General features: G+C 41.4%; 4 protein-coding genes and 1 long non-coding RNA gene across 8 annotated transcripts; 2 read left to right on the forward strand and 3 right to left on the reverse strand.

Annotated features, from left to right (window-relative positions):
- Positions 1-6463: 6463 nt before the first annotated feature.
- On the forward strand, positions 6464-10044 carry LOC103706530 (triacylglycerol lipase 2-like). The gene is made up of 9 exons (XM_008790663.5): positions 6464-6864; positions 7137-7250; positions 7337-7477; positions 7583-7696; positions 7768-7911; positions 8006-8046; positions 8312-8391; positions 8487-8582; positions 9093-10044. The coding sequence occupies exons 1-9, from the start codon at positions 6658-6660 to the stop codon at positions 9410-9412; spliced, it is 1257 nt and encodes a 418-aa protein (XP_008788885.3). The 5' UTR covers positions 6464-6657; the 3' UTR covers positions 9413-10044.
- Positions 10045-10970: 926 nt separating this feature from the next.
- On the reverse strand, positions 10971-13847 carry LOC103706529 (uncharacterized). The gene is made up of 3 exons (XM_008790662.6): positions 12751-13847; positions 11427-11727; positions 10971-11275 (listed from the first exon to the last, which is right to left on the reverse strand). Exons 1-3 carry the CDS (start codon positions 13735-13737, stop codon positions 11139-11141), a joined length of 1425 nt encoding a protein of 474 aa, XP_008788884.3. The 5' UTR covers positions 13738-13847; the 3' UTR covers positions 10971-11138.
- Positions 13848-17937: 4090 nt separating this feature from the next.
- On the reverse strand, positions 17938-20548 carry LOC103706450 (glucan endo-1,3-beta-glucosidase 12-like). The gene is made up of 3 exons (XM_008790545.6): positions 20325-20548; positions 18846-20222; positions 17938-18293 (listed from the first exon to the last, which is right to left on the reverse strand). Exons 1-3 carry the CDS (start codon positions 20416-20418, stop codon positions 18259-18261), a joined length of 1506 nt encoding a protein of 501 aa, XP_008788767.1. The 5' UTR covers positions 20419-20548; the 3' UTR covers positions 17938-18258.
- A 5097-nt stretch (positions 20549-25645) lies between these two features.
- Positions 25646-30335, reverse strand: LOC103706449 (uncharacterized). Of its 3 annotated transcripts, XR_005512514.3 has the most exons (5): positions 29813-30315; positions 27571-27617; positions 27339-27427; positions 25879-26041; positions 25646-25734 (listed from the first exon to the last, which is right to left on the reverse strand). It is a non-coding gene; the product is annotated as an uncharacterized LOC103706449 (long non-coding RNA). The 3 variants fall into 3 exon arrangements; XR_005512515.3 differs by having other exon boundaries at positions 25646-26041; positions 27249-27427; positions 29813-30335; XR_603969.6 differs by having other exon boundaries at positions 25646-26041; positions 29813-30317.
- Positions 30336-37529: 7194 nt separating this feature from the next.
- On the forward strand, positions 37530-50883 carry LOC103718524 (putative transcription elongation factor SPT5 homolog 1). 2 transcript variants are annotated; one of them, XM_039128157.3, is made up of 22 exons: positions 37530-37863; positions 39786-40021; positions 40111-40254; positions 40336-40497; positions 40574-40657; positions 41133-41203; positions 41300-41657; positions 41761-41916; positions 42014-42111; positions 42198-42246; positions 42329-42481; positions 42596-42739; positions 42855-42954; positions 43075-43233; positions 43308-43356; positions 43439-43530; positions 44894-44957; positions 48880-48934; positions 49077-49185; positions 49271-49414; positions 49867-49964; positions 50098-50883. In XM_039128157.3, the coding sequence occupies exons 1-22, from the start codon at positions 37569-37571 to the stop codon at positions 50341-50343; spliced, it is 3066 nt and encodes a 1021-aa protein (XP_038984085.1). In that variant the 5' UTR covers positions 37530-37568; the 3' UTR covers positions 50344-50883. The 2 variants fall into 2 exon arrangements, with proteins under 2 accessions (XP_038984085.1, XP_038984086.1); XM_039128158.3 differs by having other exon boundaries at positions 49077-49179.
- Positions 50884-66578: the final 15695 nt, after the last annotated feature.

Genomic DNA, 66578 nt, shown 5'->3' on the forward strand with positions numbered 1-66578 from the left:
GGGGCCCAAGACGTGCCGCGCGATGGGAGCGGGGGCTGCGCCGTTGGCGCGCCGCGTGCTGTCGGCGCGCCGCGTGCCGTCTGCGAGCCGCGAGTTCTGCGTGCTCGAGGCGCGCGGGCAGGCCGGGCCTACCGGGGCGCGCGGAGTGCACGGGCCCATCCGGGTTCGTTCACCACGCGGGCCCAGCGTGGACCGCGGGGGGGGGGCTACTCATGGACAGCGGGCCCTGCTACAGGGACAGGGTCCGCGGGTCCAGCCTGGGGGGGCTACTCAAGCCCAGCTTGGGGGGGCCCACAAGCTCAGTTAGCTGCATGCATGGGCACCCAGGATGAGCGGGACCTGCAGTTCCAGGGAGATTCGACAGAGGACCCCGGGATGCTGGTAGGCCCGTTTCAGTATAGGTCCCCGGGTGGGGGATTGGCCTCAGTGCAGGGGACCCCTCTGACTGTTGGTCAGACCCCCCTCGTGCGGGCCCCCTGGGATACACTGGAGGGCCTTGGGAGAGGCCCAGATGGGGTCTATCGGTTTGGCTCTCCGACCCCAGCCTTGGGTGAGCGGCTGGAGGCTGCTCCTGAGGGATGCGAGTCCAGGGCTCATCTTGGACTGCATTTGGAGGAGAGTCCGACCGAGCCACTGACGCCACGAGAGGGTGTGGTTGGGGTGCCGCCCGGAGGGGCACCCTGTGAGGGGCCCTCTTACAGTGGTGACGGGGGCCATGGTTCCATGGGTATAGCTATGGCAGAGGGGGACCACCCAGCTGTCGTGCGACTCATTAGGGCGGCGGTCATGCGCGATGCATCTGGCGATGCATCTGGTGTGGTAGAGCAGCAGGGCGACCTAGGTCGCCAGCTTGACATAGCTCCCACGACCCAGGGGGAGGATGAGCCTGAGGTCGACCCTGCGGACTGTGATCCATGAAGGTTCTAGCCTGGAATTGTAGGGGGGCGGCCAAGCCGGCCTTCATGTCTTCCTTTAAGCGGCTAGTGCAGGTCCATTGTCCAGAGATCTGTTTTCTTTGCGAGACGCGATTATCGGGCGATGGACTGGTTCGACTGAGGCGGCGCCTGGGAAGGGACTGGGAGACCTATGCAGTTGAGTCCCAGGGGCTGTCTGGTGGCCTTTTGGTCCTGTGGAGGCGAGGGGTGGCGACGATTGATGTCTTCCACTACTGCCCTCAACAGGTAGTCATGGTTGTATCGGAACCTGATACTGACCCGTGGGTGTTGTGCGGTGTGTATGCGAGCACGGACTACAGGGTTAGGAGAGCTCTTTGGCAAGAGATCGCCAACCTGACTGCCCAGGGTATCCCGACGGTGTTAGTTGGTGACTTCAATTGTATCCAGAGTGCGGGTGATAAGAGGGGAGGTGCGGAGTTCACGGATAGAGTGGATAGGAGGGAGTTTCGCGACTTCGTAATGCGGAACGGTCTGGTGGACCTAGGTTTTTCGGGACCGCGGTTTACCTGGTGTAACAATCAATCCGGTAGTGCTAGGGTTTGGGAGCGATTAGATAGGGCCTTTGCGACCCCAGATTGGATCCTCCGGTTCCCTACCTGCTGTGTTAGTCACTTACCCCGGATTGCATCTGACCACTGCCCTCTGCTGATTTCCACTTCATCGGGACCTGGTCATCATAGTCCCTTCCGCTTCGAGAAGATTTGGCTATCGTACCCTCAGTCTTGGGACATCGTTCGCGATGCATGGCGTGTCCCGGTACGGGGAAATGCGATGCAACGGGTCTCCCGCAAACTTGAGATTACCAAACGGCGGCTTCGTCGTTGGAATCGCGAGGAAGTGGGCGATATCTTTCGGAGAGTGGAGGGGGTCGAGACTGCGATTGCTGATCTACAGAGGAGAGAGGATCTAGGAGGTGAACTTTCGGCGGAAGACATGACCGATCTCCGGGGACTTCTAGCGACCCACCATTCACTGCTACGGCAGCATGAGATTTTTTGGCGACAGAAATCTCGGGTCCAGTGGGTACGTGAGGGTGATCGCAACACTAGGTTCTTTCATCGGACGACGGTTATCCGGAGACAGCGGAGTATGATTCACTCATTGCGAGATGGGTCCGGTCAGCGTGTGGAGGGTGAGCCTGCCGTCAGACAGGCTTTACTTGATTTTTTCCGCACCAGATGGACGGAGGATGGAGGCCCTGATGTTGATGGCCTCCTTCCGAGGCCTGATGTGGGTATTGCTGATGATGAGAATATGACACTGGTTCGACCGGTGTCGGCGCGGGAGGTGGAGGAGGCAGTCTGGGCCCTGGCAGCGGATAAGGCTCCGGGACCCGATGGGTTCCCCCCTTTCTTTTTTCGAAAATATTGGGGTATCATTCGGGCTTCAGTGGTTGAGGCTGTGCAGTGCTTCTTCACTCAGGCAGCTATGCCTGAGGATTGGAAGGCCACCTTCATCACGCTCATTCCGAAGCGCCAGGAGGCGGTAGAGCCGGGACACTTTAGGCCCATCAGTTTGTGCACAACCTTGTATAAGGTTGTGGCGAGAATAATGGTGGGCAGGATCAAGCCTCTATTGCCGGGCATTATCAGCCAAGAGCAGGGGGCCTTTGTGGCGGGGAGAAACATTTCCCACAATGTTATGTTGGCTCAGGAGATGATGTGGGATCTTCAGCGTGCATCGAAGCGGCGCAGCTTGATGGTAGTCAAGCTAGATATGGAGAGGGCATATGATAGGATCAGGTGGAGCTTTCTGCGGAAGGCTTTAGAGACCTACGGTTTCCATAGGAGATGGATTGGTTGGGTCCTAGGGTGCGTCCAGAGGCCAAAATTCTCCATTTTGGTCAACGGCACACCGACGAGTTTTTTCGAGTCCACTATGGGACTGCGGCAAGGATGTCCCCTATCCCCTTACTTATTCATTATTTGTTCTGATATCTTGTCTCGTTCATTGCAGGGTGCGTGCACTAGTCGGGAGCTGGAGGCCTATGTCCCAGCACCGGGGGTGGGACCTATCTCTCATTTATTGTTTGCTGACGATTGTCTTCTTTTGACCAGGGCGCATGCTTCTGATGCACGGGTACTCGCTAGAGTGCTGGCAGGTTACTGCGCGGCGTCCGGACAGAGAGTTAACTTCATGAAGTCAGCCATTCGGTTCAGCCCTAGCACGGAGATTAGAGTCAGACTGGAGATCAGGAGGATTCTGCAGATACCAGAGCAGGAGGGGACATTGGTCTACCTGGGAGTCCCTATCACAGGCCGGAGACTGCGGGTGACAGAGTGCTCCGGGCTGGTACAGCGGGTCGAGGCCAGGCTGGAGGGATGGAGGGCATCATCTCTATCCATGATGGGGAGATTGACACTGGTCAGATCGGTGTTAGGATCTATGCCGGTATATCTCATGGCCAACACTGTGGTCCCAAAGACGACTCTGCTGAAGATTGAACGTCTTCTTCGGAGCTTCTTGTGGGGGTCTCATAGTGGGGGCCATGGGGTACATCTGGTGGCTTGGGAGCACGTCTGCCTCCCCATCAGTGAGGGTGGTCTGGGAGTGCATTCCCTCTTGGAGCGGCGTGAGGCCCTTGTTGCTCGACACGCAGCTCGCTTCTTGCTGGAGCCGCAGGGGCTTTGGAGCAGGGTGATGGCAGCCAGATTTGGCCGAGGGGGCTCTGAGGTGGCACGGAGTGGCCGCCGAACTTCCTTTATGTGGCGCGAGATTGCGAGGTATTTGCCGACTGTGTCGGCTAACACCAGGTGGCTGATAGGCGATGGGCGGAGCGTCGATGTGACCGATGATCCATGGGTGGACACTTTGCCTCTGAGATGTTGGCCGACGATGGTGGATACTGAGGCAGCAGAGGGGCTTCGGGTGTGTGACCTCCTAGCACCAGGGAGGACAGAGTGGGATGATACCAGACTACATCAGCTGTTTGGGACACATCTTGCTGCGAGGGTACGGTCCCTTCCAGTACCAGATTGCGAGGGGCCAGACGTTAGGGTCTGGGGCACCTCATGCAGGGCCAGTGTCAGGCTGGGTGATCTATCCCGGGTCATCCAGCAGGAGCATGAGCGAGGACCAGACTGCGCCTGGATTTGGAGGTCCGGCCTCCAGCCGAGGGCAGCACTCTTCTTATGGAAGGTGATGTGGGATCGCCTTCCGACGAGAGCAGTGTTGAGCCGGCGTGCTTTGGGGATCCCCGCGGAGTGCGGGGTTTGCAGTGTTGATGAGACTGTGGATCATGTTCTATTTCAGTGCACTTGGGCGAGATCGACATGGCTGTGGACAGGTATCCCGGAGGAGGTGTGGCAGGAGAGGAGCCTCTTCCTGCATTTGATACGACAGGGGTTGGCCAGTCCCGGGTCATGCCAGGAGGCCATCCGAGCGACTTGCACAGCCCATCAGATCTGGCTGGCAAGGAACGCTCGCATTTTCAGTGGGCGCAGGATGTCGCCGAGGTTTGTTGCGGAGTCTGCTCGAGCACTAGCGATGGAGTCCAGACTTCCTACCCCCTCAGACACACCCTTGACAGCTTGGGACACCTGGGGTTCCTCTACTGCTCAGGCAGCTCCTCGAACGGTGTTTTTCACCTGGGAGCCCCCACCCCCGAGCTTCCTCAAGGTAAACTTTGATGGGTCGGTGTTGGACAGAGGTACACGAGGCGGGGCAGGCTTCGTCATACGGGACCCTCACTCTAGGGTTGTGGCAGCAGGTGGCTGCCAGTTGTTCGTCACATCAGTTCCAGGGGCAGAGCTGCGAGCTGCCTGGGCAGGTCTTCGCCATGCTCGGCAGGTGCTGCAGGCCAGCTCGATCATCCTGGAGGGTGACTCGGCTACAGTTATTGGCTGGATCCGGCGGGGACTGAGTGGTGAGAGCATCGACCATTCTCTGATCCGGGACATTAGGATGATGGTGAGGGATGGCGTGGCCTTTGAGGCCAAGCATGTATTCAGGGAGGCCAACGGGGCGGCTGATTGGGTGGCTGCATTCGCGGCCCACCACTCTGGATACGCTCTGTGGGTGGGAGAGAGAGAGTTGCCATTGGCACTTCGTGAGATTGTGTATTTTGACTTTATTGGGTGTATTCAGACACGCGTTGTCTGAAAAACCCGGCTTTAGCAAAAAAAAAAAAAAAAAAAAAAGAGAAGTTATTAGTTGGACCAGTCTAACCACGAACCAGCCAACGCGCGTAGAAATAGATCAAAAAAAAAAAAAAAATAGAAGAGAAAAAGATGCAGTACAGATATGTTTGTTGTATATGTTGATTTATAGTTGGACCGATTCATCAGCTCAATGATGGACCTAGTCAAATTAAAAATTTTTCTCTATTGAGTCTCGAGTTCACTCAAAAAATTTAAAAGCAAAAATAAAAGGAAAAGGTTTCAGTCTTGATCAATGTTTGATTTGGAAATTGAATAAAGGATGAATAAAACATTAGAATCCAAATAGAACGTTAGTCGATCATTAACTTTAAATAGAATCCAAATGTTATATCAGAAATTTTTTTTGAAAAGAACTAAAATAACTTTAAGCGATATAACAACCACCTAAGGATAGAAGAAAAATATGTTATTATCCTTTCTACCTAAGGGCAATTTCGATTTTTTACATGAGGTAAACAGTTTCACTAGTGTTGTTAATTTAATGGGGTATAAATATAGGTTTTACAAATTATTCAGTGAAAGTGTAATACACTTAAACTTCAAGAGAGTTTTTGTAATTTACTCTTTAATCAGTAGCCTTAAAAAATTCTATACAATCATCAAGTTAGTAAACAACCCAAAAATATAACCAAAAATGACTCAGGTCTAAGGATCAGCAGGTTAACTATTTGAAGCTAAGATAGATGACCTACCAGCGGATTCAGGGTGGTAGCCATCCGGTCTGAGTTCTGTTCCAGCTCAAATGGAAGCAACTCGACCTATTGCCACTCCAACCTTTTTTTTTAAGGTAAAAAATGGATATACTAAACTAATCTAGTGAGCATCAGAAAATAAAATAAATAACAACTCAGAAGGGATCTACATGGATCCCTTGGTCGTATAGGGATTAATCTCCTAAGGCTGGCTTTCATCAAGAAATAAATTAAATTCGTGATCAAGATACATATATGATCCATAATGCTCCCTTTTTTTTTGTAGTCTTTCTGGGATCACCATCAGCCGACCCTTTAAAAATGAGGAAAATAGCCATGTGTGAAGGGTGGGGGGAAACCATGTTTGACCCATATGCTAATTGATAGGAACAAACTAATTCACCAAAGTGTGAACTCTATCACACCATGGTATAACGCCGTGGCTGATCAATCAATTTATGTCGTTCTGTATTTTATTTGTCTGTCACTAATTGTAGCCTCCCCTATCTTCTTGACGCCAAATAATCCTTAATTGTCGATGCATCTTCAAGGAAGTAGTTATTGTCCTCAACCAAGAGCCAACAAAATGCTGCCAATAGTTTGCAAATATTTGAGTGTTCTTACCTTGTTGGGGCTGCTCATTGGTCCACATACTATAGTTATTTTCACAAAATTGACATTTGCGATAAAAAATGCAAGGAGTGCCTTGGATGGGTTGATCTGAAAGAATTTTGCTCGGCTAATGCACGGCATCTACAAGACCAAAATGAAATTTCGTTCTATTATAAGAAGTGTAGGGTTGGAGAATGTTTGCCGAAAGCCAAGGAGAGGAATTCGACGAACTCGAACATGGCTAGCAATGAGTGCCTCAAGTTTGCTTGGCTTTTTTGTTTTGGATTAGCAATTGGTGGTGCTCTTGGGACAAGGAAGGAGCTCAAATTAGTCGATAACACAAGCAAAGTCGGCATGCAAGCACCGGCTCCAACACCATCCACTACAAATGGTACATGCAAGTCAAGGGTGGAGATTTATGGTTATGAATGCGAAGAGCACACCGTAATACTCTCGACCCATTTCTCTCCCATATCATAAATCATGTATCGTGGATTCCCAATTGAACTTAAATTTGCATGGCTAATTTGTCGATCCATGGCAACCAAAGTAGCACACCACCGCTCGATAGGTTTGATGCCTAGCCAGACTAATCGAACAATCGGAATCATCTGATTAGTTGGCTATTTCACCTAACAATTTTTCATGACATGCAGCCTAAATCCTTAACCAGTTCTAGTCCTCGAGCTTGCCTGAGATTTCCAAGCATTTTGCAGGTGACAACAGAAGATGGCTACATTCTAAGCATGCAGAGAATTCCAAATGGTCGTTCGGGTTCGCCGACCAGTGCAAGCAAGACACCAGTTCTTCTGCAACATGGGCTCTTGATGGTAAAAATGTTGCTGACATGGTGAATTTCGACCAACTTATCATGATAGCTAGAATTCCAATTCATGAAATTTTGGTGGTTTGGTAGGATGGGATTACATGGTTACTGAATTCGCCTGATGAATCACTGGGGTACATTCTAGCGGACAATGGGTATGATGTGTGGATAGCTAACACTCGTGGAACAATCTATAGCCTTGGCCACACATCGCTCTCGCCCGATGATTCGGTGCTCCTCTTCTGATGAACTAAACTCCATTTCAATATCATGATTCCTTCCCATGAAATGTTATCATCTTGCAACTTTTTTAATGAATCGAGGTCTTAATTTCAGGCATATTGGGATTGGTCATGGGATGAATTGGTTGCTTATGACCTTCCTGCCACTTTCAAGTATGTGTACAAACAAACAGGCCAGCAAAAGATCCACTACGTTGGGCACTCATTGGTGAGTTCTATTTTGGAGATTTAGAGGTCTTGATTTTGGTGAAAACTGAAGCTCGTGCTTCATATTGTCAGGGAACTTTGATTGCTCTTGCATCCTTCTGCGAACAAAATCTATTGAGCATGCTAAGGTCAGCAGCCTTGCTCAGTCCAATAGCTTACATGAATCAGCTGTCATCACCTATCGCACGGGGAGCAGCTAAATCTTTCGTTGCGGAAGTAAGCAAGCAATGGTCAACAGCATTTTTGTTGAATTATTTCTTTCAGCTAGCTTTACATCTGGATGAATGATTGCTTATGATTTCCTTGGCAGGCTTATTATTGGTTGGGACTTGATGAATTTGATCCAAATGGGTAATTGATCAACTCACCGGCACAACAAGTCAACCACCTCTCTCAACACAGCAATTTAATTAAACTTCTTGTCGAAGTAGGGATAAAATGATGGCTAGGAACTACTAAAGGATTCAATATACTAAATCTCCACAAACAAATGATAGGAAACACTACAGATCACATAGCTTAAGTTACAATTTAAAATTTAATCTAGTTAAGACTACTGTTTTGTGATCATACCGCAGAGTTACAGAATCATGCATCTCTCTCATTTTTATGACAGCGAAGCAGTTCATAAGTTCCTCACAACTCTTTGCAAGCAACCTGGTATCAATTGCTACGATCTTATGACAACCTTCACGGGTAGCTCTTGCTCAGCTTGCATATTGGTTTTAACTCTGAAAGGCATACTTCTGAATAATCTTGTAATTCTTTGTGTTCTGAAATCTCAACTTAAGGTAAGAACTGCTGCCTCAACTCTTCCTCTGTCGACGTTTTCTTGGACCATGAACCACAACCAACTGCAACGAAGAACATGGTTCACTTGGCTCAAAGTAAGTTGTCCCTTAAACTAGAATGATAGCTATGGGCAAAGTTTTTCGAGGTCTTGAGTGCTTCCCAAACTTAAACCTACCTCCTACCAACCCACCAATTATTATTATTATTATTATTATTTGCTAAATCGGATATATCATGCAATACGGGTACGAATACAGCCAAAAAAATTGAAAAACAATAGGTTCCGAAGTGCACCAGGCAACTCCCTCTTCCCAACTCAAAGAGTATTCCTAAAGTGGTTGGTCACATATGAGGTCACTCAATCCGCTGCTCCATTGGTTTATCGGTATACATGCTTCGCCTATAAGACCATTCCGTCACAGACCATAGCTTGAATATCTCTAAGTGATTAATTTGAAAAATCATCCATGACTACTATGAGATGATTCAGAAACAAATTCCCAACCGAAGAGTTTAAACCTAGCTCAAACTTCAAAATCCATGGCTACTCGGCATGCAATTCCATCTAAATATTTGTTGATTTTTAGTTTTCATTTGATCAACAGTGATCAGAAGGGGCACCATCACAAAGTATGATTACAACAATGATGATGAGAACATGAAACACTATGGGCAGACCACTCCACCAGCTTACAACATGTCCAGCATCCCCAACAACCTCCCTCTCTTTCTCAGTTATGGAGGTCAGGATGAGCTCTCAGATGTTGCAGATGTCAGGCACCTTCTGAATAGCCTCAAGTTCCATGATGGTAGTAAGTGGACGACTCAGTACGTGGAGAACTACGCACACGCAGACTTTGTCATGGCTGTTGATGCTAAACAAGTTGTCTACAACCCTCTCATGGCTTTCTTCAAGCTTCAATGAAATCGATACGCAGAAGAATCTAGTTTCTGAATGCACTAGAAGGCTAATTTCGTTAAGCTTAATATTGCCATTAGGACTACCTTTTTATGTATGCACGGTAAAATTTATGAAGGATAAAAAGGAACAAATTCGTGATTCTTCCAGAGGACTCCTCTTAAATATTGTCTAGTAAAAGAAGTGACCCAAGCAGCAGCCCTATAGCACAAGGAAATTAAGTGGCCTACCAAGATCACTCGCAACTTCGATGCACCAAAAAGAGGGGAAGATGCCAATTACTCCAATTTGACTAAAACTTGGAACTAATCTTATATGTTGACTCTAAATTGTTAAAGAAGACCTTCAAAGTTAAAATAGGAGACAATATATATATATATCAGAAGAGTTTATGAAAATGTTGAAAAACGAAACATACTCGAATGGGAGAAGTTTCTTTTGTTTCATCTTTTTTTCGAGATGATGTGAGCCGATATACTTGAAATGCATAACTCAGAGCTCCAAAAAATACGCATGCCAGAGGCAAACATGTCACCCAGAAAGGCCCATCCAACTACTAAAGAGTGCACCCTAAAAATTCCGAAAAAAATAAGCCAACAGAAGAAGTTCATCTTCATTTTCTATTAAGCTATCTACCCAACTCAATCAAATTATTAAGAATGCATGTAAATATGTAAATACTTGATAACCTGTAACTTAACAAGAAAAAAATGACAATTGCGAAAATATAATAATTCATTTTTAAACTGACAAAATTGCTTGCTCGGCTTTCGCTTACGTTAGTTCTTCCTAGGCTTACTGATAATTGGGGAAAAAAAACGCAAAATCATAGAGGTGTGACAAAATCTAATATACCTTATCCTATCAAATTTCTGAGATTATTATTTAGGTGGCACCATCATGATGCTATTCTTCTTGTGTTGAGATGCCACACGAGTATCCTCTTAAACGTTAATTCAACTTATTTAATAATAAATTCATTCCACAATCCAAAGTTAGGTCTGTTTTATTGTTGCGTGTATCTTTTATGACTATATATCAAGTCAACATCATTCAACCAACCTTTTTATCTTAATTTTGGCATTTTGAGGGAAAAAATCATCAAGTAAAACCAACATTACCATGCCCATATCTTACTCATATTAAATGCAAGGAAATCAAATTGTGCTTGGCACAAGATAATAGTGGTGCATTTGGCCATGTCCGCAAGACCACCTGTGGATGCATTGGAGGTGCCTCAACACAGATTCCACTAATCCAACCTCATAGGATTTGCAATTTATGATAGAAAGACTCAAAGCTGCTGGCTAGCTCATGGAACATGTGTTATGGAAGGATTGGTGTAATAACCCATACGAGCGTGTGTTTAGTATCACATCGGTTATTCGCCAAGAAGATCTTGAGTACTTATACAGGATCAAAGAACTCAAATAATACCTTATGATTAGCCATTTTGGGTGAGGTCCTGGATTGTTATAATTAAAGATATATTTTAGAAAGTTAATAAAAAAATATAAGATATTAGGAGCAAATGTTACTCCTTGGGAAATGGTCGAGCAAAAAGTACATGATACTTCATATTCTCACATAAACTCATTAATTGTACCTGAACACCTCCACCATTGCTTTCATATTCACACACGTCTCTACTCTTTCCTTTAGGCAATTAAGAAGGGTGAGAATCTGTATCTAAAAGAATAAATCAAAGGAGATATAGGAAAGCATCGTGGCCCTAAGAGATCCCAATTGTCTTGCCCAGCAGCCACAGAACAAGAGAAAATTCAATCATAAATAAGCCCTGCAGCGAAGATCTATCCACGACGAACCCGAACACGGTGATCCCTGCTCTGTTGTTCTCTAAATATGTCACTGATAAGAGGGGTCAAGAAAAAAAAAGATCAGAACAACTACAATGGATTGTCAATTTACCAAAGAAATCAGCCAGTACTCAAAGTATTGAAGACAACCAATATGCATGAGTAGCTAATTGAACTAGCAGAATACATGCATGAGTACTCACCTAGTGCTTGCCTCTTCTGAAAGGAAATGGTGTTGACATGAGATGGCATGAGCTTTGTGTCATCCAACTCAAGCTCATCCCTAGCCTCTTCATCATCGGAGTCACCCCCGGAATTGCTCGATGGGTGGACGGCTGCAGATGTGTGTGACAGGGGATCCTCAGTGTCTGCACTGGAGGATTCTATGGTAGCAAAAACGTGCCATGTTGCAGCGTGACTTGTAATTGCTTGGGCCTTATGAGTTATCTTCGCAGCACTTCGTAGGCAAATGAGCAGCCCAGTCATAAGCCCAACCGAGCAAAGCTGCCAAATTGCAAATTAATGAAAATTTGATTAGTTCAAAAGTTGAAGTATAAATTCACTGCAAGCATCAATAATGCGATTAGTCTTTAGAATTTAGTCGGTTTTGAATCTTAAGATCCGGAACATATAGATAGCAGACATATATTTAGCCTGCATTGAAGCCAAGAAAGTAACTTCTATATAGACCAAAGTTTCCTATTGTTGTTGGTATAATTAGATTCTCCTATTGGGGTGGCCTTTGAAGGAATAAAGGGAAACACTGAAAAGGAACACTCGCTGTTGTAAGTGGAATGCTGGATATGATGACTATATTTTTAGACAGCTCATGCGGAGAATCAAAGTCTCAGAGTCCAATAAATCAGCATGCGGAAAAAGGCAGAGTTAAGGAAGGGCATCATACCATAAGATTTGTATTCCATGTCGGAAAAGCCTTCAAATGCTATAGCATCAAAGTTTGTCAAAAGTCAGCGATGCAATTGAACTCGAAACCAATGTTACACTTTGGACTCATTTGGTTTGTGGGAGGAGGAAGAGGGAATAGCCAACTGGAGAAATACTTTTTATTTGGTTGGAGTTTTTAAAGGATAAAATAGAAAAGTAGTTCTCGCAATAAGATTTTATATGGAGGCGGAAAAATAAAAAAATATCATATATAAGATATGAGAAGGTGAAAGAAAAATTCATATGGAACTTTTTGTTTAAAAAATACTTTTAAATTTTTAGATATAATAAAATAAGATTTTTTAAATTAAGAGCAAAATAGATATTTTAAATATATATTTAAAAAAAAGCTGTTTAACTAAATATAAACTATTCTATAATATATTATTTTTTATAACCAACTAAATATAAAAAAATATTTTTTTAGATATCATATATTCATGTATTAAATTTTTTTAAGAAAATATTTTATTAAGGGGAAAAAAAATTTCCCGAACCAAACAAGCCCTGCCTATTGTTCAAGTGAAATTACGTTTTGTGGTGATGATGAGAGAGAGAGAGAGAGATTTATGAAGCACTTACGGCGAGCTCTCCGGCGTTGACGATGTTGACCTCGGCATGGTGGCGGCCGGTGGTGAGCAGCAGCGAGGCGAAATTGCTGGCCGTGACGAGAAGGAGGCACGACACAATGAAGGCCCGGTACCGGTGACTAATAATCCTGAGCTGCCTCCTTATCCTCAAATGCTCCCTCAACACCGTCGCGACGTCCGACTCCTCTCGGAAAACCGCCGCGAAGTCCTGCAGCCGCAGTATTTGCAGATAACAAATCAGGCGGAACAGCACGCACACCAAGAAGAATATCGCCATCCGGTACATCCACGACGCCAGTTCCAGCCCGCAGGCCGCCGCGTCGCTCGCCCACGAGATCCCCCGCCCGCCGAAGAGGATCAGATAGTCCGGGACTCTGCCGGCGCCGGTCGCGTACCACCAGATCTTGTAGGCCGCGTCGCCGCCGAAGCAGGGCATGACGAAGAAGGCTAGGAGGCGGAAGGATCGGCTGAGCTGGATGGTGTAGCCGAGGCGGACGCGCTCGCTCTCGCCGACCAGCTTGTCGAGGAAAAGGAAGCGGCGGAGGCCGTAGCGGCGGTGGAAGGCCGAGAGGCAGAGGTAGGAGAGGGAGGAGACCGCCGTCAGCGAGAGCTGCACGGCGAGATTGTAGGGGCGGCGGGCGGGGGAGTAGATCAAGAGCAAGTGGGAAGCGGCGGGGACGAAGAGGCCAAGGAAGAGGAAGAGGAACCAGGAGACCACGGCGCGGGGAGTGTCGGACTGGTCGACGCAGAGCCAGCGGAGGCAGGAGCGGAAGCTCTTGAGCTCGTCGCCGGCGTGCGAGAGGCACCGCGTGTACGACGCCCGAAGCAGGGGCTGTCTCGCAGAATTAAACACTTCTCCTCCTCCTGATTTCGGCATCGATATCGATACTCTCTTTCTCTCCGTTCTATCTAACTTCTCCTCCTCGGCTCCTTCGTTCGAGAACAGGAGATGGATGCTTCTTTCTTTCTCTCTCTCCATTTCTTCTCCGTCCGTCCGTCGTGTCCTCCCTTTGTTTTCTTCGTTCTCTTTTTTTTTTCTTTTCCTCTCTCTGCAATCGCGTCTACGGTTGCGGCGATGAAGGAGGAGTTGACGAGAAGGGAGGCGGACGAGACGGGGTTATTTATAGGCGGAGATGCCCCTAAATGGGCTTTGATTCGAGGGAATGGTCCGAATGGATTGGTGGGCTTTGGAGCCACGTTACTCTGGGGCCAGTGCTAACCATGGTTAACCACGTCTCCCTCATGATGCCATCTCACCACCCACGCTACTCTTCTCTCGTCCACAAGGCTCATAAATATTCTTTTCTAGTAATGCCTTCGGATGCTCAAAACGACATCACAGTATCCATCTTTAAAAAAAAAAAAAAAAATTAAAGTTAAAAGTTTCTTATGTTGATGGAATCGTTTGCTCTGCAATAAAAAAAAATACAACATTTTTTTCTTCATTATTTTTAAATACATTTTTTACTAATATATATTATATTATTAGATGATACATACCGAACAAATTAATCTAATAAGTCAATATACATTTTTAGGTGAATTGATATATAGTTTTCAAAATATGATACTCATCAGTATATAATACACGACTAGATGATACATACTTAGCAAATTAGACCAAACTAGAAAATTGTATAATGCGTACTGGTATTGATGAACATCATGTTCTGAAAAGTGTGTATCGATTTATTTAGAAATGAGTATTGGCTTGCTAGATGACTAATTTACTTAATTTGTATCATCTATTTATGTAGTGTGTACTGATAAAAAACATATTCTAAAAATTGTATATCGATTTACCTAAAGATGTGCATTGGATTACTACTAAGTGTGTATCAAAGAAGTTTACCGTATATATCAAATAGTCAAATGAATATGTATGATCCGGCCATATGATATGTATTGATGAATATGATATTCTAGAAACTATGTGTTAATTTATTTATAGATGTGTATTGATTACTAGATGACTAATTTGCTAAGTGTGTATCATCTTACTGTGTACTGTGTACTGGTGAATACCATATTCTGAAAGCTATATATCAATTTATCTAGAGATGTGTATTAATTTGCTAGATGATGAATTTATTTGATGTGTATTATCTGGCCACATAGTATGTACCATTAACAAATATATTTTAAAAATAAAGAAGAAAATGGATGCCCTTTTTTTATAATCATGACGACCCAGCCAATAAAAAAAGTTTTTAACATTTAGATTTTTTAAAAAAAATAGATACTAATAAAAATACGATAGAATAAAAGGCTTGTCCTGTATTTATGCCCGCCCCACATGATTTTTTTCTCTTTCAAGCCCACGAGAGAGGTTAAATGGGATGTTTTTATTCAGAAAAGTTGGGGGAATTTATAGATGGGAGAAGACCCATGAATAGCTTTAGTGGGGATTGATTCGAGGAAATGAATTGGTGAGCTTTCGAGCCACGTTATGCCATTGCCGGTCTCTGCCATGATGCCATCTCGGCATCCACACTATTCCTTCCCCCTTCTCTCCTCCAAAGGGACATAAATTCTTTTCTCCGCTAGCCCCGGATAATTGCAAAGGTTCCGAGAGGCTTTGGCGGATTCTACGGTACAAATAGCACTAGATCTTCAATTATTTGCTCAATCTTAAAAAATGGGACGCGTGGAGGGAGTAAGTTGGGTTGCTACCTACTCCCAAGAACCTGCCTCAGTTTTCCTTCCTCTGGGGAAAAAAAAAATGAAAGAGGAGATGCTGCTCTGCCTCGTGTCTTAGGACAAGTGTTATCAATAGGGTTTGTATATGCCCAAAGATAGGTTGGCTATCACATACAAGCCGTAAAATTTGGTGATAGCACATGATTGCAGATGGATATAGATGGAATCAAAGAGGAGGTATTTGGACTATCTGGTTGTCTACTAGATCACATGAAGAAAATAATTGATAATCTGTTCGATCGGATATGGAAATTCTGAGGCAATGGATCTAAAAATAATTTGATCGGCCATCCCGACGACCTAGCATGAATTTTCTGGGTAATTTAGTAGAACGTGATGCCTTGATTGTATATGTTTGAATAACATGTTCAATCTTCATTTGAAAATTTGAATAACATGGATCGTCCTAATAAGCACAATGAAGAAGAAGCCAGAGTTAGCTTAGTGTGATAAAGATATCTCTGTTAAACATGCGACTTGAATAAACTTTTAGACCCCAAGAAATAGGTTATAATTGTGGGGTTTTAACATAAAGACTGAGCTCATTAGATAGTAATTCAGTGTTTGCATTATGATTATTTTTACAAGATATATGTTACTAGACATAGCTTAGAAGAATCACGCTGTATAATAATTTATTTTCATTACAGTGACATCCTTGTGGTCACATTTTTTAATTAACAATCCTCATAGTCCATATGGTTCATCTAGCATCCATTATAACAGTTTAAAGATGAATAATTTTATTATCATTGAATCGGGCATATCCTATGAAAGAACTACTCAAGACAATCCATGTTTAGGATGCAAGACCATGAGCTTGCGTGCAAGCTCTCCTCTGTATTTAGTAATTGTTTATTTGTGTAATCTGTTTGTGATTCTAAATGAAATTTTAGTTCATGAAGTATAAATCCAGCGTGCAAGTCATCACATCTTGATTAATCATAGAATGACATACACAAGTTACCAAATAATGATATCAATTCTATAAAAAATAGAAAGTTATTTTTTATTTTCAATATTGTGCAATATCTTTTATTGTTATTTTGCCATACCAAAAGTATTTTTTTGATTATTAAAATTTTACAGCATTTTATAAATATAGTTACCAAACAAGAAGTAGTTTTTTGTAAAAAAAATTTACTTTCAAAAGTTCTATTATCAATAGCAATCACAATCAGAGCCTAGGAGAGCTTTTACAACAAGAAGTCATGTAGAATACAATTTAAAACAAAAAAAAATCTGATTGAAATATATTTATCTTTTATCATTGCAGCATAGAAGAAGGAAACAAAATATGGGAAACAATATAATCATGCTATAAAATCGACCTTGTTGGGTAAGAATTTCTCGACATGATTAGGTGCACAATTTTTTCCTCATTTTTCTCGACATGATGGAGCTTCCTCTTTTTTTTTACCCTTTTTTTTCTGTTTTTCTAAGAACTGGTAGTGTTAAATAACGGCCATGTTATGGTCACTTAAGAGGAGTCAATGGGCTGCATCATGCCAAGGCCCGAAGTCTGCATCCAACCTTTAGGGTGAAGTCGGATCTGAAGCTAGTCAATAAAACGGGTACCTGAGTCTCTTGGGCTGGGCCAGGTTGGACTCAAATCCGGGCCGACATTTTCACCATCTGCCTGCTTGCCCAGGATTCCACATTGTATAGCCTCATTTGGGCTTCAGGTCCTAAAAAACCTACACTAGAATCACTGCATCCAACCTTTAGGGTGAAGTCGGATCAGAAGCTAGTCAATAAAACGGGTACCAGAGTCTCTTGGGCTGGGCCAGGTTGGACTCAAATCCGGGCCGACATTTTCACCATCTGCCTGCTTGCCCAGGATTCCACATTTTATAGCCTCATTTGGGCTTCAGGTCCTAAGAAACCTACACTAGAATCACTAGGTCACCCTCTTATCGGGGAGAGAAAAAAAACCCACAAAGTTTCTGAATAAATTTAAAATAAAAAATAAAAAAATAAGAAACAAAACTGAGTTACCACAAAACATCATCATTAGCTCGATTTTTGTATTTTTGAGAAATACTGAAAACTAGTAACCACAACAATATCAAAAGATGCTTTTCCTACCATCATTTTAGATATTTAAAAATTAAAAGAAGAAGAAGAAAAAAAAAACGAGCTTCAGTCACCAGTTACTAATTGGCCAAAATCTGGGAAAATCAACATGAAACCCCAACAAAAAAAAAATTCCTCCAGGTAGCTGGATGCACCTAGTAAACCTTTAGCATAAGCTCAACTAATCCCGTTCTCATACGAGTCGCAAATCACCCAGAAACTTGTACGCGTGCCCAATGCTGAGAACACCTAAAACAATTTATATCGAGGGGTCGGAGTCCAAAAAACTTGCAAGAGACATTCAGATCCACGGTGCTTGAATACAATATAAAATGCGGTGCACCATTGAGAAGACATCACCCTGAAGACATTATAACCAGATCCTACCATAAAATAACACCAGTAACAAGAACTAAGACGGGCAAGTAGTATTAATAAAACTTATACACTGAAACCCTAAACAAAGAAGAATAAAAGGGTCAAACTGCTACACTGGCTCACATGCTATCTACCATAAAATAATATAGTTACATTACCCCCCCCCCCCCCCCCCCCCCCACAAAAAAAAAACACAAATATATTCAGAATCCAAGCTGCTCCTGCTGACCTCCCATCCGCCACCCAGCAGCAGTCAACAGCTGCAGCAAAGATTCTTGTCATCATTGCTTCACTATATCTCTCTTCTGTTGTGATCTCCACCCAATCCTCCGGCCTCCTCCACCGTTCAAGGTCCAGCGGGGAGCGTACACTTCCCAACATCTACAAAAAAAATTGCATCATTTGAGAGCCAGTAATAAGAGCAGACAACAACAAATGGGAACAACCGGATCCAAGCCAAATCTATGGTGCATCGCACGTGCCAAGTTCTTGCACTAGTCCTCCCCTAACCCAGTAACCACCACGAAAAGGTAACATAGCTAAAAATTTATTATCCTAAGTTAAAAGAAAAGCTATGGATGGGGCGACGCCTGGTTTCCAGACCAAGGTTAAAAATAAAAAAAAAAAAAAAAAGCAAAGCACACCGCGCCCTTTCCTCCCCCCAACGTACTGCACAAAGCGACACACGGTCACGTTGCATCGTGCCTTGGGCCAACACTGTCTCGTGACTACAGTCCTATGGACTGGAGGTAGAGTGAAAGTAACTGGGGAATATTGTAGGAAAAAAAATGACGGAAAAAATCTATGTTCACCCAACGTTCCTAACTCTACATTAATCTCCCTTCATTGATCATTGATCTGGGAGATATGATCCCAATGATCCAACGGTTCAGCACCATCAATCTGATCCAAAGAGAGGGTTAAGGGACTCACTAGGGGGCTGGGAGACGACGTAAGCGGCGCCCTCGAAGTCGCAGGTGCCGACCCCGCGGCCTTTCTTCTGGAAGTAGGAGTTGAAGGCGTAGGAGGCGTGGGCCTCCAAGGTGTTGGGCTCGTAGCAGCCAGCGCCGGGCTGGATCGACCGGCAGTCCGCCCCTCCCTCCCCGCACGCGTAGTCCAGCGCCGCCTGCAGCCTCTCCCTCGCCACCATCGCGTTCGCCACGCACCACTTCTCCCCTGTTGAGCTCGCCGACACTCTCCCACTCCCCGTCGAAGAAGACGACGAGGAGGAAGACGAAGGGGACGGGGAGCTATCCCCTCCGCTCGCTCTCCCCCTGTACTCCCGCCACCTTAAGCCCGCTCCACCGTTGCTACTGCCGCCGCCACCGCTTAAAGTGAACTCGATGTCGTATACTTTCCCCTCGTCCGGGTAGAAGAGGCCGTAGTTCCTCTCCGACGTGGGTCCGGGCTTCTGGTTCTCGTTGAAGAGGGCGAAGAGGTAGACGACGAGGTCCGCCTGCGGCCGACGCGGCGTCCCGGCGTTGCCGGAGAGCACCCGCCGCACCAGATTGCCATTGTACGCCGCCGCGTTCGCGGCCCCCGCCCCCGTCTCTTTCGTGTCCCCCTTGGACGGCCACCCCGTCTCGGAGATGACGACTTTAACGTCGTCATACTTGAGGGCCGACATGGCCGCGAAAACGGCGTCTATCTGGGCGTCGAGCAGGCTGTAGTATTTGAGCCCGCTCCCGCTGTCGAGCACGCCCGGGTTGGGGCGGAAGAGGGCGTAGTCGAGGGAGATGACGTCGGTGTTGGCCTCGTAGGCGAAGAACGGATAGGCGTTGACCATGAGGTAGGAGCCGGTCTGGCGGAGGAGCTCCAGCATGGGCTTCATCACCGGCTCCGCCAGGTTGGATCGGAACGAGCCGGCGGAGGAGGGATACGAGTTCTGGAGAGCAGTGAGGGCAATGGGAGACGAGACTTTAACGTCGGCGTCGAGGCGGAGACGGGCGAGGGCGGTGTGGACGTTCTGCATGGCCGGGACCAGGGAGGCAGTCAGGTTGCGTGGGTCGACAAAAACCTCATTCCCCACGGCAATGGCCTGGATCTGGGTGGCCGGGTGGTAGGCGGCCACGTTGCGCTGGACCCAGGCGAGGGCGAATCCCTGGCGCGTGGCGGCGGCGGCGAGCTGCTCGTTGGGAAGGGCAACAACGACGCGGATGCCGGTGCCGGCGAGGGCGCGGAGGACGGTGGGGTCGGCGTCATAGAGCTTGACCTGGTCGATGCCCTGGGACTTGAGGAGCTGCACCACGTTCGCCGGCGGCGGGAGGTTGTTCGCTACCCGCCCATAGTTCACTCCTATGGAGCCCGCCTCTGCGCTCCCCAGAGGGGAATTAAAACAAACTAGCACGTTAGAACAAGTTCAGAGCACAATGCGCGTAAAAAGGAGAGACACAGATGGGTCTTTATACTCACCGGAAGAGGGGAAGAAGGGGGTGCTCGACGAGAAGAGGAGGAGGAGGAGGGAACAGGCGGTAAGAGGCCACATGCTCTGCGACAAAGGGAACATGCGGAAGGAGAAGGGGGAGGGGAGTATTAGAAAAAAGGGCCTCCTTTTCTAAGGAGGGGGAAGCGGAGAGTGGGGGGTTTCTTTTTCCGAGAAGGCAGGGTTTAGTGGTTGGTCACCGGAGCAGCACGGGAGGGCATGAGGTTTTAAAGCTGGTCTCAGAGAGATGGAGAGAGTAGTGGGGCCCGCCCACGTACGGGGTGGAGCTGGGTACGTGGGGCCGACATGGGAACGGTCTCGATCGGCTGGTCGATCCGACGGATAAGTGCGTGGGTGGTGCTGATAACCGAGGATGATAAGTGGGCCAAAAAAGATGTAAGCGAGACTTCTGTGTACGTGTCAAAAAATGGATGGGAAGTAAGTATTTGATGAGCGCAGGGTCTGGCATCTGATCAACGTCACGGCCTGACACGCTGCGCGCCGAGCGAGGGCGGGACCCACCCACGAAATCGACCGTTTTTTGAGAGGGGTTCCGGAGCTGGCTGGTACGAGAGAACGGTCGACAGATATAATTAAACAAAGCAGCGGAGCAAGTGGGGAGCGTGGGAACTGGGAATTGGGAGCCAGAGAGTGGGTAGGGAAAAAGTCGAGAAACAAAACAAACGGCTAATTGATGTAGGTAAATTAAGCACCAGTTAATTAAGATGGTTAAATAAAGTAAGGGGGGCAAGGACAGCTGTTCCTGTTGCATGGGGATGCGGGAAATATGGGAAGGATGCCTCGTTGTCGTTGGTAAATGGTAATAGATCATGTGTGTGATCGTAATACTGTGCAACGCGGGGTAACTTAACTTTGGGACCGGGTTTTGTCGACCCCCACGCCTCCGTCATTACCGGCGACGAGCTTTAGCATCGTTTCGTGGTCGCGATGGAGGGCTCAACGTCAAGGTTGGCCGTCATACGAAGCCTTTTTTTTTTTCTCTTATTTCTTTTCTTTCCCTTTTTTTTTTTTTTTTCTCTAATCATTTCTTTTAACGCGCCTAATTGAAGCTTAGAAAACGCCAAGTGGACCTATCATATCAGCTTCGCTCCATCTCGACTCTTTTATAGCCGAATTTCTGAAAACAAATACTACTTGATGTCTATTCTTTTGCAGCTAGAATTACCAAAATTAAAAAACCAAATAATTTAAATAGTGTTAAAATATTTATTAAAAAAATAAAAAAATATTTTTTATTTTTTTATTTTTATTGTATTCAGTATATCTTATAAATTATATGTACTTATATACGGACTCTATAAAAAAGATAATATAGATTCGATATAGAATCATATTAACAATGAAAAAAATAATATTGATTGATGCTAATATGGGCTGATATAAATTGTTATATAATTTTTAAAATTATGCTAATAGATAGGAACATAATTTCTACTATTTTTCATGTAGATACTCAATGCTAGTTAAATATACTGGAAATTGGCTATCATGTGCTCTCAAACCCAGCGACAATGTTGACATAGTATAAGTACTGAATTGGTGCATCCAGGATGATGTCCGACAGAGACAGTACCATCCAGCAAAAGCGAGGACGCACTATTCACCCTGGAGGTGGGTGAGCAAAAGCAAGGACTCGCACAGTTCTACCGTGAGCAGTGTGGGGACGCACAGATCATCATTTACTTTAAAGATGTTTGGAAGCTCACCCAGAAAATTCGCAAGGAGATTGGAAACCGACATGGCGGGCTTTTGCCACTAGTTCTCTACTCGAAGTTCCCCTGAGTTCCGGTACTTGGAGCTGCAGGCGGGGCTCGAGCACAGAATATAGCTAGTCGCGGAGATTTTTTTTTTTTTTTACAACGGCAGCTAACACACTATGAAAATAAATACGGCTAACAAAATTAAAAAATAAAAAATTATGTAAAGATTCTGACATAGATCTACTGTCTATCCAAAGAAAACCATCGAAATAGTGGGCCACATGAAAAGCCACCCAGTCGACAGTCTCATTTGCCTCCTTACATACGTGTGAGGTCCGGTGAAAGTAGCACTCTTCCATCAATCTGTGAATCTTATGGATCAACGGTCGATTCTTAGTTGTGCGTCTCCGTCCTCGGATCCACTCAATGATCATGGTTGAATCGTCTTCAAGAATAATACGATATGCACCTAGTGTCCACCTCGCATAGTAAATACCCTTATATGCTACTCTAAGCTCGGCACACACTACTGACGAATCAAAAATTCACCGACCCCCACCGCAACTAATTTGGCGTCGTAGTCTCGGATGGCGAACCTCACATTGCATCTCCCCTCATCAATTATGTTGCCGTCGAAGCTAGTCTTGAGAAAGCTAGAGGTGGGCGCATCCAGAAGACGAGTATTGTCCTAAATGCTATATGAACATAATGGAGGCCCCAGAATCTCGTGGCGGAGTTCGCCGCAAGTTATAAGCTCGTTAGTTGCAGCCCCACATTATTATCCCAATTTAATCACTTCCTGGGTCGAAGAAGCTCCAATATTTTCAAGTTGCTCATTGCAACATGAAATGTCGTATTTTGAACTGCATTACAATATTAATTGCAAGGAATTAATTAGACGACATTGATCGGAGGAGGCCCCACTATGACATCCATTTATGCCATTACAACAATGACGTGAGAGTTGATCTACTTTCTAGATGATATGCTGGTGTTTCCCACTTATCATCTACTTTTACGCTTGACAATTATTGTTGTTCGTTTCATCTCCACATCGAACAAGAAAATATTCTTCTGGACTTGAGCAACTCTTTCAGTGAGTTTTCGATTTGTAAGGGGTGCTCCCTAACAAGTGAAAAAATGGATTTTCTTGTTGCCTATCATTCAAATCATTCCGAAATTTTTAATATTATCTATTATTCATGATGACTTATTTGGATGTGAAGTGCTGATTTGGCGTTCCCGTTAAGTCTTACAAAATTTGTAGATTCATTTTCTTAGAAACGTTCGTACATTTATATCCATGTAAACCTTGAGTAATTAATCTTATGAAGAAAACAGCAACAACAGCAAGCTTATAAAAAATAAAAAAATGGAAAATAAATAGATTTCTAAAATAATTGGTCTTATTTAAGAATTCTATGCAAGATAAATAAATCACAATTTAATTTATATTTTGGCCAATTCCATGCATAACCTGCACAAATATACCTGACAAATATTACGGATAAGGATCTTATGATCTTATAATCATATTAATCTCATGATTCACACTAAGTTTTCCCCTGGATAAAAAAGTCCCGTCTAATTTTGAAAACTTGATGATTTTTTTGATTGAAATAAAAACTCGATGATTGGAGACGTATGATAAATCATACCAAACTCCACTCACACTCGTACAAAGATAGTAAATGAGTCCACAAACTCTATAAAAAACGATAAAACATGTGAGGCCATGCATGTGTGCATCACTCTTTAACATGTGACTCATGCATGTGGGTGTCAGACTAACAGTATGTGGTTGGTCGGCACCAATAAGATGGTGTTCTTTTTCCCGTTTATTCTTAAAATTTTTATATACATACTTTCCGTCCGTTTGCTTGGCTTCCACCGGGCCTGTCGAAGTGGATCGCATGTGATTTGTTACCACCAACTCGGCTTGTTTCCAGTGGGAATGAACCGAGCAAAAGCAGATACAAAAATGATGGGCAGCCTCTTCTTGCGAGTGATGTAGCTGGCTATACTCATACCAGAGCTGTGTGAGTAGCTCATTTATCAAAAAAAAAAACCTATCAGCTACCGTAATTGCCAACATCAACATTCAAAGTGCTGCGAGACACGCAAACAAAAATTGCAAAAGCCAAATGTATTTCATATTTTTTTTAAAAAAAATAGAAATAAAAAATTATCCCTGCCTAATTTTATAGTAAAGTTTTTTTTTCAGGAATATTTTTCTAAATATCTAATTTTGCATGAATATCCTTTTAAAATTTATATTTGCATGTATACCTTCATAAAATATTTGATTTACTATTTTATTCCCTTTTTTTTATCCTTGTTTTTGCATGTGCCCGCACAATCTAATGTCATTAAAAAATTAACAGTTTCAAATTAAAATGACTAAAATATCTTTAATGAATAAATATGCAAAAAGAATAAAAAAATGATTTTAAAAATTTATTTTATTTTTAATTAAATAAATATTATTTTTATTAATGGTGTTAAAAGAACAGTTATATTAGGAGCATTTGTGCAAAAATAGTATATTATGAGGGTACAGAAATAAATATAAATTTTACGAAGGTATTCACACAAAAGTATTCACGCAAAAAAACCTTTTATAATATATATCCACAATATACTTAAGAAAGAGGGAACTCGTGCAAGATATTATAGTTGTGGATAACTCTGATTTAAAACAAGGGGTAATGGGAAATACACGTTATTACGCAGAAGCGATTCCCGTTCACAGAAAAAAAAAATGTCAGATTATCTGAAAATCGAGTTAAGTGGTTCTACCTTAGTTGATTAGCGGGACAAAATTAGTTTATCTGCTCTGAAAGGAAATTGGAAGATCTGACATGCATATAAACACCCATGATGCATTCAGATCTATCAATTTTCTACTCAATTAATAAAAGACTTTCTACCAAACGGATTTAGGGGCGCCAATTATTAATTTCCAACTCTGATTTCAAACATGATTGCAAATACAAAGATGCACCTTATGACTGTAATTAAAGTGGAATAAAAGGAAGTAAAAGTTATTTAACCCAGTTATTCCATCATTTTTTTGGGCCAAGCACTCATTGAAGTACTTGAAATAAATGGCTTTTTAAGAAGGGTAAAATGGATTTTCAGAAAAAATTATAACACAACTTTTCGCATCCTGGAATAAACTACTACGCCATACAAAGAGGAGTAATTTATTCAAGAATAAATAGTAGTAAAAATAAACCGACCCATTCAACCAATCATGTCTAAATTTGTAGCACTCCTATAAGTATAACCTACCTTATGGTAGATAGCAAAAATACACACTAGAAAGATTGTTCCTATCGAGGAATATGATCAAATAAAATGCAAATCTTGATCATACATCCCTTCATCCTATTTAGCCCCTTGAGAACTTGTTTACGATAAACTAAGACCTCGTGGGTTAAGGCAGCTAATCAGAGATTAATGCCAGAGTGGTAAATGATACTGGCCTCTGGGAGGAGAGAACTCTTACCTTAACCTAAACTAAGATTTCTTTTCAGATCTCTGCATGTTACCTCCTCCATTTGAACTGCCTCAGTATTCAGTACAAAGATCACAAGCTGCAGTTCTTGCAGCATAACTGGAGTAAACGATATGCAAAGTTTCTCAGTTGCTCTGTCGCACATCTCTGAATTGAGAACTGCAGAATTATATATTATAACAAGACAATATTCAACTCGTGATGGGCAATGCATACCCACTTAAACATACGAACAGAAGGATGCCTGTAAGTTTCCTACAAGGAAAGAATAAAGAATGTGGTGTTGCTGTTATCTAAACATACCAACTCCGTACTTCTGCTTCGCCACCTCAGGAGTTTTTCTTGGGAATTCAAGGTAAGTAAATTTTCAGTGATGACCGTGCTATAATGCCCAGTTGCCTCTGGTTTAAGTCGATGAAACCAGATAATCAGGAACCTTAGGTGTGGACCTTTTGCATTCTTCCAGCTGCACCAAAGAGAATAAAAAAATGGTGCAAAATGAGGAATGAAGCACTAAAAATTATAAGCAAAGCACACAATCTTCCATATGCCCAACTCATGAATGAGAATAAAGGAACCAAAATAAATATGATCTCTACAGTAGCTATTGAAGACATCACAATCTGACGGCAATCACAGACTGGGTTCAATTTAAGTCACCTAGCTTTTCTTATTTTTACAACCCAGGCATATTACCGCAAAAGGGTATTAGAGCTTTGAAGATATGTGCCTAGGCATATGCTACTTGTCACCCACTGTTAAAGCATGAAAGACATGGAAACTAGGCATGGGTGACAGAGAAACATTCTCATCTGCCTGATTATCAAATTAGTTGGAGCATGCACCGATAATTGTAAGAAATGCTCAAAGAGACTTTGGTCATGGATCAGTAACTATATCTATGGACTATATTATAAAATTAATGATAGTTGAAATTACCAACCAGAACACAAAACGCAGGCCATGAAGGGTAATGATCTACACCAATCAACTGTTAGTAGGATCCCTTGAGGATTCTAGAGGTTGCATTACCAAGAAGGGGAAAAAAGGATAGTTTGGACAGTTGTTCATAAACCTCAAGTAGAAAAAAAGATCTCTACTTTTCATGCCTCCATTGGATTTTTGAAATCAAAAGTTCTGGACATCAAATGAAGACAAAACCATGGGAAGCCAAAAGAGTGATTACTCCAGGCATTCTTGAAATGGTGAAGGTAGACAGTATCCATCAATGAAGCAGTGGCTTGACCTAATAGCAACTCTCCATGGTTACCTAGACTTTAAAAGAGTCCAGACTAAGAGGTTGAGGAAGGCACGATATAGCAAATTGCTTTCATACATAAGGCACATACGATAAGCCAACTATCTGAATTGAAACCTGATTCCTAATTATCTAAATAGGTCACTTATAGGGTTCTCCATTTTTAAGCATCAATTAGCCATTCTTTTGTGGAAGGAATCACTAACATTATCAGCCACTGCTTTGAGAAAGCTGACTAGTTGCTTTCAAATGATGGATAGTTTAAACTGATATTGAAATCAATAGTTACATGATTAAGCACATAAGTAAATCTGAAGGAAATTGATTGAAAAACAGTCCTCTGAACATTGGTATTAAGGTTGAGAAAATTAACCTAAATGTTAACAACAAAATCAGATAAGGCCTTGGTTCTCACATTCGAGATAAGTCCCTCTTCTGTAATAACAATGCTCAAATTCAATAGGTTTCCTGGGTAGCATCCTCGACATTTGCTTAATTCACCTACCTCAGGGAAGCACCTTTGTAGCTTTTGCAATTCACGTCCATCTTTTCGGAGCAGCAAAAACTGATTCATAGAAGAAAACCACTGTCTTTCTGAAATGTTTAAAATAAATCATCATTTCATATAAGACTGAAATGGAAATACTCATTGTGAACAGATAAAGGTAAAAAAGAAAAGTTTTAGTCATTCTTACAGAAATTCAAACCTACTAACTAAGATATCTGAAGGAACTTACAGGAGTCTGTTTTAGGTTTCAGCCTGCCTTGACCAGAGCCCGAATGTCTTGAACAACGAATAGCATGAGATAAGCGTATTAGGAACTCCTTTATATAATTGTAAATGCCGCAGCACCAAAAGGCCAAGTATAAAGAACAGTCATGCATGTTATATTACAATCAAATATGAATTACATTAGAAAATAAACTAAACATTGCAATCCTTAAAACTTACAGTAAGTAATGCCAAAATGCTTATAAAAAAAGGAAATTACCCAAAATAAATCGAAACAATGTTTATTAATTGGGAAAGAATTAGAACTTTCAAGTAGTTCTCACTCCAACCATCCTGAAGAGGAGAGGAATACAACATATAGGTTGCTTCTTTGTTCTTTGGTCTGTGGTGGTATCCAGGAATTTTTCCAAAGAAATGGAGGTGGTGAATGGGATTATCATGGACGGATGTACCTAATGGTGCTCTGAATTAACTCTTGGTTGTGTTTGTTAAGTTTTTGTATTTGATTATAGTTTGCAGGTTTCAATTGGATGGTATCTTCCAAATCTTTCCCCAGTACATGCATATGCTCATAACCACACATATGCAGGAATGCACACACATAAAGTTATCTTTTCACTGAAGTATCAAACAAAAAATACTCTTTGAAACAGGTAAGGATAAAATTAACACATATAAAAACATAGAGTGGACTAATCTCATTTTATAAGCAACTCATCTTAATTTTTATTTCTTGCACTTAAGATAAGTTGGTATATGAAAGGCACGCTATAATAGCATGGGATTATGCTGTCAAATGCAGATGTTCAGAATGTGACCCTTAGGCTTAGGCACCGGCCGCAATCAGGGGTCCTAGGCAAAATGACAGCCAGGCACCAATGTCAGCACCTAGGCAAGGAGGGCCCTTAGTGCTGATTGGTGCTTATGTTGAGAATATGAACCACTACAATGCAACTTGGTCGTACACAAAATAAAAATGTATATGATCTAAAATATCTGTAAACAAAACATCATGTTCATGCATCAAGTCATCCCAAATTGATGGCATGCCTTTCAGTTATGGGATGACTTGATGCATAAGCAACAGGTCTTAAAAATATCTTTTTTTTTCCTTTTTAGTGTATAAGCAGTTTTAACCATGTAGATCATATCCAATTGTTTGGATTTTCATTTTGCAACGCTTGTATATGAACTTCGCAGTATATGAACTCCACTTTCCCCTTTGTATATAGCTCTATTCATTTCTCTGTAGTGCGTGCTTGTTGTGTGTTTGCTTTGGTAGTTGTGGTGCTGTTGGCAGCAGTGGCAGATGGTACTTGTAGTGGGTGCTGATGGTGGCAGAGTCACAGGAGCGGCCCAATGTATTGGGGGGCCTAAGGCCGATTTATCTTTGAGGCCTTTCCTACAGTGGGCTGGCCTAAGGTGACAGAAGGCCTTTTTTTTTTTTTTCTATTTTGTCTTTGAAGCCTTTCCTGTGGTGGGCCTTCTTCAGGCCGGAGCCTTAGGCGACCGCCTCAGTCGGCTAAGGATTGGGCCGGCCCTGCCGCAGAGATGGAGAGGCAATGGCCTGATGTTTTGTTTTTTTGTTTTCAAAACTTCAGAAAAATATTGCTTGCAACTTTTTTAAAGAAAACAGAAATTTTTTTTTTGAAGAACTAGCCTACCAAGCATGGTTTTCTCTCTTTTTTTTTTGCTTGGGTTCTTTTTCTCTAAGAAACAACATAAAATGAAATCAACGCTAGAGAAGGCCTAAAGTATTAATCAATTTATTTAATAACCAACCAGTTTATGAGATCACAACAGTCACAAGATACATTTTTCCTTCTTAAATCTATTACATGTACCTACCATCCATCAAATACCCTTTTCCTCTTTGAATGTTAGAATGACAGGAAGTCATTGACAACTAATCATGAGAATATTTTAGATTTTTTCGACATGTGTTTTCTTGTTCCCACAAATATTAATCGTAGAAGTTTCATAGCATGCTGTCCACAAAAGAATCTACATATAAAACTATACATTATTTATTTACAATAATTAATTATTAGATAAGTATAAGTTTAGGTGCCTGCCAAGACACTTGGCATTCCATTCAGGTCAGTAAAGGGGTCGCTACTCTGAACTGCCTAGGATATGTGATAGCCATAAGATAGGGTGTCTCTTAGAAGCTGTTTAGAAGAATACCTTTCTACCAATCCAAATCTAAGGTGCTTTGAAAATGCATATGAAATATGAGAAATTACCGTTTTGATTTAGTTTCTGAGTTGCCTCTTTGACAATGTCTTGCGCTTGTCGTTCCAAGTTCTTCCCCTTTTCTCCTTCATTTTGCGCTGATGCCTCTCGTCCTCGACACGTCCCTAGTCGACGACGCCACGCTTCCGATCCGCTAGATTACGCGCAGCTCCACCTCACATCCCTCCTCCGCCCCCTTTCCTCCTCCTCGGAGGACCCCTCGGATCCGCTGCTCCGCCGCCGCCGCCGTCCGAGATGCGCGGAAACAAATGCGGCGTGGGAGGCAAGCAGACACGCCGGATTCGCCGAATATCGAAGATCATTCGAGCGACGACGAAACAAACGCTGGTGGACTAAAATTGAAAAGAAAGGGAAGGAAAGAAATAAAAGGACGCCAATCGGAGGGAGAGGAAATTAGAGGGTTTCGGGGGAGGCGGAGTCATCTGCCAAACACGCAACATGACGCCAAATTGTTCTTCTATTTAAAATACCAAAAAGCTTTTTCCCTCACCACGTGCAGGATTTGGTAGGCGGAAATGGCTGTTTGGTGCTGTGAGAATTGTAGGGAGGGGTCGCTGTTTTTTTCTCTCTTGTTTCCTCCCGAGAACTAGAAAATAAGATATCCTAAAAACTATTGATACACCAGGCTCAAATAATCAGAAATGTCCGTCCAAATACAAGATCATTCAATTTGCAATGTTGTTTACCTTCCGGTAAACATGTATCGCCTCAAAAAAAACGTACACCTGCTAACTAAGTGCCATATATTCTGGATCATGGGCAAGACCCTAGTCTGATTCTGAATCCAGCTAATCATCATCGCAGACTCGCCCTCCAACAAAATAGTATCAACCCTCAAGGTGCTTCGCGTATGACTGAGGCCAGCTCAAGCATTTATCAACTCTATCCTAAAAACTAAATAGATGAATATCTAGCACTTGCTTATAGCGACCTATCTGAAATTAGGATCTCTGATGATGAAGCCAGTGCCACCTCTTCTAACCCACATTCGTCGAAATTCACCTCAAAGGAAGCTCATGAGGAGTAGCTCCCAGGTGATAAACATCATACGAGATACTACAAAAACATATGTAGAGTCTTAGGTGCCCTAAATAATCAAAAGAACTCCTACATAGCCAAGGTGGGAGATCTTCGTAGGTTGTGCCCGAGCCCTCTCCAGAACTAACCTAGATGCTTGGCTGCTCTTTTCAAATATGCAAGTGTTCCTAGCTAGCCAGATGTGGTACACAATATAAGCCGTCAAAACAACACCCGGTTTGAGCTGAGAGGTCGCTTTTATGAAATGGCAGAACTGCGTGGGGGGCTCAGGGCATCGTTGACATTTGGGTGGCTTGTTATGCATGGTCTCTATCGAGATATTATTGTTGGACCAAGTCCACTAGCTCAGCAGTGGACCAGTTCAACAACAAACGAACAACTATATTCACAAAAAAAGAGAAAGGAACGAAACAATACCGGTTTTCATTTCTGGTTAGATGGTCCACGGTTGAGCTGGTGGACTTGATCTAATCAATAATTTTTCTTCTCTATCTGCTTAGAATGTTTAGATGTATGTGCGGTTCATGGGCATGCAAAAATATATCCTAAGATTCTAAGATCAAAGCCATTAAAGGGCCCACACCTGTCATATGCGCTGCCGCCTTAGAAAAATGTGCTCAAAAGCACTCAAAACAAAAAAAAGAAAAAGAAAAAGAAATTAACTTGGAATGCGCGGAGCCCAATCAGAGGGGATCCTCCGTTACACTATTAACAGAGATTTTCTTCTTTTGGTTAAGCTTATTAACCGAACTCCAAAAGCATTGACTGCCATCATCGGTTCTTACTTTTTTTTTTAACTCAAGTTTGACCATTTTGCAGCGTGATCTCCTCCTATCCACCTTCGTTAAATGGGCTTTAGTAAAAGGCTCACGGGACCGACCATCATGTTTAGAGATTTCAAAAATTCTCAATGTACTATTGTCTAAGTCTAAACGAAGAGAAAAAAAGAAAAAGCTCCAAATCCCCTCCATGTTTGGCTCTCTCACCCTCTTGAGCCCTTTCTAGTGCAAGTCCAATCTCTTCTTAAATCTCCCACGTTGGTGACCTCAATCCCTCTTCATTTTTCAATGATTTTGATCCCTCAACCTCCCTCTCTGACAAGCGACATGCTGTCGTTACCATAACTATCACCACCACCATCACCACTACCATTAATACCATCACCACCATTACCACGTTCATCATCGTGCCCTCTTTCCCCCTCTAATGACCCATAAGCCCAACATCACTATTACTTATTACCACTTGCACTTTCATCACCACCCCATCGCCTTCGCCATTAACACCATCACCATGGCTATCATCATTGCCCCCTTTCTCCCTTCGGCAACTCACACACCCACTATCACCATGTATTGTTACCATCAACACCCTCACGATTTTCATCGGCACAACATGACCACCAAGCCCATCACCTCCACTATCAATGCCATCACCAAAACCATCACAATCGCCCCTTCTTCCCTTTCCAAAAAAACTTGCACGCCCACCATCACCATCAGTATCACCACGAGCCCCTTCACCATTACATCCATCACACCATCATTTCCACCATCAACATATCATATTACCCCTTTCCCCCCCTATTGCTTTCATCCTAAGGGACCCTTATCCTACCTTTGCCCCTAGGATCGCTTCCAATCATTGGCACCTCCAATCATTCCCAACATTGGTGGCAGCCTCAACATTGACTAAGTAATCCTTTCGTAGGACTAGGTTTCAAACACCTTCTTGATATCCACCTTCTACTACTTGGTGAGCTTCTTGGTACGAAGCATTGTTAATGCTTCTTTGGGTCTTCCACTATCAATGATGCTGCTATGATTAAGCTAGAGGAGCAAATTAGCATAATTTTAGGGATCATATAATAACCTGCATCACTCATAATATATTTTTTTTATTAGCATGATTCTGTATCAACATATATATATATATATATATATATATATATATATATATATATATATATATATATATATATATATATATATATATATATATATATATATTTGCTAGAATGATCTTGTTAGAATGATTTTAAGAATCACATAATAGCTTGTATCAATTAGTAATATTTTTCATTGTTAGTATGATCTTATATCAGCCTATATTATTTTTCTTGTATGGGGTCTGTACACGAGTATATATAACCCTTAAGATGTACTGAATATGACAAAAAAAAAATCACTTTTCTCTCTTTCTTTTTCTCTTGTTTTTGTCTTTTTCTGCTAATATTTTAACATGGTATTAGAGCTATCAATCATGTAACCTGCTTCCATCATCTCTTCCATCTTTGTTGTGCCCATTGTTACCATCTCTAGAAGCTTTGAAGACCCACATTATCGATTTATTGATCTCTATTCTTAAGTAAATCAACTTTAGAAAATTCTCTATTTGTCGGTGGATCCGCAGATCCCTATTTCTCAGCAGATCTTCTATTTTCTAATGAATCAATATTAATCTCTTTAGTAGTTCTGCGCATCTTCTATTATGATAGATTAATATCCGAAGATCCTTTATTTTCTATAGATTCGCAACTCCTCACTCCACTTCAGATCTTCGATCATCTTTTTTCACCATCGCTCGACCCAATTCTCTCCATCTCTGGTTTTATTTGTTGTCTTCGGCTCCTTTGCCATACGATTTAAATTTGATTGCTCATCTTCCATGGTGTCTCCGTCTACAAGGATTGTCGATCTTCGGTTGCCTTCTCTCTAAGCTCTGTCCTTACTACAACTATTGTTTTTTATATATATCTTCTCGTTGCCACATCATCAGATCAGTCAATCAGCCAATTACTCCTCTTCTATGCTGCCTCCATCTACGAGGATCGTCGATATTTGGTTGCTTTCTCTCTGAGCCATGTTTTCGCTACAACTGTCATCTTCAATGTGTTTTTTCGCTGCTACATTATCAGACAAATCGACAGATATGTCAGTCTGTCATGTCAGTCAAATACATCAGCCTGCCATATCGGCTTCTGAGTTGTTATGTCAACTTTTAATCTGCTACATCAGCTTCGAGCTGCCATAATAGCTAGTGTTCTACCATATCAGTTTTTGATCTATCACCATGTCAGTCTCTGAGTTGTTATATCAGCTCTTAGTCTATCACGTTAGCTTCTAAGCTGCCACTCCAGCTCTTTATTTAGTACGTCGATTTTCGGTACATTCGTGATCCAGTTTTCAAACTCAAGTTGACACCTATATACTATCTTGAGTTTGAGGAAGGGATGCTAACATATTTTGACTTTTTGAGGGATCACGTAACAGCTTGCATCACTCGTAATATTTTTCTTTATTAGCGTGATTCTGTATCAACATATATTATTTTTTTTTGTTAGCATGATCTTGTTAGAGTGATTTTAGAGATCACATAACAGCTTGTATCAGTTAGCAATATTTTTCATTATTAGTGTAATTCTATATCAGACTATACTATTTTTCTTATATGAAGTCTGTACACGAGTATATATAACTCTTAAGATATACCGAATATGATAGAAAAGAGAAATAAACCTTCATGAATGATGGTGGTAGCGAGGATATTATCATAGATATGCTCGACCTTTATTCAGCCTTATTAGACTCAATGATGACGATGCTCTCATCCTTGGAGAGGCGATTGCCCCCAACCTTAGCATAGTACACAATCTTATACTTCGTTATGGCCAACATGAAGATCTTTCAAATCTTATCCATGATAATCGGAATTGAGCAACGGATCATGATGAATGGGGAGGGGGGAAGGTGATAGCCAAAGGACAGGGAGAGAGGGTGAGGAAGGGGCAGCATAGGATCATCGGAGATGGTGGTGGTGGCTGCCACGGCTGCTAGCTTTGGTTTCAAAAGTGTGGAAATGCAATAGGTAAAGTTGGAAGTAGACTGCTTTGAAGTTTGGCGTTGGCTTTGGATGCAATGGATCGTGATGGAGAGGAGGGAAGGGGTTGGATCTTCTTGAAATGGAGGCTTGCCAATGGCAAAACGATAGGCGATGATGAGGGTGGTCATTTGGGATAAGGAAGAGAAAAAGATGGCAGTGATGGTGATATTTTGGCTACTTATGGATGACAGTCAATCAAGTCAACATAGAAATAAGAGAGATATCTTTGCCACAAAATTTAAGTTGGAGGACTACTTTGAGAGAAATGAGAGGGTCATGATCAGGGGCGCCTCGATACATTCTGGGGCCTAAGGCGAATCCAATGAACGGAGCCTCTTTTTTTTAATAATAATTTTTTTAATAAATATAAAATACTTAAAAAAATATATAAAAATAGACAGCTATCAAGTACATTATTTCAACAAAGATACATGAATCTAACAAAGATAGACAAGAAGCTTTTTCAATTTAATATAATTCTTGAATGGAAGCACATAAAAGTAATTACTCTAAATGAAGGACCATGAAACTGATTAAATAACTAAGATAATGATTGGCAATACTGTTTACCATGAAAAGGTCATTCTATGGCACTTCATCGTCAAGATAAAGAAAAGAATTTGTCCATAAAGAAACCTCTCTATAAGAGAAAGTAGGGTTATTATGGGAAATTCACCCCATCCCACCATCTCCCCTTTAAGTGAGTACCCAAGCGGCAACTGTAACATCACAGCACAACAGCCATTCAACCCCCTCCTCCTTTTCTCTCTCTACCACCCAAGAGGGGAGAAGAAACCGAGAGGAGAAAACTAAAAGAATCTCCACCCTCCAAGAAGTCCATCTCCAATCCCCCTATCTTTCTTCCGGATGGCCCAGCTGGATCAGGAGTAATGTGAGGGAAAGAAAACCAAGACCAAAACCAAAAAAGAGAAGGGATGAAAGATACGAGTGGCTTCAGGCGTCTATCAAGCCAACCAAATCCCTCCTCTCTCTCTCTCTCTCCCCAACCAAAACAAAACTACTGTCCCCAACTTCCCAAATTGCCCCTCTGCAGGCCAGGAAACTCTCCACCTCCCTTCCATCAAGGGGGAAGACTCGTAGCCAGCTCCAGATCCCGTTTTATATGGGGCCTTTGCTTTCTTTTGGTCAGCCTCCCGGGGGCCTTCCATTGGCCCGGGGCCTTAGGCGACCGCCTCGGTCGCCTAGGGCTCGGGCCGGCCCTGGTCATGATGCAAAATGGGCAAACTTAAAAGGGTATAAATTTATATTTTCCCCTTGTGTTAGTGCAGAACAAGACAAGAAGATACCACTTGCATCCCTGTGAAGTAGAAACCATTCCTCTCGAAGCCCAACGAATGTCACATAAGAAATTTTCATATTCATGAGCAATAATATATATTAAAGCATGCTCTAAAAATCTGTCAAGAGCCGTTTTTGAATTGTGAACCCAAGTTTTTATTTTGCAGTAGAGCATACTTAAACAATAACTTCGATCCTATCTACTTGCAGGTTTCTACAACACACCCATCAATCAATAGTCTGACTAGCTCTTCTTGGAACTTCACTAGGAGACCCAACAATACCTGGGGGTGCTAAAAGACCCAATAAAGTTAATAAAACTCTTAATTTTGCAAATGATTCCATTTTATCAGTTTGCCATCCCATGGTAAAAAATTAGGTTTTCATTTCCTGATCAACTCGTCTAAATATGTTTAAGATAAATTAGTTTGGTGAAATTTTATCATAATTGAGCCTGATCTAAGTTAGGTAAGACATCATTCCAGTTAAAAATAAGTTGGGTTTGAGCTTGGCCCTCCAATTGATGGATGGATGGATCATCAGTGATCAGACAAACCTTTAAAATCTAATATTATATTCATACAAATATTAAATTTTTGCACTAAACAGTAATTTAGTTAAAGCTTGATTTTAAGTGATTAGGAAAGTTTATACAATTAACAAATAGGAGAAAAAAATTAAGAAAATTGCAGATGCTTCACTCTTAGATGAGTTAGTTGTTTGAAAAAAGAAAAAACTCTTATCCTAGTCCCAATCTTAGAGTTATCATGGAATAATGTAGTAGAAGTAAAAATAGATAGGATGTGATGGCAATAGTCTAGGACAATCATATGAATGAGCTATTTGTAACCTAGCCCGTGTTTAATTCGAAATTTAGCTCGAAATCAACTCGCTAATTCAGGAACAAGTTGAGCTCAAGCCTAAATTTAAGCTCGAAAATTTAGTGAACCGAGCTCGAATCAGTTGGAGGTTGAGTTAACTCATGTTTTTATCAAATATTATATATATAAATTGTTATTATAAATTTACTTTTTATAATCAATATTAGAGAAATGTAGGATTTGTTGATTTGATACTTAACGTTATTATGGTTTGACAACTCGAGCGTTAGATTAAAATTCAATGATTATATTTATAAATTTATCGAGTAGGAGCCATACTCCTCTCATCATTCCACCGCCTCAGTCTCTTTTTTCCCTTTCTCCCACCTCTTCTCGGTCCGTCTCCAGTCCGAGGCTCTTCCGAGTTCGGGTTGCATCTTTCGGGCGAAAGAACGATCGACCGTTGGATCGCGCCCCGCACAGTCTCGAAGCACTCCAACGCCCTCATTCATCAAGCTGCACGGATCTTGAAGCGATGATTGCGCAATCCACAGGGTTGTAAAAACGGGTTCGGATCTTGCGACGGGTTTTGGATGCAGTTATAAGGGACCCGACCCAAACCCTACCCGTTGCCGCTTTGACTTATTAGCAGCGCCTCCGATCGAAATCGGTCGACCCGAACCTAATCGGTCCCGGAGAAGCAGCGATGGGGCGCGGCGACGAAGAGGAGGAGTACGACGAGGAGGAGGACGAGGAGGAAGAGCTGGAGGACGAGGAGGAAGAGGATGAAGGGAAGGTGGGCAGGAAGCGAGGCAGATCCCAGTTCATCGACGACGCCGCGGTGGAGGATGAGGAGGAGGAGGAAGACGAGGAGGAGGAGGAGTTCGGCGGTGATGACCGCCGGGGCCGGAGGCAGAGGAGGCGAACCGGTGCGGAGTTCTTCGACCTAGAAGCGGCTGTCGACAGTGGCGACGAGGAGGAGGAAGAGGAAGGAGAAGACGGTAACCCTAGTTCTTCTTTCTTCTTGCGGTCCTCTGGGAAAAAGAATCGATATTTTATGTTTCTTTATAAATTTCTTCGTTTTCCAATGTGTTTTGGAGGAAATAAGAGTTAGGGATTCTATTTGGTTTAGGAAGTTGAACTTTTCGAAGTATGCTTCGAAACATGATGCAAGAATTCTTGTCATTGGAGGTATGATTGAATCTGATATTGAGTAGATGCAGCAAACAATTAAAAGGAACGGTAAAGATTTCACAAGTACCAAGTTTTATATGAATGATATCCACCAAGCTCATCGACCTAATCCAACCTAATGCAACCTTCCTGTGACCAAATTAACTTGAATAGTTGACATATCATATTATAATTTTCTCACAAACTTTTTTGGGGTAAGGAAAGAAACTTGTGTATGGTTTCATGTAGAATTAGCGGCAACACTATGATATCTAAAATAAATATTGTCAAACACATTATCTTTTGCTGTCACCAAATTCTTTTATAACCTTGTCAGCTCGAACTAAGGTTTTTGTTTGGACTTTGGAGCGTCATTCTCATAAACTATTTTCCAATTATTAGTGGCTGTTGAAGAGAGTTTATTGAATCTTAATCACAAATATAAGTCATAGGGTTTCGTGGTACTGGCCTTATATTCAGAGATTGAAGCAGAATTTTTTTTTTTGTTTTTTGAATTGACTTGTACCTGATTTTCTAAATGTCTGCGAAAATAGAATAACTTTTAAGTATGAGATAGGTTTTTTATTGTCTGGTTGCTGACAAGTAATGGCAGCCTATTGGATGCTTTAGGATCTAAATGAATCTCAAATGAAACAAAAAGATATTAGAAACAAAATATCATCAGAGAAAACAATAACAATGGCCAGCTTTTTCTATATTAGAGGTATTTCAGCATTAATGTTGTTGAATGTGTTATCTATCCTTGCTACTTCAGTAATAATTAAGAGAAGCAACAGGAGATCTCTTTAACATTCAATCAATGTCATCAACATCAATAACCGTGGCACCTTGCAAATTGGCTCCTTCGGCAGCCTAACCATATAAAGATAACTATTCATGAAATTCAATGAGTATACTGATAGATCACTCATGGTTTGACATACTGGTCAGTATCGATGCGTACTGACCTTACCGTCATACTGGTATTGAAGCGATACGCAATATAGAGGGGCATAACCAATGTCGGTACGCCAAACCAACCTCCGTATCGGGTGCATCGATATGGTAACAGGATGGTGCCGTATGAGATCCGGTATCGAGATTGCGAACCTTGAGATCACCTATATAAAAAAGATTATTGAGAATAATTATATCAGGTTCTGTAAGCCTGACCTGGACATAATGAGTCATCCTTGTGGAACAGCAAGATCTTAAGAGCAACATGGGATTGGAAAACAGAACAGGTGGTATGGGATAAGTTAGCTAATGAGATACTAGATATGGAGTAAGAGATTATGGCTTATTTTTGTGCAATTGAGAATTGGGAGAAGCCAGAATGGGCCTGGTGGAGTGGGGCTTGGGAACAGTCATACGCAAGAAAGTGGAAGGCAATGCATGAGGAGCGGGCCCATGGGGGAGTGAAAGGGGATGGGGACCTGCAGAGCTATTTATGTGATGCTGGAATGGAGGCGTAAACGACTCTATTGGGTCAGGGGACATGTGCCCTTCTGGCACCTTTTGATCCACAATTGCACATACTCCTGTACATACGTGTGCACACGTGTGCATGTACATTGAATGACTTTTACTCGATACCTTCTATGCATGGACATTTTTTTTTTTTTTTGTGTAAAAAAAAATAAATTCAGCCTTTGACTGGATTTTATCCCTTTGTTCAATTAGTATTGTTCCTGTCTCCACTTCACTTTGCTCATCGATTAACAAATATCTAATGGTGCGAAAAATGCAGATTTTATAAATGATGCTGGAGCTGACGTACCTGATGAGGATGAGGGAAGAAGGGTACATCGTCCATCAATTATGATGCAGGAGGATCAAGAAGATGTTGAAGAGATGGAGAGACAAGTATATGAAAGATATGCAAAGTCAAGTCATGTAGAATATGGTGAGGATGCCACTGATGTCGAACAGCAAGCTCTATTGCCATCAGTCAAGGACCCAAAACTGTGGATGGTGAAATGTGCGGTATGATTGTTTCTTGATCTTGCTTAGTAGTCATAGTCTTCCTAATTTTTTTGCTTTCATTAGTTAACATCTTTCAAAATGTCTTTCAGATTGGTCATGAGCGTGAGACAGCTATATGCCTCATGCAAAAATCTATAGATAGGTCAGATCTCCAGATCAGGTCAGCTATTGCACTGGACCATCTTAAAAACTATATATATGTTGAAGCAGAGAAAGAAGCTCATGTTAAAGAGGTCTGAACTGATCTTGTTATTATATCCTTTTGGTACCTCTTCCTGAAAATTTTAGATTGCTGCTGACCTCTATGTATTCAGGCTTGCAAAGGTTTGCGGAATATATACTCTTCAGCGAAGGTGATGCTTGTACCAATAAAAGAAATGACTGATGTTCTATCAGTTGAAAGCAAAACTGTTGATCTCTCCAGGGATACATGGGTTCGGATGAAGATTGGAATCTATAAAGGAGATCTTGCTAAGGTATGGTTGTCTTTACTGCTAGCTTATGTCTTATGTTCTATGTCCGTCTTTTTCTAAGCAAGCTTTCCTTCTGCAGGTTGTTGATGTTGATAATGTACGCCAGAAAGTGATAGTCAAACTAATCCCAAGAATTGATTTACAAGCCCTTGCTAATAAACTGGTATGAATCTCTTTTAAATAAACTTAAATAGAAAAGAAAATCAGCCTTTTCCTCATTATGTGTGTGCTATTTTCTTTACAAGCTCTTGATAATAAATTGGTATGAATCTGTTTTTAATACACTTGAATAGGAAAGAAATCATCTCGTTTCATCTTTATATCTGTGTGCATTAAACTTGTGTTTTGGCTGAACAAGGAAAATTTCTGAACTGGTTTATTTATTTCTTAGTGTAATCCATTCTTTTTCATTTCAAATGCATTATACTTATTCCTATTCAAAATTAGTAATTAAGTTAGTCATTATTTTGAATGCTGAACTGGTCTTCTTGGAGCTTTATTGAATTCATTTCTGTCAATTTGCTCAGTCAGTTTCTCTATATTTCTCTCTTCCCCCCCTTCTCTATCTCATGTTTATTGCAATCATTGTTGTTTCTTTTCTGTTTTCAAGCATATTTATGTAAATTATACATTTTCAGGAAGGTAGGGAGGTTCCAAAGAAAAAGACATTTGTTCCTCCACCACGCTTTTTTAACATTGATGAAGCAAGGTAATTTTGTTTCTTATTCTTCATTTTGTTTATAAGATGAATTTTATATACCAGAAAATATTGTGCTCATTTTTTTTTCTGGTTAATTGTGGTTAGGGAGATGCATATCCGGGTTGAGCGCAGGAGGGACAAAGATACTGGTGAATATTTCGAGATGGTTGATGGATTGATGTTCAAAGATGGATTTCTGTACAAAACAATGTCCATAAAATCAATTAGTTCCCAAAACATACAGCCAACTTTTGATGAACTTGAAAAATTTCGGAAGCCTGGAGATGATGCTGATGGGGATCTGGCTAGTTTATCTACTTTATTTGCAAACAGGAAGAAGGGCCATTTCATGAAAGGTGATGCTGTTATAGTTGTTCGTGGAGATCTCAAAAATCTGATGGGATGGGTTGAGAAAGTTGAGGATGATACTGTTCATGTCAGACCAAAGATGTCAGGGTTGCCTGTAATCACTTCTTCACTATGTGTTCTTGCTACTTTCCGTGTCTAGTTTTAGCATATAACTTCAAGAAAAAAAAAGTAAAGTAATTTGCATTGTTTTTTTGCAGAAAACATTGGCTTTTAATGAAAAGGAATTATGCAAGTATTTTAAACCAGGAGACCATGTAAAAGTGGTCTCTGGTGTTCAAGAAGGTGCCACTGGTATGGTGGTAAAAGTCGAGGGCCATGTTTTGATCATCTTATCAGACACTACAAAGGAAGATGTAAGCTGTTCTCTTACAATATAACCTTGGAAAAGCATTTCATATAGGATATTATTTTTACTTTGTTGCTGATGATGTTTTTTTAAATGTCACTCAGATCCGGGTTTTTGCGGACCATGTTGTGGAGAGTTCTGAAATAACTACAGGGCTTACAAGAATTGGGGATTATGAGTTACATGATCTTGTGCTTCTAGAGTAAGTTTTCTATTTTATTGTTGGCTTGTTATGTGAAGCGGCAAACCTTTTTCCGTGGTCTTATTCACTAGTTGAATGTTGTGCAGCAATATGTCCTTTGGTGTAATTATACGTGTGGAAAGTGAAGCATTTCAGGCAAGAAAGAAGATTCCATATGGTAGTAATGGCCCTTTTATTGCTTATTATATTCCTAAACTGATTTCTTGCATGTGTTTAGGTTCTCAAAGGAGTACCAGATAGACCTGAGGTTGTGCTTGTTAAATTGAGAGAAATAAAAAGTAAGATTGAACGACGAACTAGCGCCAAGGATCGGTCAAACAATCTAGTGTCAGTCAAGGATGTTGTGCGGGTTATCGAGGGACCTTGCAAGGTTAGATTGAGTTCCTTGTTCTATTACCTAATAAAAAAAAGATCTTGATGCTTTCATTTCAGTATTTGGTCTATGGTGTTTTCTTTTTGACATAGGTTTATTATTCTCAACCAGGGGAAGCAAGGTCCTGTTGAACACATACATAAAGGGATCTTGTTCATCTATGATCGCCATCATCTTGAGCATGCTGGTTTTATCTGCATAAAAGCTCAGTCTTGTGTAATCGTAGGTGGATCACATGGGAATAATGACAGAAATGTATGTTTTAAGTGCTTTTGGTTGTTACAGGATTATTGAAATCTGATGTGCTGGTCTTGGTTGGTACATGTTACTGGTTGATATCATGTCTAATGCATAGATGATTATGCTGTAGGGTCTAGATCATTTTGACTCGAGATTTGGTGGTTTGAGATCTTCATCCCAGTTTCTTCAATCCCCAAGAAGATTGCCTCCTAGAGGACCTCCTATAGATTGTATGGCTGGGTCTTGCTGCTATGTTACATGATTTTTTTTTTTCATGCCTCTTTGTGTAAATAATATCTTCTGTTATGGATTGGAGTTCTATAATAAACCTCATGTGAAATCTGATGCAGTTGGTGGACGACACAGAGGTGGCAGAGGTCATGATTCTTTAGTGAATAAATGTATTAAAATTAAATCTGGCCCCTTGAAGGGATATCGTGGCCGTGTTAAAGAGGTTACAGGTTCATTGGTGCGGGTGGAGCTGGATTCGCAAATGAAAATTGTTACAGGTAAGAGCCAGTTTGCTTCTTAATTTTCTTCATTGTTTTTTTTAATAGCAGAATGACAATTTATAAATTTGCAGTTAAGAGAGAGGATATTGCTGATACAGCTAGTATAGCAACCCCATTCCGGTAATACTGCATGAGAATGTCTGTTTTGTTGTAGCTAGATGCATTATTATGTTTTTCCTGATTTGACATTTATTTTCACCAGTGAATCGCGATATGGTATGGGTAGTGAAACACCCATGCATCCATCACGGACACCGCTGCATCCAATGCAGACTCCAATGAGAGATCCTGGAGGTAAGTTTGCTTCAATATCTACTAGTGAATTTTGGTCATTGTATAGTTTTCTGATTTTCAAATTTCCATAAGATGATTGGAAAAATCTATTTTTACTTCATTTGTACATAACCGATTGGTTTCTTGCATTATGATATTCAGGGGCGGCCCAATACATCTGGGGGCCCAAGGCGAATTCAGTAAATGGGGCCTCTTTTTTTAAATAATAATTTTTTTAATAAATATAAAATACTTAAAAAAATGTTATGGAAATAGATTGCTGTCAAGTACACTATTTCAACAAAGATGCATTAATCTAATAAAGGTCGACAAAAAGCCTCTTCAGTTTAATATAATTCTTGAATGAAAATATTAAAAAAATACTTAAAAAAAAAGGGCCATGGAACTGTTCTTGGCAATACTGTTTACCATGTGAAGCAAGAGCAGAATAGGAAAAAGACCATCCCATGGCGCTTCACGGTCAAAAAATTTGTCCAAGAGAAAGTAGGGTCATTATGGGAAATTCACTCCATCTAATTAATAAAAGTCCCATCCCACCATCTTCCCTTCAAGTGAGTACCCAAGCAGCCCCTGCAACATCACGGAACAGCAGCCATTCAACCCCCCCTCCCTCCTTCTCTTTCTCTACCCTCCTTTTCTTTTGCTAAAGACCATCTCCCCCTTCAAGTGAGCACCGAAGCTGCAACTGCAACATCACGGCACAGCAGCCATTCAACCCCCTCCCTCCTTTTCTCTCTCTACCACCCAAGAGGGGAGAAGAAACCGAGAGGAGAAAATTAAAAGAATCTCCACCCTCCAAGAAGTCCATCTCCAATCCCCCTATCTTTCTTCCTGATGGCCCAGCTGGATCAGGAGTAATGTGAGGGAAGGAAAACCAAGACCAAAACCAAAAAAGAGAAGGGATGAAAGATAAGAGTGGCTTCAGGTGTGTATGAAGCCAACCAAATCCCTCCTCTCTCTCTCTCTCTCTCTCCACCCAAAACAAAACTACTGTCCCCAACTTCCCCGATTGCCCTCTGCAGGCCAGGAAACCCTCCACCTCCCTTCCATCAAGGGGGAAGACTCGTAGCTAGCTTCTGCTCCCGGAGGCCTTCCATTGGCCCGGGGCCTTAGGCGACCGCCTCAGTCGCCTAGGGCTCGGGCCGGCCCTGATGATATTGTGGTCTGTTGGTCATACATAATTTATTTTGATAACATATGTATATATGTTATTCTATACTAAATTTTAAGACAAGGGTAGTAAGCATCCAGCTTACATGTTCCAAATCAAAACCTGAATCTTGTTTTAATTGCCTTTTCTTATGGTGAAGTCTTTATTAAATTTACTAATTCCATTTCCTTATTATCCTTCTTCTTTGTGCAGCAACACCCTTGCATGATGGTATGAGAACACCGATGCGGGCCTGGGCTCCAATGAGCCCTGCAAGGTTTGTCCACTTATATATTTCATTTTATCTTATTGCAATATCTGCCATATTGTAAGTAATATGTTAGTCTTGGATTTGCGTTCATGTGCTTCTTTCATTATGTCTGTCACATTTAACAAAAAATTTATCAATCTTCTATGACCAAATGTGCTCCTTTGAACTTCTATCATTGGGGCTTGTGAGTCCAATCTTTTGAGCCAACAAACATGAGTCCTGTCGTAAGGACAATCATCATGTAGTAAATACTGCCCCGGCATTCACTTTCTAATGAATGGCTATGTTGAACTTCTGACTCCAAAATATATAAGACAGATGTGTCCTATGTTGAACTTCATGAAGTTTCATGCGTCATATTCTTCTAGATACATCAAGACTTGACATCCTTGTCAAGTGGCATTGCCTTTATATAGCAATTATATCAGTTTAGCTTGAAATAATTATTACAATGCTCGTAATTCCAAACTACAAATCCCTAAGAAAGTTCAAATTGTTTATGATGCTTAGACCAAAAGATCAATTTATATCCTTGTATGGAATTAACATTTTGTCAAGCAAGTTTAGTTTCTGATATTCTTTTACATTAATTGCCTATACATATTCACAAGTGTGCATGATAATCAGTGTTACCTGGACTTCATGTCGAGCTTAAAGAGTCCATGTCATGCATGTATTATCAAGTTCAGTGCACATTTGATGCTTGGATAACTACCAAATTCTTTAATGGCAAATTTTAGAGATTGGTGAAAATTGGAAACTTGGATATTTCCAAATGAGACTGGCTGACCTTAATGACGTAGGACTGAACTTTTTGTTTTTTTGGGATCTTGGTCAGTGTGTAGGGTATTAAAAGACTTAAAATGTCATGACTTATGTCTGCGGTATCCTTGAGCTAACATTAGAGTTTGAACGAGGAGCATTTATTTTAATAAGAACATTGTTGGTAAGAAATATATCATGGCTGCCCATATATACTGTAACAAAAAGTGCAATACGTGCACTTACATGAGCATCTTTTCACAGTACACTTTAAGAGGCTACACCCATAATCTTCAATGTGTTCGGTGAGTCTCTTTGAGACATGAGGCAAGGTGAGTCTCGCATCTGATAAGATTTTTTAAACTACAGTGGCACAAGCATTTGATTTGTGCAGCTAGGGAATTTGTCAGGGCAATCTCCTATCTCTTTGTTGTGTCTTAAATGATGATGCATAAAAATTCTTATATATTTTGTAAGCAATTGAAACTCTGGTGGGAATTTCATTTTGATTATGCGATGTCTTAGAACATCCATTGATCTCTGATGAGCAGGTTCAACTGTTTAGCATTTAATTTCTCATTTGAGGTCACTAAAAGCATTTTGATGGGCTTGGAAGGAAACATAGGGATGAGAACCAGTCCCTTTATTTATTTATTTTTCAAATAAATAAAAAATAGAGGCCTCCTGCTTGCAGTCAGCAATTAGCTCTTCTTGTTTTCAGTAGATATTTCTTTGATGCTAAAATCAAGATTCTTCTGGGAGCTCTTTTATAGCTGACTTTGTAGGGTATTGCTGCAACTTAACGATCATATATTTTGGATTATGAACCCTCCAGTAAGGCTATAGGATATCGCTGGCAAGCAAAATTGATGCCAGCAAGAATTTGAAAGGTTTATGAGATGACTACTAACAACAAGCATGCCAAGAGTTCTAATGAGGCGAAGGGCTAAAAAAAGACCCTGTATTTTATTATTTTCTGAGGCTTAGGGCAGGGAGATGACTATATACATGTATTTAACTACTGTTTGAAGATATGCAGTCAGGGGAGAGAGACAATTGCTCTCATGAAGTAGTGTTATAAGTGCAATTATTGTAAAACATACTTGAGGCACAGCATGTTGTTTCCATTTTATTATTATAGAAGTGGAATGCATTGTTTGATGTTTACTCCTTGAAATTGACGGTGCAAAAAATTTATATGAAGTTTATGGAAATATAAAGGAAAATCATAATGAATAATAAAATATTTAAAGAAGTTAATATCTTTTTATTATATTAATAAACTTCACCTTTTTAACAATAGTTATTTCATATTTTGTTGATATTTATTATTGAGTCCCCATTTTGCAAAATTTTACTTGTATCTATTGGTGCTACACTAGCACTAAGAAAGAAAGTTGTCACACTGCGCTTACTAATTACTCCATGACTGATGAAGTAATGGTAATCAAAGACTCATGAAGATATTCATGAGTTTCTAGTACTAGGTTACCTGAAGTAGCAGCAGGCATAGGATTGGAAATGGGGAACCAGATTTTTTCCAATAGATCAAGGAACCATAAGGAAGCGAGTACAAGAGTTAGATAATTGAGAGTTTTCAGAGTGGGTGCTGCACCATAGGTCGAAGCTTCTGACTGCTAGGGGTGTTCTCTCTTGATTACTTCTAAGTTTTTTATGAGTGTGTTTGGTGTTGCTTTTGCTTTTTAAAAAGTCATTCTCAAAAACAGAGATATTTAGGTTCTTAAACAGAAAGAACCTTTTGGTATATTTAATGATTGGTCCTGACATATTGTATGAATATGTTTATGGACGGGCTTACCAGTTCTGAAAGACAATGAGCAATCTCACAAGAAGACCTAGAAATCAGTTTTTCTAGCTTCTTCTAAGAGCACTTTTTTGAATTTTGCTTCTCAACGTTCTCGTAATAGCACTTTTCAAATGATATCACAAAAGAATTATTTTTTTTAAGGAAGTACTGATGTTACTTTGGAAGTATCCAAAGGACTTCTTTAAAGCAACACCAAATGAGTGCTCCATGAAATGAAAGTGATGTTCAAAGGAAGTTCAATGTTGTACAAAATATTTTGGGACATTTATTTGGTTAATAAGCCTAAGCTAAAATGTGGATGAATGCTTCAAAAAAAAGTTTTGAATTCTGTTCTGGCTATAATCAAGTTTATGCAATTGAAATGCGACTTAATGTGGTTCCATGGTGTTGGTTGAAAAGATATGGATAATCTCTAAGGTAATTTTTTTTTTCTATATAAGCATTTTAAATTGTATGAAAGAATGAGGATGGTTCTCTTGGATCCTAGTGAAGTTGGTGGCATGGATATACATTTTGTAATTATGTAATTGCTTGATGTCTGTGTGACTAAATGGAATATGCTATGATGTTCAAATACAAGATGGACATCGGTTGGAGCAGGAAATAATTAGTGCATGACCATAAGATGAGTGTGAAGATATTGTTGTCATAGTGGGTATCTAGAGATGTCCTTTGAAAATTCTAAGCGGTGTGGGGGTATAGATGGAAAGGAAGTTGTATACGTCACAGGTACCTACAAAGCATGCCATGTGGGTCGTGGAGAGATCCACTAGCTCCTGTAATTTGTGCCATTTCATTCTCTGGGGGACAGACGGGGTGCACAATCCATAGGAGCTGCTGAATCTTATCGTATGACTTATGTAGTGTGTATATCTGTGCTTGCACATTCAGGTGTTGAAGAGGTAAATTACATCTGATGTAAAATAGACTAGTAAGGAGAGGGTTGCGAGGGCAAGTATGAGAATAAAAGATGGATGCAAGTTGTGATAGAAATGATGGAGGTGTGACCTTAGGTGGATGAATGGTGAAACGACACTCCAAGATCAGATTGACATATTTGTACTTTTCATTCTTATGTCGACTATGGCAAGTTACTTGATGTTGGCATGATTGAAAAAAGAAGTTTCTGAACTTGTCGTTTAAATAAAACCAGGTGTGTCACATATAGTATGTGTATTTTAGACTCATTTTGTTTCTATTAAGGTAAATTACCTAAAAGCATGAAATGTGTAATCGTGCTGTTGCTTAGGTTTTTAATATTATCTTTTTCACTAGCAGTTGGAAGGGAGTGGTGGCTGACTTATATTGGTTTTCGTGATCTCAATATAATTGTACCAGGGATAGTTGGGAAGATGGAAACCCTGCCACTTGGGGAGTCAGTCCACAATATCAGGTTTGGTATCTTGTCTCGTTCTGGGTGATACAGACAGTATTGGATGTTAAATGTTATATTAAGACAGTTTTTCATTTGTGTTACTATCAGTTTATTCAAATGATACTGAATCAACTTTATATGCATTTCCAATTCATTTCAGCCCGCAACGCCACCTGCCAGGCCATATGAAGCACCTACTCCTGGTTCGGGTTGGGCTAACACTCCAGGAGGTTATACTGAATCTGGAACACCAAGGGAAAGCAGTTATGGTAGTTATATGAATTTGTGACTTTGTGATTTACTTTTATATATATCATGGATGGCACATATGACTTGATCATCTGCTCTTTTCAGGAAGTGCACCAAGCCCTTATGTACCATCAACACCTGGTGGACAGCCAATGACCCCTAACTCTGCCTCTTATCTTCCTGGTACTCCTGGTGGACAGCCCATGACACCTGGAAATGTTGGGCTGGATATCATGTCTCCAACAATTGGTCAGTGCCATTCTCTTTGTTTTCTGTACTGGAATATATGATCTTCATGACTTACCCTCCCCTATCTTCTTCCAGTCAATGATTTCCCTTCAAGTATCTTCATGAATTATTTTACCTTGCTTAATCAGCTTATCTTTGCAAATAGCCCTAGTTCATCCTTTTGTGAATTAGACTCATTAAATATGGCTTCCATCTTCCATTTGACATGCTTGCATCTGTTTAAGCTGCATCTAGCTATATGTGCAACATTATGAGGAGAACATTTTTAGTTGCCTCTTGTTCTGTCCTCTTTTCCCTCTCAAAATATTTTCTCAAAACCATATGCACGCATGTATCATTGCAAAGTACAAAGCCACAAGGCTGATTTTTTGTTCATAAAGCATGATGAACTGTTCAGAATGACAAGCATGTCCAAGACAATAATAACTTCACAATCAATTGCTGTGTTGCAGGTGAAGGAGAAGGCAATTGGTTTATGCCTGACATTTTGGTAAATGTTCAAAGGCCTGGTGAGGATTCGCATGTTGGAGTCATCCGAGATGTGCTGATGGTATGCGCATGTCACATGCAAAATGTGATTATTTAGTTGACTAGAATTGTGAACATCACTGGATATTATCTTTTCATTTTTTTTATCGTGGTGGCTTTTTGTAATTGACATGAAATGAATGCTTGACTTGCAGGATGGATCATGCAAGGTTTCTCTTGAGTCAGCAGCAAATAAAGAGATAGTGACGGCACTTCCAACAGAGTTGGAGGTGGTGAGGCCAAAGAAATCCGACAAAATCAAGATCATGAATGGTTCACTCCGTGGAGTCACCGGAAAACTCATTGGCATTGATGGTTCTGACGGCATAGTGAAATTGGATGACACCTATGAAGTCAAAATATTAGACATGGTCATTCTTGCTAAACTAGCAACACAGTAAATACTGGTATTGCCAGGGAAGAGAACTCATTTGGAATCACTGTTTGGATGCCCATCTCCTGTTTCAAACCCCAAACCGAGTTTTGCCTCCTTCGACCCAAAGGATCCCCTCCCAAAATGTCATCTTTCTAAAAACCCTCCCAGAGCTATCTGAAGCACATTCCATGTCTTAAACTAAGAGCAATGCTTGATCTTTGGTTCGGTCATCCATGTTCGTGGTTCATGACTCGGTGACTGCGCCTCGTGGGCTGGCTTGGAGCATCCATTTTTTACACATTATCAATCAAATTCAGTGTATATTTCGGGGATGAACTGAGGGAAATCTTGAGGCGCTGTTCTAGTTATACCTGAAGATGTAAATTTTCAGTTTTTCCTTGTTGAATAGGTCATTTGAAGGAGCTTGGTGAGAAAGTGCATCTCGCACTGTTTAATCTTATAGTGTCAGTGAGATTGCTGGAAGACATTTACTATATTATGTTTGAAATTGTATTCTTTTGCACACTTCATTTATTTCATACAAGGTCAAATTACAGAACCGAAATTTCTAGGTGCTTCTACCATTTTAGCGCGACTATGTTGCGCGTCCGAACTATCTTTTTTACAGCTGGGATGTGTTTCAGGAACTCTAAATGCTGATTCCCTAATTTTGGCTGTTACTCTGCATGATGCGTTCGATTTTCTTCATCACTTACTTTCTAGGTGCGTAATATCTCTTGCATAGAGTCGTCAACCGGTAACTTGAAAAACAGTTGATTTCCATTTTCTTCATTTCTTTCTTAGGTCATTTCGTGTGCAATAATATCCTGCCTCTTGAGGAGTTCAATGGTTTTAAGCCTCCCACAATGTATTTAGCTGCCGGGGATAGTGGTGCTAATCGAATGCGATACTCTTTGTTTCAAATGTTAGTGTAATGTTTTGCAGATATGTAAGTTTTAATGTTGATAGACAAGTGAATCGCATATTAATCTTTGATAATACAGCTAGGTCTTCAGTTTTCCATAATGGTTCTTTCTGAGAACGCTGTTCCTTGGCCCTTGGGCCTCGCTCGGAATGGAGCCTACCCGTCTCTCTCCCTCTTTTTTTTCTGCAGAAGTCTTTAAATGCCGTGAAAAATGTAAGCCAGATTGGCACAAACTTTGTAGCATTTACCGGGTGAGCACTGCTTCGCCTACTACCCCCAGGGAGTAGCATCTTTATTTTTGGATATGGACCATCCCAAGCACTGGACCACGAGCCAAGTGCAGAACCAAGTGCAGAAAAGTTCCATCTGGACTCCTTCCTTCGCGCGAGTTCTTATCAAAGCCGCTAGGTTTTTAAGGCACAACAACATCATCCACTAATTCTACTGCAGCCAATCAGAAAGGAAAACAATGCAATTTGTACAAAAATTTTTAAGATGGTTAATACGTTTATTGATTCTGCCTTTTTTTCGCCCTTCTTTGTAGCATGGCATGATTACACGGCCCTAAAATAAATAAAACTACGAGCATCCGTATACTATAATTTATGAATATATATATATATATATATATATATATATATATATATATATATATATATATATAGATTATGATAGTATATATAATGCTAAAGCTTGGAGACTGGCCTTGTGTTGTCGCCTCCAAGCCTGAAGCCTCCACAACTTGACTGTTTCCCCAGAAACCATGAGTACCCATTGTTGGGGGAATAAGATTTTTCCCCCAAGTGACACAAATGCCCCCAAGAAGCCGCACAATCGCCGACCCTGAACAGCCGAAGTCGGCGTCCGACCTCGGAACGCCCGACCTCAAGACATCCGACCTAGGAAAATCTTGATGCTCAAGGTCTACCCTTGTCAGCCACCTACTATGGCCGTACTCCTCCGAGGTCCAACTGAGGACCATACCCTGCCACTGCTTCAGCATTTATTGCGCATGGCCGCTGTAACCCTCCGGTTCACTCCACCATTAATGCGGATCTCCGGCTTACTCTACAATTAATGTGGATCTCCGGCTTACTCCACCATTAATGCGGATCTCCGGCTTACTCCACAATTAATGCGCATGGCTCCTGACATCTACGGATCCTCGGCTCTCCACGGCAAGTTAGCCCAGCAGAGTCTGGTCAACCATGATAAGTCTCTGATCTCGGCCATACCTCCGACACCAATGCAATGATTCGCCTGGTAGCGTACTGGTTCGGGTCGTACGACGCCCTCACCGCCGACATCAGTACAATGATTCGCCTGACCGTGCGCCGACCTGAGCCACATGCCGAGCCGTACTATGGCCTCGCCCTGTTACATCACAGGTAAACCGACCCCCACCTATAAAAGGGAGACTTGGCTTCTCAGGAGGGGGTTGGGAAATTCCGCGCCTTACAAGCACTGTTCATCTCCTCCTTACACTATCTGCCCCCTTCCTGACTTGAGCGTCGGAGGGCCGGCGCCGGAAAACCCGGCCACCGGTTTGTCTGCAGGCACCCAGACGGAGGACGCCGCCCGGTGACGGATCGCTGCCCCGCCGTGAGGACCCCCAGCTCCCTCTCTCCGGCCACCCCAGACGGAGGACGCCGCCCGCCGACTGGTCGCCGCCCCGCCGTGGTGACCCGCAGCTCCCTCTCCCTCGACCGAAGATTGCCCCCGGGTCCAATTTCCAGCAACAGTTGGCGCTAGAGGAAGGGACCGAGTAGCAGTCATGAAGTTGAGAAGTAAGGGAGCCTCCAACGTCTCCCGGCGTCCCCCGCAAAGTCTTGGACGCTCCGTCCAGAATTCTCCAACTCCGGCTGACCCAGTTCCTCAGGTCCAGCCGGAACAGTTCAATGCCCTAGTACAGCAAGTCCAGGCCCTGGCCGCCGCCGTTCAGGGCCTGCGACGCGAGGAAGCTTTACCAACGCTTCCCCCGCGGGCCCAGGTCCCGCCGGAATTTCTTCCCAACGGCCTGGTTCTCCCCGGCCAGAATCTACATGGCTCCTCCAGAGCCAATAACGAAGAACGGACTTCCCCCCAGAGAGAGCTACCGGGGGAGGATCTCGACAGAAGACTCTAGCCTTCTGAGACTGAGTCAGCCCCGGACCGCCGTGAGCCGGCGCAAACCGCGGCGACAATTCCGCGGGTGGGGGAGCTCGACAGAAAGGTTGAGCACTTGGAGCGCCAAATTGCAGCGCTCCACAGTAAGAAGCAACAACAACAACAACAATCGAAAAAAAAAAATCGCCAAATTTCATCAATCGAAAAAAAAAAAAAACAACAACAACAACAAATTAATCATAACAATAAATGAAGTTTGTGGGTATCTTCACTGGAAACCCTCACGAGACTATAACTCGTCCACTAGGGTAACCTAGGGGTTTAAAGCCTTGTTGCATATGGTAAATGCAATCGCGATGCCTGCGAAAGTGAGTTAGAGCTTTTCTTTAATTTCATTTTGCTCGAGGACTAGCAAAACATAGGTTTGGGGGTGTGATAAGTGCTGATTAATCTATAATTTAATATTCTTTTTCCAGCACTTATCAATGTTCTTAAACGGATAACTACTTGTTTTACCATGAAATTGAATAAACATTGAATTAAATTTAAATTATGGTAAGAGGTAAATAATTCTCTTCTTAAACCAGATCCTGAACTTGTCTCTCTCTTGATTGCAATCTTTAATGAAAACTACAGAAAAACATATAAGGAGATTGTGTTGACCCGGCTAAGGTTATAATTAAATGGGCTTTGGTCTTGATTAGATTAAAAGTTATAATCGTATAGGAAAATATTTGATTAACCCTTGTTATTAAGTCACGGTCCTGCTTTTAGCCTTGTTAAGTCCGGTCTGAAGTTGTTTAGCAAGAATTAAACGACATTGGGCTCGAGAGTAAGTTCACGCAAATCAACGATCATGACCCACCTCAAACCCAAAGTCAATTCCCAACCAATTCATTACCTACCTTCATATAAAATTTATAAATTTAAAACCAAAAAAAAGGGAAATAATGAATATAATAAAATAAATAAAAATAATTCCGGGGAGGATCCCTTATTCACTGTTCATATGAACAGTGTCCCGTAAAAACACTGTTCATATGAACAGTGAGAAATAGTATAATAATAATAATAAAAAAAAGGAAAGAATTTATTAAAACTGTTTCACTGTTTATCTCCTTCCTCCCGTTCGCTATCCTTCCCGTGATCCCGCCTCACAGAGCAGCCCGCCTTCCGTGCATCCAGCCATTTTCCTGATCTCCTCTCATCCCGCGATGCAGCCAGCAAATCAGGCGTTCATCCGAGTAATCTACAGCGCGTCTCCGGCCATCCGGATTTCCTTCCGTTTCGAACACAGCCATGGCGTCCCGGATGTCAGCTCCCAATCACGCCCAGATCAGTAGAGATCGTGCCATCACGCCTCACATCTTCCAAGTTCCCAGCGTCCGTCTGCAGTGGTCCTCCAGCACCATTTCTTCCGCCGGTGATGCATCCCACGCTTCAAGCCTCCGCGTCTGCAAGCACTGTGATCCAAGGACCCAGCACCTCTTCCGTGATTTCCTCCCGTCGATCAAGCTCCCATTTCTTCCGCCCGTTTCAAATGCAGCTGGTGATCCCACGGATTGACGCCCTCCTTCCGTTTCCCAATCCCAGCCGCATCGTCCTCTTCCGCGTGCGACCTGTCTCCTCCCAGCGATCCCGCAGCACCCCCCATTCCGGATCCGCTCCTCTCAGCGTCTCAGCCTCTTCTAGCCGTCCGCAATCCATCCCGGCCGCCCGTGATTCTCCCCCAGATTTCAGCAGTCCGAGATCCATTCCCCCTTCCCGAATGAGCACCTCGGACGATCCTCTCCACGCGATCCATTATTAGCTTCTAGGAGGAGTCTATATAAGAAGGAAGGAGGGCGCTCGGTGGCAGGGGGAGAGCTCGGTTGAGAAGAAAGAAAACAGGGGAGAACCCCTGTTTCGGTGAAGAAGAAGAAGAAGAAAAGCCGAGAGAAATAAATAAAAAAAAAGAAGAGAGAGGGGAGGAAAGAGAAGAGTTTGTGTTATTCTGGGAAGAATGAGAGGTGAAGGCTTTCATTTGAAGATGGAAGGACATCCGGCCACCATGCGCGGCTGAACACCTAGTCTAGGGCTGGATGAAGCCCTAGCAATGTAACAGGGCATTGTAGTTCTTACTCTTTTAATCTTTTTGGAGTTTGTTTAAATTCTCATTCTCAATGAAAAATTATTTTATAATGTTTAAACCTTGAGCATGCCATTTACTATTCATGTTGCTAAAGTAGTCTAAGATGATCCATGCCTAGGAAGATGAGATGTGCTACACCCTAGATTAGCATACTTAGGTAGACACTTCATGCTATACCGAAGATGGATCTTCCTAGAACTCTTTATGCTTTTATTTTATAAGGCTTGTAGCCAAAATTGCATGCCTCTCCAAAAGATAAGATTAAGAACACAATCCTTGATGCAATGCTATGTGGTGGATTCCAAACCCTAGACCTATTTACTTTGATAAAATTTCAATCCGTACTCATAGTTTGATTTAGTTAAATCAAGTTAGCAAATCCTTCTTGTTGATTTATTTTTTAAAGAAAAATAACTTATTCTTCAATCCCTGTGGACCGACACCCGTAATCACTATCCTACAGGATACGTGCTATTGCGTGGTTTATTTTTAAAATTGAAATAACCGATCAATTTTTGGCGCCGTTGCCGGGGATTGCTAGTATAGTTATTTTTCTTATTAAAAAAAAATATTTAAAAATTAAAAAAAATTTCTTTAAAAAATTTTCTATTATTGTTACTTTTCTTATCTTCTTTTTCTCCCTTACTAATTTTTATTTTTATTTTTATTTTTATTTTTATTTTTATATATATTATTTGATCAGGAATCGAGAAAAAAAATCTGGGATGATCAAAAGGAGAACTGCCGGAAAAGAAATGCTGTAGAGGTTTGCAAAAAAAAAAAAAAATTAAATTGCTGGGGAAATTTCCTTTGGTAACCTCTAAACTTTTCTTATTTAAATTAATTATTGGTTTGAAATTTTGTGGTGATTGTTTGATTTTAATTATAGCAAAATTGTGAATGCATGCTTGATACACATACACAAATCAATTTGCACATAGTAAGGGCAATCACCCCAACAAGATAAGAGCCGGATTTCATCACCGGACTCTTGCCCAACTTAGGTGAACTCAATATCACATAGTGTCATCTTTAATTAAAATCAATTAGACGTTGGCCCCTAGGGACATTCGAGCTCAATAGGACGAAGATCACCGAAGGTTGCACCAATTTCGCTCTGTGGCTTAGTTGATGTCTAGGCAAGCTTTATCCCTATAAGGGAGACAGTTCATCTGTTCGAGGCAAGTGGGTTTTAAGTGGGACCTTTGCGAACGCATCGTGACCCCTCCACTTACCTGGGAGCTTACCTGGTCAACTCGGTTCATTAGACCGGATTGGAGGCTTAGGTGCCCTCTTCAAACCAGTTAGGAGCTGTCTAGTGATTTTAGGACAAATCAAGGACTGATGTGTTTTTCTTTTATTGCATGCTTGATTGATCGAGTACTAGTGTATGCACGGTAGTCGTTCTAGAGTACAAAACCTATTACCTTTTGACCCTGAAATAGAACGAACCCTTAGGAACATTCGAGCTAAGATCAAAACATTAGGATCATCCCTATCTCTTAAGATGGCTGAAGAACAACCCAAACTCCTGAGGGAGTACTTTACTCCCACCATTTACACTTCCCCATCTTGCATTCGATTACCTGAAGTAGCAGCGGTACAATATGAAATAAAGTCTAGTGTGATCCAAATGCTTCCATCTTTTTATTGGCTCACCAATGAAGACCCATATAAACACCTAGATGAATTCCTTGAGATTTGCACCACTGTCAAGATTCAAAATTTCACTGATGATGCTTTAAAACTTAGATTATTCCCCTTCTCCCTTAAAGATAGAGCTAAGCAATGGCTGAATTCTTTAGAGACCAATTCGATTCATTCCTGGGGTCAAATGCAACAGGAATTTCTTAAAAAATACTTTCCCATAGGAAGAACGAACCAGTTTAGACGTGCCATTACAAGCTTCTCCCAAACCGAGGGAGAAGAATTTCATGAAACTTGGGAGAGATTTCGTGACCTAATCCGTAAATGCCCACATCATCAAATACCTAAGTGGCAGCTAGTGCAATGCTTCTATGATGGATTGACTGAACGAAACCGTCATATGATTGATGCTGCATGCGGGGGGACTTTCATGCTTCGAAATGAGCATGAAGCATGGCAATTATTTGAAAATCTTAATGAAAACTCCCTCCACCATGCTTCATGTTCTCGTCAAGCACCCCCGAATTTTCAAAGAAAAGGGGCCATTTGTGAAATAAGTCATTCTATGGACCTGTCTAGCAAGGTAGATGCATTGTCCCATAAGATTGACCAACTAATGATAGGAGGACATGTCGTTAGCTCTTCCCAAGCACAAGTGTGTGCTATCTGTTCTAGCCCATCACATTCTATTCATGAGTGCCCCTCAGCACCCCAATTTTCCGAACTCGTGCAAGAACACATCAATGCTGCCCAAACACAGCCCAGACCGGGTAATGATCCATTTTCCAATACATATAATCCGGGATGGCGGAATCATCCAAATTTCTCTTGGAGACAGCAAGCTTCGAACTCTGCCCAACCCCACTCTCAAAATTTTCAAAATCCTCAGAATTTTCATCTCTACCGTCCCTCAACTCAATTTCAATACCCTCCCCCTCCAACCCAAAGAAATACAGCCTTTGAGGAGAAGGTGTTGACTGCCCTTCAAGGTTTGGAGGCAAATACACAACTATTGCACTCTCACACACAATCAATTGCTAAGCTAGAATCCCAAATGGGTCAACTAGCCAATGCATTAAATAAACGAGAGGAAGGTAAGCTTCCAAGTCAACCAATGAGTAATCCAAGGGGACAATACGTGGCTCAAGAAACCCGACTAAATCATGAGCAAGCCAATGCTTTGACTACCCTAAGGAGTGGTCGTATAATAGATAATAAGGTTGGGGAGAGTAACAATAAGGAAGATGAAGAAGAGGAGAGGAATGTTTCACATGAAAACCCAAAACCTTCTTCAGCTAGTCCACCATCTGTCACAACCCATACTCCAAAGGCTCCATTTCCTGAAGCACTTAATGCACCCTCTCCCTTTAACAAGAAGGGAACTTCATTAGAAGAGATGATGGAGGTCTTCAAACAAGTTAAAATCAACCTCCCACTCCTTGATGCCATCAAACAAGTTCCCTCCTATGCCAAATTTCTCAAAGACCTTTGCACCCAAAAGCGAAAATCTAGGACACATGTGCCTAAAAAGGTCTTACTTACTGAACAGGTAAGTTCCATTTTCCAATACAACACCCCTCCAAAATTCAAAGATCCTGGCGCCCCCACTATTTCCTGTGTCATAGGAGATAACTCCATTGACCGAGCACTCTTAGATCTAGGGGCAAGTGTGAATCTTCTACCCTATTCAGTCTATGAGAAATTTGGGTTAGGTGAATTAAAACCTACCTCGGTGTCCTTACAATTGGCTGATCGATCTGTGAAGATACCACGGGGGATGATTGAAGATGTTCTTGTCAAGGTAGACAAGTTCTATTTTTCAGTAGATTTTATCGTCCTTGACATGGAACATGTGCCCAACCTAAAAAAACAAATCCCTGTGATTCTTGGTCGTCCCTTTTTAGCGACAGCCAATGCATGCATCAACTGTAGAACTGGGGCAATGGATATATCATTTGGGAACATGAAAATTAAATTAAATGTTTTTCATGCCGCTGACCAACATGTGAGGGAAGACGAGTGTTGCCTAATTGACGAAATGGATGATCTTGTAGAGGAAGCCCTTCCCTATATCTTAGCAGATGACCCCTTAGAGGCATGTCTGGCCCATTTTGACATTGACAACTTTGATATAGACAAGGCCATAGAAGAAGTTAACATCTTACTTGACAATCAATCTCCTGTGAGTTTCCTTCCTTGGAAGAGCCGACCTGAACCTCTTCCTCCCATTGCTAGCGCGCCACTTTGTCCTTCCATTGATTCACCACCTAAACTTGAGTTAAAGCCACTTCCAACAAATCTTAAGTATGCCTTTCTAGGACCAGAAGATAGCCTCCCTGTAATCATCGCAGCCAACTTATCTACTGAACAGGAGGGTAAACTTTTGAGGGTGCTAGAAGAGAATAAACATGCCATAGGATGGTCTGTAGCCGATTTGAAAGGGGTTGACCCCTCTGTTTGCATGCATCGAATTCATCTCGAAGATGATGCAAAGCCCACCCGAGAAATGCAAAGAAGACTCAATCCTAACATGAAGGAGGTAGTCAAGAAAGAAGTGGTGAAGTTATTAGATGCCGGAATCATTTATCCAATTTCTGATAGTAAGTGGGTGAGTCCGACACAAGTGGTACCCAAGAAATCAGGTATCACTGTGATTGAGAATACGGAAGAAGAATTAATACAAACACGCACAACCACGGGTTGGCGCGTGTGCATTGACTATAGAAAACTTAATTCAATGACTAGGAAGGACCATTTTCCTCTACCTTTCATAGATCAAATTTTGGAACGGTTGGCTGGTCAAGGTTTCTACTGCTTCTTAGATGGTTATTCTGGATATAACCAAGTACCTGTCTACCCGGACGATCAAGAGAAGACCACCTTTACTTGCCCATTTGGGACATTTGCATATAGGAGGATGCCTTTTGGACTATGTAATGCACCCGCAACTTTTCAACGATGCATGATGGCCATCTTTTCAGATATGGTAGAAAACTTTCTAGAAGTGTTCATTGATGATTTCTCAGTTTTTGGCCTATCTTTTGATGATTGTCTAGACAATTTGACCTTAGTTTTGAAAAGATGTAAGGAGACCAACCTAGTACTAAGTTGGGAAAAGAGCCATTTTATGGTTCAAGAAGGCATAGTTTTAGGACACGTCGTGTCCAAGAGGGGCATTGAAGTAGATAAAGCCAAAGTCGATCTTATTTCCAATCTTCCTCCACCAAAAACTGTGAAACAAATCCGATCATTCCTTGGCCATGCTGGTTTCTACCGTCGCTTTATTCAGGATTTCAGTAAGATTTCCAAACCCTTGTGCAATCTTCTTGCCAAGGACACTCCCTTTGTCTTTGATAAAACATGCGAGGAGGCATTTGAAAATCTTCGCTCGAAATTGACCACTGCACCTATCATACGGCCCCCTAATTGGACCCTTCCATTTGAACTAATGTGTGATGCATCCGACTATGCTATTGGGGCAGTCTTAGGGCAACGGCTAGATAAAATACCTCATGTCATTTACTATGCTAGTAAAGCACTCTCAGATGTACAATTAAACTACACCACCACTGAGAAAGAGTTGCTAGCGGTAGTATTCGCACTAGACAAGTTTCGATCTTACTTATTAGGATCCAAGGTTACTGTATTCACTGATCATGCTGCCCTTCGACACCTTCTTGCAAAGAAGGATACCAAACCCCGTCTGATTCGATGGATTCTTTTACTACAAGAATTTGACCTAAAAATTCGTGACAAGAAAGGAACTGCAAATGTCGTAGCGGACCACTTATCTAGGATTCTTCTTGAGCCCTCTTGTAAAAATACCTCACCCTTGCACGATTCTTTTCCAGATGAACAATTATTTGAGGTACAAAGAATAAAAACGCCATGGTTTGCAAACATAGTAAATTACCTTGCCATAGGACGAATTCCTGATGATTGGTCAACTCAAGACAAGAACCGATTCTTTTCACAAGTAAAGTTCTATTATTGGGATGATCCCGATCTATTCAAGTATTGTCCCGATCAAGTAATCCGTCGATGTGTCCCCGAATGCGAATTTCAAAGTATTCTTTCATTCTGCCATTCACAAGCTTGTGGGGGACATTTTGGGGGTAGAAAAACTGCAGCAAAAGTTTTACAAAGTGGATTTTATTGGCCCACACTTTTCAAAGATGCCCATAACTTTTGCCAAACTTGTGAACGGTGCCAACGGATGGGTACCATCTCTCGTAGAGATATGATGCCTCTCAATCCTATTTTAATTGTAGAAATCTTTGATGTCTGGGGTATTGACTTCATGGGCCCTTTCCCACCATCCTTTGGTTTCGAATATATTCTGGTAGGGGTTGATTATGTTTCAAAATGGGTAGAAGCTGTCGCCACTAAAACTAATGACCACAAGGTTGTGATTAAATTTTTACATGAAAACATCTTTTGTCGTTTTGGTACATCCCGAGCCATTATCAGTGATGGGGGATCTCATTTTTGCAACCGATCTTTCGAGGCTTTGGTTCGCAAATATAACATCACCCACAAAGTTGCTACCCCATACCATCCCCAAACGAGTGGACAAGTCGAGGTGTCCAATAGAGAGTTAAAACACATCTTAGAGAAAACGGTACGTCCCGATAGGAAAGATTGGTCTCAAAGGATAAATGATGCACTCTGGGCTTACCGTACCGCCTACAAAACTCCTATTGGCATGTCCCCCTACCGATTAGTTTTTGGTAAAGCTTGTCACTTACCGGTAGAACTTGAACATAGAGCTTTCTGGGCTATAAAAAAATTTAACTTAGACATGGCAGTAGCTGGTCCTCACCGAAAACTCCAACTAAGTGAACTTGAAGAATTGCGTAATGAGGCTTATGAAAATGCTAAAATTTATAAAGCAAGGACTAAGGCTTTTCATGATAAAAATATTAACCGTAAGTCCTTCGAACCTGGTCAAAAGGTTTGGCTGTTCAATTCCAAGTTGCGACTCTTCCCGGGTAAACTTCGCTCTAGGTGGGATGGACCATTCGTAGTGAAAAAGGTTTCTCCTTATGGTGCAGTAGAGATCCAACACCTCAATGGTGGACATGTTTTAAAAGTCAATGGTCAAAGGTTAAAACCTTATGTAGACTGTGTTGCCGACGAGCAATTGATCGAATCCCTTAATTTAACGAACCCTGTTTATCAAAATAATTAAGGACCCACTGTGTCTGGCTGAAGACAATAAACTTAGCGCTTGTTGGGAGGCAACCCAATTCTTTTAGATTATTTCTTAACATTGAGGACAATGTTAGGTTTAGGTTTGGGGGTATTCATCTTGATTTTCATCAAAAAAAAAAAAGTTTTTAAAAAAATATAATAAAAAAATCATCTTTAAAAAAAATAAAAAATTTAAAATATGTTTATTTTCATAAAATAATAAAAAAAAATTATTAAAAAAAGTTTTGTTAAAAAAAAAAACCTAATTTATATACATTTATGCGAGAATGATAAACACACAAGGTATATAAAATCTAAAAAGCCCAATGACTAGTGGGAAGTAATACAAATTTAAGTTCTTTTTATTAAGTCTCTCTTAGGGAGTTGTAAGCTAATTAATACTTTGGAATTTCACTACACACTGGCCGACTCTTCTAAGGTCTAGGCTCGACATTATGTTGAGAGTATGGTAGCAACCTTGGACCCTGATGAATCATACTTATCTAATCCAAAAAAAAAAAAAAAAAATCAATAAAAATGGATTTAGTCAGGAACATCGAAAAGGGCTACCTATTGTCAAAGGTCAAGTGGGCTTGTGATGAGAACTCCGAGCATAAGTCCGTAGGGGAGTCTTGATGCCCGACACCTTATGCCAACTGGTGTGAGAGTTGTCGACTGATTGCTCGTTACACGGAGAAATCACCACAAGAGTAAAAGTGCACAATTTATATATCTGTCTTTAAAAAAAAAAAACAAAGAAAAAAAATGTTGTATTGACCGAAAAGACAATAGTGTGAAAGCCGTCGTTGTAAAATTCGAGTAAACTGGAATATTACAGATAAAGCCCGTGAGGTACTAAAGTAAACATCCACAACTCTCGAAATCCTGCAGATAAGATGATTTTGAATCAGTAAGTAGGTCTTTTCGACCAATCCTTGGAAACTACTAGTATTAACAATATTTTGGAGATCCGAACCCTTAGCTTGTGTACGGTCCAGATTTCACCGAGCACTCCAATATAAATAAGTCTTACAACTCCCTAAACGGAAACTTAATGACTTTAACTTAGATTGCATACTAATCTAGAATTTGGGCTGACTTAGTAAATAAAACCGTGTGTGCTTTGAAATTCTTATCATTTATGTATCTTAAATTAGATTTTAATTAAAAAAAAAAAAAATTTTTCTAGCTAGTATGCACTTGGAATTTGAAGTTTCATCAATCGAAAAAAAAAAAAAAACAACAACAACAACAAATTAATCATAACAATAAATGAAGTTTGTGGGTATCTTCACTGGAAACCCTCACGAGACTATAACTCGTCCACTAGGGTAACCTAGGGGTTTAAAGCCTTGTTGCATATGGTAAATGCAATCGCGATGCCTGCGAAAGTGAGTTAGAGCTTTTCTTTAATTTCATTTTGCTCGAGGACTAGCAAAACATAGGTTTGGGGGTGTGATAAGTGCTGATTAATCTATAATTTAATATTCTTTTTCCAGCACTTATCAATGTTCTTAAACGGATAACTACTTGTTTTACCATGAAATTGAATAAACATTGAATTAAATTTAAATTATGGTAAGAGGTAAATAATTCTCTTCTTAAACCAGATCCTGAACTTGTCTCTCTCTTGATTGCAATCTTTAATGAAAACTACAGAAAAACATATAAGGAGATTGTGTTGACCCGGCTAAGGTTATAATTAAATGGGCTTTGGTCTTGATTAGATTAAAAGTTATAATCGTATAGGAAAATATTTGATTAACCCTTGTTATTAAGTCACGGTCCTGCTTTTAGCCTTGTTAAGTCCGGTCTGAAGTTGTTTAGCAAGAATTAAACGACATTGGGCTCGAGAGTAAGTTCACGCAAATCAACGATCATGACCCACCTCAAACCCAAAGTCAATTCCCAACCAATTCATTACCTACCTTCATATAAAATTTATAAATTTAAAACCAAAAAAAAGGGAAATAATGAATATAATAAAATAAATAAAAATAATTCCGGGGAGGATCCCTTATTCACTGTTCATATGAACAGTGTCCCGTAAAAACACTGTTCATATGAACAGTGAGACATAGTATAATAATAATAATAAAAAAAAGGAAAGAATTTATTAAAACTGTTTCACTGTTTATCTCCTTCCTCCCGTTCGCTATCCTTCCCGTGATCCCGCCTCACAGAGCAGCCCGCCTTCCGTGCATCCAGCCATTTTCCTGATCTCCTCTCATCCCGCGATGCAGCCAGCAAATCAGGCGTTCATCCGAGTAATCTACAGCGCGTCTCCGGCCATCCGGATTTCCTTCCGTTTCGAACACAGCCATGGCGTCCCGGATGTCAGCTCCCAATCACGCCCAGATCAGTAGAGATCGTGCCATCACGCCTCACATCTTCCAAGTTCCCAGCGTCCGTCTGCAGTGGTCCTCCAGCACCATTTCTTCCGCCGGTGATGCATCCCACGCTTCAAGCCTCCGCGTCTGCAAGCACTGTGATCCAAGGACCCAGCACCTCTTCCGTGATTTCCTCCCGTCGATCAAGCTCCCATTTCTTCCGCCTGTTTCAAATGCAGCTGGTGATCCCACGGATTGACGCCCTCCTTCCGTTTCCCAATCCCAGCCGCATCGTCCTCTTCCGCGTGCGACCTGTCTCCTCCCAGCGATCCCGCAGCACCCCCCATTCCGGATCCGCTCCTCTCAGCGTCTCAGCCTCTTCTAGCCGTCCGCAATCCATCCCGGCCGCCCGTGATTCTCCCCCAGATTTCAGCAGCCCGAGATCCATTCCCCCTTCCCGAATGAGCACCCCGGACGATCCTCTCCACGCGATCCATTATTAGCTTCTAGGAGGAGTCTATATAAGAAGGAAGGAGGGCGCTCGGTGGCAGGGGGAGAGCTCGGTTGAGAAGAAAGAAAACAGGGGAGAACCCCTGTTTCGGTGAAGAAGAAGAAGAAGAAAAGCCGAGAGAAATAAATAAAAAAAAAGAAGAGAGAGGGGAGGAAAGAGAAGAGTTTGTGTTATTCTGGGAAGAATGAGAGGTGAAGGCTTTCATTTGAAGATGGAAGGACATCCGGCCACCATGCGCGGCTGAACACCTAGTCTAGGGCTGGATGAAGCCCTAGCAATGTAACAGGGCATTGTAGTTCTTACTCTTTTAATCTTTTTGGAGTTTGTTTAAATTCTCATTCTCAATGAAAAATTATTTTATAATGTTTAAACCTTGAGCATGCCATTTACTATTCATGTTGCTAAAGTAGTCTAAGATGATCCATGCCTAGGAAGATGAGATGTGCTACACCCTAGATTAGCATACTTAGGTAGACACTTCATGCTATACCGAAGATGGATCTTCCTAGAACTCTTTATGCTTTTATTTTATAAGGCTTGTAGCCAAAATTGCATGCCTCTCCAAAAGATAAGATTAAGAACACAATCCTTGATGCAATGCTATGTGGTGGATTCCAAACCCTAGACCTATTTACTTTGATAAAATTTCAATCCGTACTCATAGTTTGATTTAGTTAAATCAAGTTAGCAAATCCTTCTTGTTGATTTATTTTTTAAAGAAAAATAACTTATTCTTCAATCCCTGTGGACCGACACCCGTAATCACTATCCTACAGGATACGTGCTATTGCGTGGTTTATTTTTAAAATTGAAATAACCGATCAATTTTTGGCGCCGTTGCCGGGGATTGCTAGTATAGTTATTTTTCTTATTAAAAAAAAATATTTAAAAATTAAAAAAAATTTCTTTAAAAAATTTTCTATTATTGTTACTTTTCTTATCTTCTTTTTCTCCCTTACTAATTTTTATTTTTATTTTTATTTTTATTTTTATTTTTATATATATTATTTGATCAGGAATCGAGAAAAAAAATCTGGGATGATCAAAAGGAGAACTGCCGGAAAAGAAATGCTGTAGAGGTTTGCAAAAAAAAAAAAATTAAATTGCTGGGGAAATTTCCTTTGGTAACCTCTAAACTTTTCTTATTTAAATTAATTATTGGTTTGAAATTTTGTGGTGATTGTTTGATTTTAATTATAGCAAAATTGTGAATGCATGCTTGATACACATACACAAATCAATTTGCACATAGTAAGGGCAATCACCCCAACAAGATAAGAGCCGGATTTCATCACCGGACTCTTGCCCAACTTAGGTGAACTCAATATCACATAGTGTCATCTTTAATTAAAATCAATTAGACGTTGGCCCCTAGGGACATTCGAGCTCAATAGGACGAAGATCACCGAAGGTTGCA

Source organism: Phoenix dactylifera, chromosome 11, assembly GCF_051530095.1.
Source record: "Phoenix dactylifera cultivar Ajwa chromosome 11, Ajwa_hap1_PhDact_Kaust_v1.1, whole genome shotgun sequence".
Classification (NCBI taxonomy): Eukaryota; Viridiplantae; Streptophyta; class Magnoliopsida; order Arecales; family Arecaceae; genus Phoenix; species Phoenix dactylifera.

Coding starts and splice junctions, on each gene's coding strand:
- LOC103706530 (XM_008790663.5), top strand. CDS start 6,658: ATGGCTAGCAATGAGTGCCTCAAGTTTGCTTGGCTTTTTTGTTTTGGA. Junction 6,865..7,136: donor ATGAATGCGAAGAGCACACC/GTAATACTCTCG, acceptor AGCATTTTGCAG/GTGACAACAGAAGATGGCTA. Junction 7,478..7,582: donor CGCTCTCGCCCGATGATTCG/GTGCTCCTCTTC, acceptor TCTTAATTTCAG/GCATATTGGGATTGGTCATG.
- LOC103718524 (XM_039128157.3), top strand. CDS start 37,569: ATGGGGCGCGGCGACGAAGAGGAGGAGTACGACGAGGAGGAGGACGAG. Junction 37,864..39,785: donor GGAAGAGGAAGGAGAAGACG/GTAACCCTAGTT, acceptor CGAAAAATGCAG/ATTTTATAAATGATGCTGGA. Junction 44,958..48,879: donor GCTCCAATGAGCCCTGCAAG/GTTTGTCCACTT, acceptor TAATTGTACCAG/GGATAGTTGGGAAGATGGAA.
- LOC103706450 (XM_008790545.6), bottom strand. CDS start 20,418: ATGTTCCCTTTGTCGCAGAGCATGTGGCCTCTTACCGCCTGTTCCCTC. Junction 20,223..20,324: donor CCCCTTCTTCCCCTCTTCCG/GTGAGTATAAAG, acceptor TGGGGAGCGCAG/AGGCGGGCTCCATAGGAGTG. Junction 18,294..18,845: donor CGTCGTCTCCCAGCCCCCTA/GTGAGTCCCTTA, acceptor TTTTTTTTGTAG/ATGTTGGGAAGTGTACGCTC.
- LOC103706529 (XM_008790662.6), bottom strand. CDS start 13,737: ATGGAGAGAGAGAAAGAAAGAAGCATCCATCTCCTGTTCTCGAACGAA. Junction 11,728..12,750: donor TCAACGCCGGAGAGCTCGCC/GTAAGTGCTTCA, acceptor GCAATTTGGCAG/CTTTGCTCGGTTGGGCTTAT. Junction 11,276..11,426: donor TCAGAAGAGGCAAGCACTAG/GTGAGTACTCAT, acceptor CCCTCTTATCAG/TGACATATTTAGAGAACAAC.